This window comes from Gadus macrocephalus, chromosome 21 (assembly GCF_031168955.1).
Source record: "Gadus macrocephalus chromosome 21, ASM3116895v1".
NCBI classification, from domain to species: Eukaryota; Metazoa; Chordata; class Actinopteri; order Gadiformes; family Gadidae; genus Gadus; species Gadus macrocephalus.
Window position 1 is genome coordinate 7738982 of NC_082402.1, and position 69426 is coordinate 7808407.

Genomic DNA, 69426 nt, shown 5'->3' on the forward strand with positions numbered 1-69426 from the left:
GAGAGAGAGAGAGAGAGAGAGAGAGAGAGAGAGAGAGAGAGAGAGGTCCTGGTAGCAGCTTATTGATAGGGGATATCGCCCCTGTGTTTGCTGATCGATTCCCTCTTGTAATACAAGCTTCCCCCCCCCCCCCCCCCCCCCCCCCCCGCTCCAGTTCCCTGTGGGCCCGTCAGCGAACCAGATCGGACAGGATAACATGCCCGGCCGCCGCGGCGCTGCCGTTGTCGATGGCGACAGGCAGCTTCCGCCCGCGGACATGATGGCTATCTGTGTTTGAGGGCCGGGCTGCTGTCATGGTGGAATGGGAGACAGATCGGGGGAGGGGGCTTCATTGGGTCTTTGTGAGTGTGTGTGCGTTGATGTGTTTATGAGTGTGGATGTGTTAGTGAATATCTATTTGTGTGTGTGTACGTGTGATTGGTTTGAGTCTGTGTGTGTGTGTGTGTGTGTGTGTGTGTGTGTGTGTGTGTGTGTGTGTGTGTGTCTGTGTGTGTGTGTGTGTGTGTGTGTGTGTGTGTGTGTGTGTGTGTGTGTGTGTCTGTGTGTGTGTGTGTGTGTGGGTGGGTGTGTTTGTGTGTGTTTAAACCAGGTTGTATATGTGTGTCTGTGTGTGTGGGTATCTGTGTACGGTACAATTTGTCATCTTCCTTCCTTCCGACGATTTTCCTTTCCATCTCCTTCTGTTTTGTTTTCCTCTCTCCTAACAATAAGTGCAAAGACCCCTCGCCCCCCCCCCCCGCTCCCAAGGTGACCACTGAGCCCCTCGGGGAGAGAGGAGCCTCTTTGATTCTGCCCCGTTCGATCCGCCGCCACTCTCGCTTTGATCTCTGAACGCGTAGCCCAGGATATCTATGGCAACCGAAGGTCTTGCATAGGACTCCTGAAGGATAATTGATCGGTCAGACTTTGTTCTCGCTGCTCCTTTTATTTTACCCGCACTTTAGCGGATCAAAATAATTAATATCACGCTCTTGGACGGGGTTTCTGGTCAACCGTTGTACTGGAGGGCACTGAGTTGAGTTGAAGTGGTTGTGTTGAAAGTTTGGAGAGCTATAGGTTTTTATTCACACATTATTACATCATTACTTTCTATTTGACACTGGCGGTATATAAATACCTATATATGTATATACGCTCCACAGCAACCATTTTTCTTTCCTTTGTCTCATCATCCAACTTCCCTCTCACATGTACTTGAACATGCTACGGCAGTTCTGCTTTTCAAGCCACGCTACGGGAATACAAGCAGACGGTATTATATTTAATGTACTGTGTTTACCCCTGGGGGGGGGGGGGGGGGGGGGGGGGGGGGGGGGGGGGGGGGGGGGGGGGGGCTCTGTCCAAGCCTTGATGTCGCAGTAAGTCACTGTGAGGAAGAAGTATGGTGTAGAGTGGAGAGAAATGTGAAGTGAGAGTACAGAGTGCGCTGAAGACCAGTGGAGCGTAGCTTTTATAAGATAAATCAAGTCCATTGACTTTGACTCACTGGAACATTTGCTCACAGGCCGTTCTCACAGAACGTTTTCACCGAGCGCATCTACGCTTATTTTTTTTCCTGAAATAGATGAATAGCACCGCAAGTCACCACGTGACGTCCACGCAATCACAGGCATGTTTTTTTTATACATGTGATTCGTGTGCTTTTTAAAACACTGGCTTGTTTTCACTCCAGGGAAATGCTAATTAATGTGTGCTTGGTAGCATAAAGCAAACTTTTTAACGGTGGTGGGTTAGTCTGTCGCTACTGTATTTAAAAGTCCTTTTTAGTCAGCGCTGCACGCTTCGGAATCCAACACAGGTGTGTGCGAGGGCGGAAATATGGTGGCGACGTCAACCTGCTCGAATGAATTGACTGTGCTTCGTTTAAACGACAATGTACCTCGACGACGCGTTCGTAAACGTTCACTGTTGGATACACAGAGGCGGCGAAAACAAAAGCAATCATGTCAGGGCCCACGCGCTGCTAAACACAATTTTCGACGGCGTAATGAGAAAGTTAAGCTATTTTCCAATCTGCGTGTTTTTCGCCAATTAAATTTTCCCACCGCTTCTTTTGTCACGTTTGAGGTCAGCTGTGATTAGCGGTGCAAAAAAAAAACACACAACAACTCAATCTAGTTTTTTTCGGCGGTAATTGCTCGTGGTTTGTTGGATGCCGTCGGTGGCGTCCCTAGCAGCAGACACAGATGCCACACCGAGAGAGGAGCTAGAGAGTGGGAGATAGAGAGAAAGGGGGGAGACGGCGAGACTGAGAGCAACCGTGAAAGTAAAAGCCTGCGTGTGTTGGTTTGTTACGTTTTTTTCCATTCCCCTAGGAAGCTGTCCTTCGATCAAGTATTGATCTCTGGTTTAATCCCTTTAGTTGGCGTGCTCAAGTGTTCAGACGCAAATGCTATTTTAATGAAGTCTGCCGATCGATCGGGTTGGGCAGGGAGGTTTAAAGTGCTGTTTTGTTTTCTGGACGCTACAAAACTTCAGGTTGGCAGCGATGGAGGGAACGTCTGGGTTTCAGACTCAGGTATCATAGTTTCTGCTGTTTTGTTTTACTTTATTTTCCTCGGAAAGAAAAGGCACACGAGGGTTGGTACACCATGCAAAGCTGCATGCTTTAGATATGTGTCAACGCACAGGACATAGATGCACACACACATACTCACACACAAACACACATCATACAATGCAGTCTGTTAGGCCTCAACAGCTTTAAATGAATAAATCCCTGCAATTTTTGGATATAACCAAAAAACACAACAATGGAATAAGTTTGTTCAGAATAATTACTCTCGTAGAGAAATCACTCAATCGGGTACATCACCCTGGAGATTTAGACTAGAGTATTGGATTTCCCCAGCTGTGAAATCAGTTTCTGTAGCCCCCGCTGTCTGACCGCATCATAAACGCCTCGCCCCTGTCTCAGGCCTCACATTGATGGCACGCACATAGGCGAACACACTCATAATCTGCATGTCTCTCTCTCTCTCTTCCCCTCTTTCTTTCTTTCTCTCTCTCTGCCACGCCATCCACGCCATATGTTTCTATCAGTGTGCAAGGATTTTGAAACTAAACCGCAAAAAAGACGTCCCCACTCTTTCGGCTCCCTCCCTACCGCCCTATGTCCCTCTGCCAGTGCTGCAGTTCACACGCCTGTGATTGACAGGTGGCTCCATGGATTCCCCATTTCAGACGGACACCGGCTAATCTGCGCGCTTCTTCCATGATTGGTCCAAAGTGAGACGGGATCGTCTAAAATGTTAATTTCTTTCATACGAAGGCAGGCGCACTCACGTCTTAAAGGATGTACTTAAACCGCATTTAAATCATTAACACCTGATGGATGGTTATTTCTAAAAAAATTAACTAAATGAATAGCTCTTAAATCGTACCTACAGCACCTTTAAGTTATAGTGAATTATGGGGTTGGCACGATGGAACTCGACTACGTGGCCTAGCCTGCTGCCCTACTTTTCACTCAAACACAAACAAGACTCCCATACCCAGAGAAACAAACAAAAGCAGGTCAACACACACACACACACACACACGCACACACACACATATATACACACATGTACGTACAGCCACCCACTTCCTCTATAGGGTCTGTGTGCAGCGTAGAACACACATTGGCAGAGAAAGAGGAGGCGGGTGATGTAATCCGAAAACAAAGAAATGCCAGAAACATCCAAACATGAACACCCTGCCAAACTGGGCACACCTAAACTCACACTAGCCTGAGTATAGCAATAGAGCACCAGAATAAATCTGAAGTCAAAGTACAAAAGTACACACAGACCAAACAATCTTCAGACAAAGTTTCATGGCGAGATTTTCTACAGTGCAACAGTGTGGTGGGTGGCGTGGCATGGCCTTCTGTACTTCATGTACCGTGTATGTTGTGTGTGTGTTGTGTGTGTGTATGTGTGTACCTTGGTCATATGAGTGTTATACTCTGGAGACAGAAGTTATTTATACAAAGTTTATTACAGCTCCTCTGATCCCTGCAATAACTGCACTGAACACACAGTTGTCTTTCTATGGAAGCTGCAGGTCACAAGGGGTTAAGTCCAATGATCAACCAAGATTCATCAAAGTCGTGTGGGCCTTGCCTGCTTGCACCACCCCCCTCAGTCAATACGTCCCAAAAAAGGTTGTAAAGTTCCTTTCCTACGGCAAATGAACCATAGGGTTGGATACTGTTCAGTAAAGTCGATAAAAATGATAATCTTGATAATCTTCCCGTAAAATCCCTCCAAAAAAACATGGTTGACCGAGCCCGCCCTGTTGCAGGTTAGGTTTAAAGAAATGTTGTGCTCCGATTTTCTCCACAGGTGCGGTAGGCTGGCTACTATTTCAGTTAATGGGGGGGTGAGGATGTGAGGATGTGAGCAGTAAGACCTGAAATTGCCAAAACAAAGTTTGAAGTTTCTCTCCACTTTCTTTCTCTCTTTCTTTCTCTCTCTCTCTCTCTCTCCCTCTCTCTCTCTCTCTCTCTCTCTCTCTCTCTTTCTATCTCTCTTTGTCTCTCTATCTGTGTATGTGTGTGTTTGTGTGTCTCTCCCTTCCTCGCTCTCCATCTCTGTAACCTTGCCCAACATAACCGAGACACATTTTTCGGTATGTTTATCTTCCTCGCGTATATACCGAAGGGGCTGTATTACCCAGCCATTTAGATTACACCGTTTTTCAGGGTTTTTTGCACACAATTTTTTTCTGTCACCGCTTTTTGAATCAGAGACACAGCATTCGGCCTCGAATCAGAGCAAAGCCCCAGAACCCAGGAAGTATTCAAACAAAAATTGGTTAAATAACTAATAATAATAGTTCTATGCATAACAGATGCATACAAAGATGGCCAACATAACATGGGGCTCTGCGACTACATCGGGAGATTTGTGTGTGTGTGTGTGTGTGTGTGTGTGTGTGTGTGTGTGTGTGTGTGTGTGTCTCTGTGTGTGTGTGTGTGTGTGTGTGTGTGTGTGTGTGTGTGTGTGTGTGTGTGTGTGTGTGTGTGTGTGTGTGTGTGTGTTTCTTTGTGTCTGTGTGATTGTGTGTGTGTGTGTGTGTGTGTGTGTGTGTGTGTGTGTGTGTGTGTGTGTGTGTGTGTGTGTGTGTGTGCGTGCGTGTGTGTTTCTTTGTGTCTGTGTGATTGTGTGTGTGTTTGTGTGTGTGTGTGTGTGCGCTCGAGGGGGTTGTGCGTTTCATTAATCTGTCAGACTCAATATTATTTAGAGCGCCGCACTTCCGGGCAGCTCCGGAAAACTCAATCAGCGCTCCAGATTTCATAACCCCCACCCGACCCCCCTCTCGCCCCCACCTCCGCCCTCACCCCCTCCACCACCCCTCCGCCTGCTTTATCGCCCTGCCGATCCACTGCCATAAACACTGGCTGCCCCCACCAGCCCCCAACACACACACACACACACACACACACACACACACACACACACACACACACGCCACACGCGTGCAAGACGCCCTCCGCAGGCCCACCCAGGAGTTAGGTGGGACAGCGGTGTGGAGGGGGCGAGGGGTGGAGGATAAATCAGAATCGAAGGGTACTGCTGGGGGAGCGAGATAATACCCAGTGGTGAGTGTGTGAGTCATTTGAAATACCCCCTCCTCCACCTCAAACCCCCCAGTAACCTCCACCCCTCACTCTCGTCCAGCACCACTCCCCCCTACACCTTCATCCACCACCACCACCAAAACCACCACCACCACTCTGCCCAACACCTTCATCCACCAACACCACCAAAACCACCACCACCACCACCACCACTCTGCCCAACAACTCCATCCACCACCACCACCACTCCCCCCTACACCTTCATCCACCACCACCACCACTCCCCCCTACACCTTCATCCACCACCACCACCACTCTGCAAAACACCACCCCACACTCACCTCCACGTCTCATCCACCACCTCTTACCCCCCTACAACTTCAAGCCTATTCTCATCCACCACCACCACCACCACCACCACCACCACCACCACCACAACAGGCTCTCTGCCCTACACTTACCTCCCCACCTCATCCATCAACCCCAACCCCCCCACTCCCTCCACCCCTAACCGCCCATCAAGGCACAAATCAGTGTCCGGGGACGCAGTTGATCTGCAGGGGTGGGTCTGGGCCCAGCGGTGCCCATTGATTATTGGCGCAGTGGGGGTGGTGGTGGTGGTGGTGGAGGGGTGGGGGTGGGGGTGGGGTTGAATAAATGATGGCCGACAGCCCGGGTGCAGAGTGAAGGAAAACAATTATCTGCGGAGTTGGAAAGCCACATAAAGAGAGATGATGGCTAACACAGGTGAAATATGATTGGCTGAGTGTGGGGAGCACGGTGAAATATGATTGGCTGAGAGAACGGCATACACAGGTAAAATATGATTGGCTCAGAGAGCGATGAGAAGCCAGAGGGCAGGTACCGGCCGTGGCAGACTGCTGATGGATGTGTCCTCTGCGTTGATGTGTGTGTGTGTGTGTGTGTGGTTGGTTCCCCTAACTGGCTTGAATATCAACTAATAAATATGTGCACATTTATCGTGAAGGGCCTTGATGTAATATATTGCATTTGACAATTTTATATATGTCTGCCGGTCTGTGGAGGTTTACGGTTGCATCTCCACTTCTCCGTATTATTGCCTGTCTGCAGAATCTTTCATTTCCGTTTTAAATGATAATCCGTCTCCGTTTGTGCTTTTGCGTGTGTGTGTGTGTGTGTCTGTGTTTGTGTGTCCATACGTGTGTGTGTGTGTGTGTGTGTGTGTGTGTGTGTGTGTGTGTGTGTGTGTGTGTGTGTGTGTGTGTGTGTGTGTGTGTGTGTGTGTGTGTGTGTGTGTGCGTGCGTGCGTGCGTGTGTGTGTGTGCGTGTCCCTGCGTGGTGTGTGTCCTCCCCAGCAGACGACGGATGACATCGTGTCTTCGGCAGAGTGCTCCAGCGACGATGAAGACCTGGAGGAATGTGACTCTGGACAGACAGGTGGGATGGGCGTGTCTCACTCTGCTTGCCTCAGAGCCCAGTCTATCTCTACCTCTCTCTGCCTCTTCTCTCTCTTGCTCTCTCGGCCTCTCTCTACCTCTGTCTCTTTCTCAGTCTGTCTTTGATTTGCAACCAAGGAGTATCTCCTTCTAAGCATCACGTCCCATGGGAACCTCACGTGTAACTTCCAAAAGTAACCCAAACCCCCCCCCCCCCCCCCCCCCCCCCCTTCCAAAAGACCCGCCCACTGAAATATAGAAATATAACCAAAAGATTGACTCCCCAACCCGCACCCCTGCGGAGCGTGGGGCGTTCTCTGGGTGTAAGTAACGTTTAAAGAGCTCTGAGCACGCTGGATGGGGGGGGGATGCTCCCGCAGCGATTTTTTGTTTGAGAGCATACGTCCTCAACGCGCCCTTATATGGAAAGCGTAGTTTTTGTTTCAACGTCGCACTTCAAAGTAACGTGAGTGCGCACGGCCCACAGTCAGGGCAGTTGAGGGGCGGTGCAGTACACGTAGAAGTGCAGCATAGTAGTAGTACTACACTGTATTGAGGGCCAACCACACAATTCTCTCTCCTTCCCCCCCACCCCCCCCCCACCCCCCCCCCCCCCCACCCACCCACTGAATGACACAAGTTACACTGAGCTATGGGACCGCTGGTTGCAGACATGGCGTGGCGTTGATGCTAATTTTGTCCGCTCTCAGCATTCGGTGGAGGGCGAAAAAAAAATGAAAGATACAACACTTTATTGACAAAGTACAAAATTAACATCACGCCCCATGTGGCCTGCACTGATGCTTCAAAATGTATCCATGGTGTACGCGGTCCACCCCCCCCCCCCCCCCCCCCCCCCCCCCCCCCCCCCCTGCCGCTGTGCGTGTGTATTTGCGTCCTCAACAAGGGGATACATTTTGAGTTCCTCTCGAGAACAACGACGCTGCCGGCATTGTAGATACAGTGACGCGAAGCAGGCCTCTCCTCACCTCTCCTCCCCTACTCCTACTTCTCGCTCTTCCTTCCTTCCTTCCTTCCTGCTCTCCTTCTTCTTCTCCTGTTTGTACCTGTTTTGTTTTTTCTTCGTCCGAGGCTTGCCTTACCTGAAACATTCTGATAGAGAACAGATATCCTCGAATTTCTGTGCACATTGTCCTTTCCCCTTCCTCCTTCCTTTACACGCACACACACACACACACACACACACACACACACAAACACACAAACGTACGATTGCACATAGAGTTACACAGACACACACACAAACACACATGGACACCAGGTCAGAGTGATTCTTATTTCCGATTCACTACAGTGCACAGAAGTAAGAAAAAAAAGTGGCAGAAATAACGTTTTATATATATATATATATTTATATATACATATATGTAAATATATATGTAAATACACTATATAATAAATATTTATATCAATAAATATTCACACACAGATATATATAAAAAGTTAAAAACACATTGGTTGGTACGTTTTTTTTTGGAGGGAAAACTTGGGTTTGGTTGGCTGGAGAAAGTTGTATTATTCATCCGTCAATCACCTGGATGCCCAGCGGCCTGCCAGAGAGGCTTAGCCGGTACGCCGTTTGAGTGTGTGTGTGTCTGTGGGTGTGCGTCTGTGTGTGTCTGAACCCAGAGAGCCTTAATGGGATAGAGGATTCCCGCCCAAGGGCCCCGTCGCCCCATCATTACCAGCCTGGGCGTTTTTTAATTGCGTCGCTGTCCTTCAGAATGCCATCAGAGGCCGGCTAATTGACGCGGCATATGCCACCGCTTAGCACCAAACATATGTCCACTTTTCACAGCGGGCGATAGCGCTGGCAATGCCGATTTTCCGCCAGACCCTAATTAAAATAATTGATTAGGGGTTTGCCCACGCCCTTCTCCCCCCTACTTTTTTTTTGTTATCTGAGTTCAGACGAAATCAAACGTGAGTCGGCGCCGTCTCTCTCGCTTCTTCATTAGGGGCCGGGGATTTCGGAGCGCTGGAGAAATAGTCAAGTCTGAGTCACATAATTAATTTGGCCTCTTCTCCGCCTCTCATGTGCAAGGAACTCGCTTTAGCTTTGAAGCCTTATCAAACCATTTTTTTGCAAGTGGCGCCCATATATATATATATATTTATACATATATTCTTGTATCCCCGACGTAACTGATGAGATGGCAGCCGGGGGAAAAAAGTAATTTTCCCCTTCGCAATATTTAGGTTTCACTTTATCTACGAGCGTACGTTTCCAGAGGCGTTAGAGATGAAATTACATTTGACAGTTTGTGGGCGCTTTTTTTTTAAAATTATTATTCCAGATAAGCCAAGCAAACCCAAGCGTTCTCTCTCATGTTAAAGTGCAAGGCAACTTTAGCAGTAATAACCGGACGACAGGACGAAACGGTACCCTCCCCTACAGTGGCCCCGCACACATGACAAGTACATACGTCATACATACGTCATACACACCCCATACCGTACCCATGACAACGCGTCACCACGTTGAGGACACAGAAATTCACATCCTCATTCCTCACCCAGCTTCCGTGTGTGTGTGTGTGTGTGTGTGTGTGTGTGTGTGTGTGTGTGTGTGTGTGTGTGTGTGTGTGTGTGTGTGTGTGTGTGTGTGTGTGTGTGTGTGTGTGTGTGTGTGTTTGTATGTGTGCAGTACAGCCGCATGACATGACGTTATGGTTGTCGTTTCTTCTTATTTATTTTTGTCAACATCGTCTCATACATTCTCCTTTGAGTTGAAGCTATTGTGCGTGTCATTTTGATTTGGCGTTTGATGATTTGGTTTTGATTTGTATTAGTTTCTTTCTGTGTGTGTGGGGATGGGGGCGGGGGTGGGTGAGTGTCATTTATGTTCTGTTCACCTTGGTTCTTTGTTCTGGTTTATTTCTGCATTATCGTCGATAAAGTTCCATTACCATCATCTGTCATCCGAGCAACAAGCAGGGCCCTCCCCTCCCCCCTCTCCCCCCACCACCTCAGTATTCTTACCTCTCATCTTGTTGCCGCATGAACTTTTGGTTGTTGAAGAAATCCAAAGTCCTCATCATCATCATCATCATCATCATCATCGTGTCCATTCATGTCGCCTCGCTGCGCGTCCAAAAACCGAACGCCTCTTCCTCCTCCTCCTCCTCATCGCCATCCTCGTTGCTCGATACGACCGTAGGGGGGAGAAAATCGAAAAACGGCAACAAAATCTTTTCTTGCCATCCCCCTTTATTTGGGGCCGTGAAGCCCCCCTTGCCTTCCCAAACCCCCCCTCCCCCCCCACCATTCTGTCTCAAGAAAGTTGTGTTTGAAAGAATGGTTGCCCCCCCGTCCTGACCCCTCCCTCTTTAAAACATCCTCCACCTCCACCCCCCCCCTCCCCTTCCACCCTTTAAACTCCAACTCCACCTTCCCCCCCTTCCATTCTCCTCTCTGCATATACATGTCTTGTTTTATTTTTTTATGAATGCGGATGGCATAAAAAAGAATTTTATTGCCACACAAAGTATATCTGTTTTTCTATTCTATCTGTAGAGGTAGAGGTCTACCCGTCTGTGGCATGCGTGCTGTGCTGGACTGTGTAGCCGCGTAGCCGCCAGAATGCTAACTGACGTAACCCCCAACCCCCCCCCCCCCCCACCACCCCCCCAGTGCCGCTCTCTCTCTATCTACCTCTCTCTGTGTCTTTGTGACCCCTCTCGCCCATCCCCTACGCTGCCAATGCTACTGCTATCGCTAGTGCTAGTGCTAATGTCGACTCGCTACTGCATGAGAAACCACAGGCAACCGTCCTGTTTGCTTCTCCTCCACCCATGTGTCGAAGGCTGCCCCCAACCCCCCCCCCCCAAAACACAACCCCACCCTCTATGCCGTTGGCTTATAGAATGTTATGTGTTGTCGTTTGTTGTTGTCGTTGTCGTTCTGAGGCACATCGGTGGTCCTACCACCAGTGGTTCCCGGTAGCCGCCCTACCCACCCCCCACCACCCCTCCCCCACCCCAGTGCCTGCACGGTGTCCTTGTGTCTGTGTTTGATTGGCACATGAATGACTTTCTGTGTCCGCTTGGGCATGTGTGTGTATGTGTGTGTGTTTGTGTGCTCCGTCTGTGTCGGCCAATCGGCTTGTCTTGTCCGTGTGTCTCTGTCTCGTCTCGTCTCGTCTCGTGTGTCTCCAGAGTGTCTCTGAGCCTATGTGTTGTTGTTCCTGAGTTCCACAAGCGGGTTCAGACCGTATGGGGTGTGCAGAGGACCAGACCACTAAACCAGCTCTCAAACGTAATGATGGGGATATTCCTCACCAGATAAAAGATGCAACTGTTATCCCAATAATATAAATGATCCACAAAAACAACATTAAGATGTGCACAAATAAATTCTGTTCAATTTAGTTCAGTCCTGTAGTTTAGTATGAGTGCCGCCAAAACGATTCAAAACACAATCGCTGCAAGCAGTCTTCCTCAAGGTATGCTAGTTAAATATTAAGGGCTTCTTTCAAGCGTTCAATCACCAAAACGGAGAAAAGACGAAGGTCGTAGGAACCTCACGGGTTACAAGCGATCGTAATCCGCTGGCAGATCTGTCCTTCGATAAGGCGACTCTAGGCGGCGGAGGACAAGTGTCTAGGAGCAGAGTGCTCGTGTTAGATTGTGTGCATCCATGTAACGGCGTTTCACCAGAGGTTTCCACACGTGAAAGGAGAAGGGGGGTGGGGGCCCTGAGAGTGAAGTACAGCACCGGGATGAGCCCCCCCCCCCCCCCGTCAGGCCTGTCACTTTAACAGGGACCTCTGTGGATGGGTTTAAAGGTTATCCGGCTGACATATGTCTGCCGCACCACCTACTTGTGGCCCCTAATGTTTTGGCAAATGGAGCGTCTGACAGGGCCTGCTGGCGGAGACGGAGATTTAATAAACCCGGGGTACGGGGTGCTCACGCGGTGACGGATTCGGCGCTACCTAGCGTGCACCGCGGCTACGGAAAAGCCATCCGATCGGTACAACCTAGCGTGCCTGCGGCGGCTGGTGCTTCGTCAAAATGGCTAACGGTTGCTACTTGAAATACTGTTCAGTGGTTTAGCAGACGCTTATGCCCCGAGTGATTGCAGTGAATCCAGATACAGTTCATTAAGGAGCCATGGGAGTTCAGGGGCTCTTGTCTTAAGGCTACTTATCTTAAGGATGCCTACAGATTATGCAAACACTGGGGATCCAACCGAGTACCTTTTGACTGGAAGGATAGATTGTTTCACACTACCCCTTCACTAACTGTGCAACATCCACAGCACCTCGAGACAAGCTGCGGAAATTGACAGCCGCACCGTCTCACTTGTCACGGCTGTCGCGTGCATAGAGGAGATCTTCTATTCCTGAGCAGAGGCGAATAGAACAGCTTATGAAATGCCACTGTCACTGAGAAAAAAAAAACGCAATCATTGAACTGTTCAGAGTATAATCCCAGCCGAGTCCCCCGTCCCCCCAGTCCCCGACTCCGGTGTCCAAGCCCAGAGTCAAGCGTGTGTCACTATCTCGGGAAATACTGTATCTGCGAGCAGGGATGGGTGAGGGAGCCAGAGTGAATGAATGCACGTGCAAACAGTGTGTATCTGGTCGAGGACGCACGCAGGCCAAATGAGATTTCAGGAGCTCTACCCCCACCCTACCTCGAACCGCCACACCTACGTTTTGCGGCATCAAAATCCTATTGACTCATGAGTTTCAATCCCACGGCTGCTGGCTTTTCTTGTTCATGAAGTCACACGGTTAAATCCCTCGACACCCCTGGTGAGATTCATTCGCCCTCCACCCCACCCCCACCTCCCCCATCGCCGTTCAGAAGCCTCAGCAAACGAGGGGATGGACATTGGGATCAGTCGGAAGGGGAGAGAGAGTAAGAGAGAGAGTGAGAGAGAGAGATAGCAGAGAGAAAGGACGAGGGAAAGAGAAACTGCTGAGAGGAATCAGAGCTGCTGAGGTCGTCAGTTACCGAGGCGCGCGGCCATCTTTGATTGCTTAATTCCCGCTTCAAAGGCCAACGTAGGCATTCCCACGGATAACTCTGCAGGCTCTTTGCGCTTTACATGGGATGATCAAAAGAGGCTAAATATATCTTCAACTGATTCATTTCCCCGGTCCATGCTTGTGACATGAACATAGATCTGCACTGATAAACCGTTTTCGCTATCAGTTCGTTTTTCCGTGAAATTGATGTTGCTCTTGCGAGATAACTCCTCCAACACGTTCTTTAAGATGAGGCCAGGGAACTTTGAAGTCAAGAACACCTCTCAGGAGTTCTTCCAAACAACATCGACTGGAACTTCTACTGGCGAGATGTGGCGAATGTAGAATCTCTGAATAGGAAAAAGAGAAGCTCCGAAGGAGAAAATCCCCTCCCGTGCTGGTCTTGACCCAACCGGGGCGAGGAAAACAAACTCCATCTCCCCCAGCAAACCCATTAGAGGATCGTTCTGTTTGTCTGCTCCCAAAAACACAGCGAGATGTTTGGGGTGCTTGCTTCGAGGGGCTTACACAGGATTAAAGTGTTTACTCATACATCACGCCCCTCTGCATTGGCGGTCGCTTGGAGACCCCGAGTGTGAATGTGCCCCGATCCGATCCAGGGCAGTGCGTTTATTCAACGCACAGCAGTCGTCCGAGCAACAGGTTTTCCTTCGACAGCGTTTAGCTCTGCGAGCAGAGTGAAGGGTCGCAAACAATGTTGCGACAACCGGGCCATAGTGAGATAAATAGTGCTGTGGATTAATCAATTACCCCCAGAGACGGCAGAGACAGCTACTGTCTATTTAGCCAGGCAGTGGCGTTTCTCGCCTTCCCGACCGACATCAGCGCAAACGCACAACACTTAAAGGGGCAATCACGCACTCTGCTCGCGTGCTGTTATATATAATTATTAACGGCATACTGTCAGCGGAGAGTATTTAAGATGATAAGCTCACCCCTCCGCTTTCCATCTCCCAGTTTTGATCGAGCAAACTTTCACTGTATCTTTATTCACGGTCCCACGGCGTCGGAAACGGCAATCACATTCACTAGATATTGATCCCGAAGGAGATTAGACTTTGCCCGCGTAGCGTCCCAATTCACATGACAGAAAAGCGATACAACATAACAAATAGCTAAAAGATAACGTATGAAAGACTGATGGGGCTTGGTAGTTATAGAGAAAATAGTTTTGCTCTAAACTTGTCAATAGTATCTATGATCGATGAGACCTGCACCTCCAGATGTACGGCGTCACGTTGACTTCAGAAGTCCACATGAGGCGTGGGGTTGTGGGTTGGTGGCTGGTCTGGTCAAAGGCTCCTCTCACACCGCCTTAAATCTTGGTCGACCTTAACCACAGGCCCCTCCTTGTGGAACTCTCTCCCTGTACTGTACTCCCCTGCCATGCCAAGGCTGTTGGTTATGAACCCTGATCCGTTTTATAATTAACTGAAAAATATATAATTATTATCGTCTTGCACTATCCTCGCCACCCCTCCTTGATTAATGGTGTCAGTGGGGGGCTAAACGCCACTTGATTTCAGTTATATATCACTGGTGAAACACTTGACCCTGTTATAATGAGTGACAAATGGACCCTGGCCGGTTCCTTCAGACAATATCCTACAGCTCTTGGTCGCAGTAACCTTCCTTAAAATGAACCTCTAACCCCTCTGAAAACCCCTTTAACCAGGACTCAAGCTTGCTGTTATGGTTACTGTAAATTACTCTCCCTAAATGCAACTTACTTATGCATGCGTTAACCTATAACCTGTTTAGAGTCTAATAAGTCAAAATAAAAATGACAACAACCTCGCTCACTCAGACGTACATCCAGATTGCACGCCCTGTCCCGTGTTTGGCAAATTACTAACAAGAGAAAGACAAATCATGAAATGGAACTAATAATAAGTATCTTTATTATTAGTTCAACGAAGGTGGGACATTTTGCCTCCAAATTCCCCCCTTCTCTCTATCTCTCTCACTCTCTCTCTCTCACTCCCCCTCCCTCCCTCCCTCCCTTTCTCTCTCTATCCCTACTCCACCCTCTCCCTCTCTCTCTCTCTCTCTCTCTCTCTCTCTCTCTCTCTCTCTCTCTCACTTGACTCAACCCAGTGTGTGCCTTCTGGTTGTCCATCTTTGATAGTGTGTGAGAAATATATTGCCTTTTTTTTTTTATTGCTTGCAAATTTAATTTATTGATTTATTTTCTGTCTTTGTACATATATGCAAATATGCATATATGGGTATTATTTATCTATCTGTTCATTTAATGAATTGTTTACTTATTTTCTAACATTAGAATTTTTGACCACTAATGTTTTGATGATTTTGTTTCTCCCAAATTAGTATTAAATCTTGCTCTTTTCTCTTTAAATGAGTCATTTAAGTTTTTATGATGATATTCTTTATTGGGTATCAAAACATCTACCCATATTTGAATTAGAAAAATTATTATCCTCATTTAGAAAAAAGAGAAGACTTCCAACTTTTATCCTAAGTACTATGAATCTTTTATTTAGCTTTTTTAAATCTCCTTTAAACCTTCTTTTTTATCAGACAGCTATCCAAGAACATTTAACTAAAACTAAAATTGACCAAATTGGACTTAAATTTTTGCATGGTAAAAAAGTTGCAGCTTAGGGTCTGTAAAAAACTGTCATTGTTGAGAGTGCTGTTCTCTTCTGTTGATGGGCATGTATATGCTCATTGTCTGTCTATCCCCCATCCCTTCCTTACAGCCAAAAGCTCTAATGCCGTCCGACCGCTTCGTGCCGCCTTTACATGGACATGGCAACTGATGTACTCGTTCACCTCCATCTCTCTCATTTCCTTCCTAGTATGTTCATAGGCCCCTCCCCCACCCCCACTCCCTCGTTTCACAACCCCGCCCCCTTTTACGTGAAGATTCTAAAATATGTACAAAAATACGTCAGTTTGTTCGTGAGCAACGGACAAGATTAAAGTTGAAAGCTATTAAAACCCAAACAGGGGAGGAAAAAACGGAAATATTATTATCCGATTTGGAGGTAGATATTTATGGAGAGAATTTAAAGAATCGTATCTATTAAACTTCATAGGTGTACAGTTTTCTTTTTTATACAAAACATAAATATTTAAAGAAAAAAAACATAAATATTATAACCTTGAACAGAATGGTGAAGATTATTTTTCATGTCATGATGTGTGGATGTATGTGTTGTTACCTCCCTGTGTCATCCTGTCTAAAAAGAAGAATAATTAATCATTTATTAGAAATTGTTAAAAGAGAAACTAACCTTACTTATCCTAAAGCATTCTTACACAACTTTCATTTGTAAACATTTTTTTTCCTCCTGCCAAAATCATGCGGGCAATTTGTTGATGTAAGTTGATAAAATTTGATGGTATGCCTTTCTTCTCTGAAAACTTTTTTTTCGTAGGCTCTATGATTTTCAAAGCTGACTTTCTTTTCCGTTTTTCTATCCTTACTAATCCCTTTCTGGATAACTCTACCTCTTGCTTTTATTTCTGTGAATGTTTGACAATGGTTGCTCTAACTCTGGAATCTATTTGCATCGCCTTTTCTATTTTATGTTTTGCTTTTTCTTTTCTCGTTTTCCGTCCTTTCGGGTTTCTTTCCCCGTTTCCGTTCCAAGAGGTTGTGCATCTCTTTGTAGCGCCCTGTTTGTGAGCCTCTGCTATGTTTAAGCAAAGCCACCATGGCATGAGAGTATGCAGATTCAACTGACATTTGAATGTTATTCCCACGCTTTGTAGCCACCAAACAAAATATCACCAGTTCCTAAGGTCATTTATTGTTAAAACAAAAAAAAGATAATTACATGGATGCGCATGGATATGCAAATATCCAAATTCTCAGACTTCACTTGATCACAACACCACACATCCAAGGATATCTTACCATGTGAGACAACTCACTATGAACCTTTGTGCTCATACGAGGAGTTGAGACTCGAGTAAGATATTGGAAGCCTCAGCACATTCAGGTGTCGTTGAACTGCCTGGTAACTTTGTGCCATTTTCGTGATTATTTAGGGGTCAAAAGGCAAGAGGCTAGGGCTGATAGGGGAGCCTATTGGTGCTTACTAGATGTAGCAAGCCACAGAGTTTTATATTGTTATGTTTTTGCACCCTATATGTGGTGCCTGGCATCAAGCAGCGATTTTAATTTGTGCTGTCACATTTTGATAAATGTGCATAAGCATATTTTAGGTGTTTTTTAATGGCTGTGTGATTTATCATTAGGATGTTTTTAGTCCTTTCGCACTGCTTGCAAAGCACGTAACATATGGGAATAAATATAAATGATAAACCAAAAGTAAAACGAGGTAGTCATAGAAAGATGCATTAATTTGATAGTGCCATAGTTTCACATATATATAATAAATACATTGTATAATCGATGGGAAATGAATTACATTGTAGGCAGACAATATCGTACTTTAGTGCTCGGAAATATTTTAGCTTCTGCTATCAAACAGGCTATTGCATAACAGCCTGTTGTGTTTTGCTGGCCCGCTATTTGGGCCAACGTTTTGAAAAGCACTGCAGGATTATGATAAATCAAACAGACCCTTTGGAAAAACCTGAAATAGCATAACACAGTCACCTTTGCTATTAATCATAGCCAGCCACAGCACTATATCAAGCCGCTATACCACTATATGCACAGCCTTTCACCTATACATGGTACACATATTCCACATTCTGACCGTACACAATAACAGTATCCACCGCAAACCTGTTCTAGATCCATCGTGCTTTGCTCAGTCTGTAACATCAGTGATGGCTCTCTGATAACACCAGCACCATTTGGACACTGTCGTCGGTTAGTGAGGATAGGGATAGGTGGCTCACCCCTATGCATCCCTCCAAGCCTTTTGATGGATTGTGTTCTTACTGTACGGCTGTTCTATCATTTTCGTCCGTTTCTGTTTCTGTTGTTGTTTGTTGTTTGGCATTTCTTTTCTCTTTTGTATCTTTTATGCACTGTTATGTTCAGTTCTTTCTTTAGGTGTTATTGTTTACCCTCATATGATTTCTCGACTACCTTGGGCTTTGCTTTTTTCCACCTAATTTTCTGCGTGTTTTTCGTTTCTTTTTGTGTTTGATTGCTGATCGTCTGTCCGTGTGTTTATTTCTATCTGTGTGTGTATGTGTGTGTGTGTGCCGGGGAAGGGGGTTGTTTTTTGAATGCATTCCTGCCTTCTAATTGGCTGTTTCTCTTTCTCTGTTTCTTCTTCCAGGAGGGGAGCTAGTAATCCCCGTGCTCATTGAGGACCCCATAGACACCCCCTCTGTATCCACCCTTTCACCCTTCATGCCCTTCCCCACCACCCTACGCCCCGTCCCCACCATTATCGAGACCACCAAAGAATCCCTTGCCCTGGCCACTGAGGCGGGGGTACCGTGCGTGTCGGACCGAGGAAGCCATGATTGTGATGGTGGTGGTGGTGGTGGTGATGGTGGTGATGATGATGAGGATGATGGTGCTGATGATGATGATGATTATGGTGATGATGATGATGTCGGTGATGGCATGGTGATTTCGGGGTTTGGCTCTGGCGAGGCGTTCGACTCTAGCCTGCCCCCGACTGACGATGAGGATTTTTACACCACCTTCTCCCTGGTAACAGATAAGATCATGACCACCTCAGCCTATGACGGCGGCTACAAAGCCCTCGCGCCCAAGTGGGAGGCCAAAGACTTGAGGCCGAGCAAGGCCTCGGGGGCCGGTAGGACTACCACACCCACCCCGCCCTCGCCCAACTTCCGGGGAGCGCCGCTGCCGCCGGCCGTCCCCTCGGACGCGCCGCCCAAGCTGCCCGCCGGGAAAATGAACAACCGCGAGCTGAAGCCACCGGCGCAGCCCCCGCCGCCACCGCAGCCGGACATCGTCCTGCTGCCCCTCCCCACGGCCTACGACGGCGCCGGGGGCGACGGCACCAAGCCCCGCGGGGGTCCGCCCATCACGTCGCCCATGCTGCGCTCGGTCCCGGCCGCCCTGCCCACGCTGCCGGGCGTGGTGCGTCGGGCGCCCCCCGAGTCGTCGGAGGTGATCCGCGAGTCGGGCAGCACCACGGGCATGGTGGTGGGCATCGTGTCGGCCGCCGCGCTCTGCATCCTCATCCTGCTCTACGCCATGTACAAGTACAGGAACAGGGACGAGGGCTCCTACCAGGTGGACGAGACGCGCAACTACATCAGCAACTCGGCCACGCAGAGCAACGGCGCCGTGGTCAAGGAGAAGGCGGGGGCGGCGGCAGGCGGAGGCGGCGGAGGAGGCGGTACCAAGGGCGGCGGCGGTAGCAAGAGACCCAAAGACAAGGACAAGGAGTATTATGTATAGAGTCCGGGAGACGAGTCACCCTTACCCCGTACCTAACCCCTGCGCGAAAACACCGGTAAATGGAAAAAGATATCTATCAAACTGTTTGGAACAAAGATATAAACACTTTGACAGTACCATATTGGCAACTGTGATTTAAGGAGAGAAAAACACAAAGGAGCATTCTCTCGAGGACTCGATACACGCGCGATGTTGAGATGTTGAAACCTTTTCTTTTTTTCCCCCACCAAATAAAAAGGGACTATGGCTTCTGTAGGCGTGCTCTTGCTGAGGTAAGATTTAGGGAAAGACTGCAGTCGAAAGCGGGACAGGGATTCTACAGAAAGACATTTTCACAGAGTCCTGAGTAATACCCCCACCCCGTCGAAACCCTCTCCACCGACCCCCGTCAGAGACATCTATCAGTGTAAGATAACATCGCTCTTACACGACACACACAAAACCCCCCCAAGTGACTTGTCAGAGGTGTGTAAATCCATGCGACTTTTGTCCATTGTAAACCCTGTAAAGAATACAATCACTGTCATTTTTTTCGGCCATTCTGAGCATGCATGTGAGGTGTATGTGATGTGGTGGTGCTGGCATCTGTGTACGTGAGGGACTTTGCTGATTAAACGACGATTGTCGGGGGGGGAAGTTGGAGGTCAAAGTGTACCATCATAACTCGTGTTTGGTTTTTCGTTAATTATACCTTTTTAAGGATATGAGGTAAGATATAGGCTTCAAGGTGTCATATTAATTTCTAGCTCATAAGAATTATCATTACAATTCAAATCATTATTATGGTATAATTATTTATATCATTATGCATAATTTATTTGTATTGTTATATTATTTTATTTTTATTCATTAAAAATAAAACGTTGATTTAATTTTGGTGCGATTGCACTTTGGAAGGGGTAACTTCCTGCCAGGGTTGCCAGTGATTATAACAAGCAATGTAGTTCCATTTTTGTAGTTGTATTATTCATTATAAGTATCATTCATGACATCCGAAGATCTTCTAGACGGTGTCAAAGCATACCAGACAGTCACCACCATGCAAAGTGCAACATGCTATTAAATCACTTGGTAGCGCTTTATTTTTTCTTCTCACTTGGATTCCATTAGACAGCAAATCATTTATTTCTATAATAATTTATTTCTGTTGCATTGTCTTTCCAATCACTGGGGATTCTGTGACGAATGTATTGTCATTATGTGTATCTGGTAGAGATGGATTTGCATCCATCATTCTGAGGAAGAAAAAAAGTCCTGGCTTAAGTTTAACTTGAACGCGTGAACAAGTGTGAATTTGTGTCCGTTGTCACAGTCAACTGTGTCAAAAACAGCTAATATGTTTACATATTTTATTACACCATAGTCGTTGTTCTTTGCAGGTTCAATCTTGTACATAACGTTTCAATTTTCCGTTTGATTAGCTTTGTCTTCTTTTTTCATTTTCTTCCATTTTAGTATCATTGGCTTTTTTTTGTTTTGTTGGTGTTACAGACATGATGGAAATCGAATATTTGACATTTTACCAGGACCAAGTGATGTGCACAGGGAAATATTGTTTATGGGAACAAACTGTTAGTGTTAGAAGTTTAGATCATTCTCTTGAAGGTGCTTCTTGGAGTTGCATGAATATTTGACTCCTGGGAGCTGTCAGTGCAATAAACGTAACACTCTAGATTACCGTAATAGGACGCATAAATATACAGAGATTACGTTTCATGTTATTTATTTTTTATCGGACATCTAAAACGAAACGAGGGAGCGTTGAAGACGAACGGAATAAAAAGCAGACGTGACGATGAGGACGCTGAGACACGTTGCTGGCACATTATTGATTCAAAGGTGTGTTTTTGCTCATTTCTTATTTATTTTTTACACATTTTTTGTCGGTCGTTACAGCATTTCGTTACAGCGTTACAGCGTTTTATCATCCTTTGTGTCTTAATTTGTATCTCGTAGTCACAGGCCGTTTTCTTTTGCTAACATGTATTTGTGTCCCCATTTTCTTTCTCACTGCATTCCATGCCTACTCGGTCAGTGTGTGGGTTCATTTTGTTTGTGTTTAATTCATTTTCAGTTGTTTTGGTGGATTCTTCAACCAGTTATTTACTTGTCGCTATTTTGACTCCAAACAATTCCCAGAAATAAAAAAATGTTGTTCCCAAAGTTTCCAAATGTGAAAAATATGCCTGGTCAATGCTAATCCAAACCACAGACACAGACACTGACACACACACACACACACACACACAAACACACACACACACACACACACACACACACACACACACACACACACACACGCGCACACACACACAGAGACACACACAAAGTGTATCATCACCAGTGGCGACTGGTCATTAGGAGCAAGTGGGGCTCGGCCCCACCTACTCTCACAAGAAAAAAAGAAAAGAAAATGAAAATGAAAAAAATTAAATATATAAAAAATATAATATGTATTTTTTTATATATATATATATTTAAAACATAATCTCCCCAGAAAGTACTATAAAATAATAAGTTAAAATGCAATGTGTATTTGACTTGAAACATTGAAATGCGCATGCTCAGTGTTTCTCTGTTGAAGTGGACGGAGATTATTTTACTTCCTGGTGGGGCTAGCCCCACCGGGACCACCATGGACATATATGGTTCGTTCCACAACAACGTAATTTCGTTTTCCACAGTTCATTGGCTGTAGGGTGAGGCACGTGATGAGTCATGACTCGAGTGACCTCCCACCTCACCTCACGGGCCGCGCATAACAAGTCCGGTAAGAAGAGAAGGATAAGGATAACTTTGCTAACAAATATGCCGGAGGCACACAAACGAAAAAGAATCGACAACATGAATGTGGTAGATCATCTATTGGAGCACAGATTTGAGACCCTTCGTCTGGAGGAAAAATTTGAGGTAAAACGCCTTATGTCTTGTTCTCTTCAGTCTATTTATGTTTTTCCAGCCTTATATGTTCCCACTGCTGGCCTGCGCCTTGTCGTGGTGGCGAGTGGGCTTTAAACCAAGACAGGCCATTCTGAATCTTTTCTTTCATAGCTATTTTCTTTAATTTCTCCTCCAGGACACTGCTTAGGCCGATGGGAGGTGTACTCCATGGTAAACTGATATTGGGTTTTTATAGTAGCTCTTACAGCTGTTTGCAGTGGTATCATTTTATTCTGAGGTTTACGGAAGCTTAGTTTAAAAACTTTTAAAAACTATACTTTCATTATTGCAATGTTTTGATCAATAAAAGATTAAAAGCTGCACTAATGTACTTTATTAATTGAATATATATATATCTGATACATGGAGAACAGTCACTTAGTTAAAAAACAAAAAGCCCAGCATACTGAATAGTGTTAAAGTATATTTTTATTTGTAATGGTTGTGATGGCCCCAGTACCTGCCTGCTGTCCTGGCAGGTCCTTGTGGGTGGAGGGCTGAATGGAGAATGGGAAACACCAAGCCAGGGCTACAAATATCATGGTTGGATATGGAATTCTTAAAGGTTGGGTATGGAACACTTAAAGGTTGGGTATGTAATTCTCTTTTTTGGAAATTTTTGCAAAATTACTTGAAATCCCTATCATAACCCACTTACAGCCACTGATTTAGAAGTACTGACATGAAAATTAAACAAGTCAATCATCTGTGGAACGGGCAGGACTCGAAAAACTCCAGCCAATGATTTCCAGACCCACCGATTGGCATTGGACAGTAAGTACGCCCTTCGTGCACGTACTCAAAGCTCGTGACCCAGAGCAAGCTTCTGTTTGTTGTTATCCTGCGGTAGCTACTGGAGCTAGCTAACTAAGTAATGGCTCGCTCTCGCGCATCTGTGTTCGCGCTCGTGCATTATTGCGCGTCCAGGTACTTGGAATGGGTGGAGTCAGAGTCAGCGCTGAAGGAGAGGGGGTTGGACCATTTGAGTTGTGTATTTTCAAAATCTACTGGCGTTTCGCAGATCCCATACCCAACCTTTAACTAAGTAAGACCAATGAAGGAAGCTCAATCTCTATTTTGAAATACTTTTGCTTTTTTAGGAAAATTATCCATTTTATTTGTATTATATTAGGGCTGTAACTTTTTCCAAAAATGAATCATCCTCATCGTCCTCATCGTCATCCGCTTATCCGGGGTCGGGTCGCGGGGGGAGCAGCTCAAAAATGAATTTCAAACAAAATTAAAATGCCCCAAAATTTGTTTGGATGGATGTCTGTATGCCTGAAATGCCCTTCACAGGTCAGATGTTGTACTAGATTTTTACATACAGTCCTGTGTAGGGCAGGATAGCCGGGAGCAGGCGGAGTCAACATCTACAAAGATCGCCACAACTGTGAAAATAATCGGGTGACGTCACGAACACTGGTTCATCATTTAAAAGAATAAAAAATGTTAGCCTCACCAGTTTTTTACATGTAGAAACACTGCCTATTCCAGACCCATCCAAATTAAATTTTAAAACCCACACCTATTAAAAATGAAGTCATTGGCATGAGATGTACGGCTAACCAATGGCATGGAGGCACTGGGCGTGTCGGATAATCATAATTAAATTCCAATAACGCCCCTTCCCCCCAAATCCAGAATTTGCAACAGAAGTCGTCAAACTATTATTTGAACAACCCAATTGAAACTCAAACTATAGTACATTTCAGCAAATAGCAACTTAACTGTAGTCATGGCTTGATAAGGACTTAAACATATAGTGGGGTGTGTCAGAGCCTAACCAAATACCTAATCATAATTGTTGCCCCATACCCCAGAAGCTCCTGTTGATATTTACAATGATCTGATATAGAAATAGTCATTAATAATCACAGGGCTCAGGACTTGTAGTCAGTGCGCCCAAATATTGAAATGGTTAAACGTGCACTATGTAACTTTTCCACTAGAGCTAATAACTCTATTAAACAAGAATCTACAATTTCAGAACTAAAAAGTTTTCAAGAATAATACGGCGATCTACAAGTCGATCCATACAGTGAGTTGTTCACGATAAAGCATTTTAATTTGTTCTGATAAACCTTTTGACATTAACAGTCATGTGAAAATGGTGCAGCCACAACTCAAGTCACTAGAGAGGCTGCTGATAATAATCAGCCTACATAATGCAGGTTAACACCCTTCTATTAGATTCCACTATCTACATCCATCTGGCTGGATCTGAGGCTGCTATGGTTTGCTTCGTCACACTGACTGGACACTAACCATCTAGAACTGCTTGATAAGGGCTAACGTATCTAGAGGGAAAACAATCATGGTGTTTTTTTCGCCCCGCATGAGACTACATTAGCATCAAGTGAGCATTTTGCTGCAAGCTCATCCATGCTTCCTCTACTTTACTTAGAATGTTATTTTGCTCTCCGATGTAAGTTGCGCACTTTCCTTTCACATCTTTCCATTTTGTTAGTAGCGTACGTCTTGTGTCCCCATGACTGCATGTTGCACGGCTCTAATGAAAAGCGACAAATTAAAAGACACCGAAATGCAGTCCCTCACCCTTTTCCTTTCCTCCCCCAGGAATCAATCTGTGCCGCCCAGTTGATCACCGAGGACGAGGGCTTGGGTCGGCTGGCCCACACGGTGCAGGTCTTGGTGGAACTCGCGCCGACTGCTGCCAGCCACCGCCGCGCTAGCAGACCGGAGCCGCTAGGGGCGGACAGCTAAGCACTGCTCCATCCTTCTCTTAGCTCCATGTCGTCCACTGATTTTGCTGTCATCCAAAGGTCCAAAATGGTACCCCAAAAAAATCAATGAAACACTTGGTTTGTAATCATTGGTTGTTGAAAGTGAAAGATGGATTTCTTCCGTGTTTACAAGTAAAAACAGGCGTTTAGTTTGATTTTTTTGGTTTTCAATTAGGCCTACATAAATTATGCACATGGCAAGTGGAAGTCGAGCAACTTGTTTTAAAGTTGATTCATACTTTTTTTTTGTTAGGATTTGTAACTTTAAACTTTTTTTTACTCGTCAAACATCTAATTATCATGCAATTGTTCATACGGCATTATCATTATCGGCATTATCCCGACCAACAATAACAGCGTATGACTGCACTGAATCCATCAAAAAAAGCATGTATTTTCAATCTTTGTCAGTTCCATTCTCTGTCGTCGTCATTCAGTAAATTCAAATAAAAAGCTATACAATTTGATCGACTATATGGGCAGTGACTTGAGTGTTGCTGTTTATTCCTGTGCCCATCAGACTCCATCCCACCTCTCATATTCAGTTGACGATAAGAGTTTTTTATCGGTCGTCATGAAAAAAACATAAGGGGTAACACTGTCGCTATTTATCAATTAAAACATAGGGGGTAACACTGTCGTTTTTATCAAATGAAACGTGAGGGGTGACACTGTCATCTTTCTTTGGTCGTCATGAAAAAAAACATAAGGGAAATAATAGAAATACACACATACATTATAATGTCATGTATATCCTCTATTGATGATTGATTATTGTATTGTCATCGCCTCAGTGGTGCAGTGGAGTGCACTCTGCCTAACCCACTGGAGACCGTGGCTCAATTTCTGTGGAATACACAATATCTTTAATTTTAAACGTAATGCTATCATGTCTATTGCACATATGTCATATATAACCACAGACATATTTAAATTACAACTCTCACTGTTGTTTTTTATTGGTCAACATGGAAAAAACATGAGGGGTTACTCTGTTGTTTTTTATCGGCCGTCATGAAATAAACATAAGGGGTAACACTGTCAGTTACCCCACGGCGCATGACTTGGCCGGCAAAAACTGGAGCCCTCCGCTGGACTTGTGAAGGCATCTAAAGCGCAACTTCCACCTCCCGATCGTGCGCTCAGGATTAGGACTGATATATGTCGGTTTAAGCCTAATCAATTGTGCTTTAATGTCTTTAGCATTCATATAATTGCAGTCTATTTTTTTCGTAGGCTACTCTGCTGTTGTCCTTGATGGGGATATATTTTAACCCTTTTTAACACAATTTTCCTGCGACATTCCTGCGTCTCCCCCTCCTACGGAGCCCATTTCAGCACCGTGTCAGTAGACAGTTACAATCCTACAACGTCGTGAGTGCAGCGAATGCGCGTTCACGTTAAGAGGAGTTTCGGGAAACGCGACAAAGAAATTATCGATGGATCGCAAGATCCATCGGGAGAATGATCTTACGAGCGAAGATCCATCGATATCGGGAAACGGGGCCCAGGTCTGTATCCCCGCAAAAACGTTGACAGTGGTACCACTGTTGTTTTTTATTGGTCAACATGGAAAAAAAATGAGGGGTAACTGTCGTTTTTTATCGACCGTCATGAAATAAACATAAGGGGTAACACTGTCGATATTTATCAAATAAAACAGGGGGTAACACTTGTTTTTCTTTGGTAGTCATGAAGAAAACCACAAGGGGTAACACTGTCGTTTTTTATTGGTCGTCATGAAAAAAAAACATAAGGGGTAACACTGCTGTTTTTTATTGGTCGTCATGAAAAAAAGACATAAGGGGTAACACTGCTGTTTTTTATTGGTTGTCATGAAAAAAAAGGTAAGGGGTAACACTGTTGTTTTTTATTGGTCGTCATGAAAAAAAACATAAGGGGTAACACTGTTGTTTTTTATTGGTCGTCATGAAAAAAAACATAAGGGGTAACACTGTTCTCTTTGTCAAATAAAATATAAGGGGTTACACTGTCGTTTTTTTTCATTTGTCATGAAAAAAACATAAGGGGTAACACTGTTGTTTATTATTGGTCGTTGTGAAAAAAAACAAGGGAAATAATAGAAATACACACATACATTTTAATGTCATGTATATCGTCTTTATTGATGATTGATTATTGTGTAATGTTATCGCCTCAGTGGTGCAGTGGAGTGCACTCTGCCTAACCCCCTGGAGACCGGGGTTCAAGTCTGGTAGATGACCTCGGTTGGAAGACTCTTTTTTTTTTTTTTTGGAAGATCTCTATTTCATGCAAATTATAAAGTCAAGTATAACCTTTGTGATGACTTTAACCGGTGTCTTGATGGTGCATTGTTAAGTTCGGAGGTTAACACTCTAAACAGCTCATGTTCGGATCCCCACAGTTGTTTTTTATTGGTCAACATGGAAAAAACATGAGGGGTATCTATGTCGTTTTTTATCGGCCGTCATGAAATAAATATAAGGGGAAAACACTGTCGATATTTATCAAATAAAACATAGGGGGTTACACTGTTGTTTTTCTTTGGTCGTCATGAAAAAAAACACAGGGGGTAACACTGTCGTTTTTATCAAATGAAACATAGGGGGTAACACTGTTTTTTATTAGTCCTCATGAAAAAAAACATAAGGGGTAACACTGTTGTTTTTTATTGGTCGTCATGAAAAAAAACATAAGGGGTAACACTGTTGTTTTTTATTGGTCGTCATGAAAAAAAACATAAGGGGTAACACTGTTGTTTTTTATTGGTCGTCATGAAAAAAATCATAAGGGGTAACACTGTCGGTTTTTATTGGTCGTCATGAAAAAAAAGGTAAGGGGTAACACTGTTGTTTTTTATTGGTCGTCATGAAAAAAAACATAAGGGGTAACACTGCTGTTTTTTATTGGTCGTCATGAAAAAAAAGGTAAGGGGTAACACAGTCGTTTTTTATTGGTCGTCATGAAAAAAAACATAAGGGGTAACACTGTTGTTTTTTATTGGTCGTCATGAAAAAAAACATAAGGGGTAACACTATTGTTTTTTATTGGTCGTCATGAAAAAAAACATAAGGGGTAACACTGTTGTTTTTTATTGGTCGTCATGAAAAAAACGTGAGGGGTAACACTTGTTTTTTATTGGTCGTCATGAAAAAAAACATAAGGGGTAACACTGTTGTTTTTTATTGGTCGTCATGAAAAAAACTTAAGGGGTAACACTGTTGTTTTTTCATTGGTCGTCATGAAAAAAAGACATTAGGGGTAACTGCTGTTTTTTATTGGTCGTCATGAAAAAAAAGGTAAGGGGTAACACTGTTGTTTTTTCATTGGTCGTCATGAAAAAAAGACATAAGGGAAATAATAGAAATACACACATACATTTTAATGTCATGTATATCGTCTTTATTGATGATTGATTATTGTGTAATATCATCGCCTCAGTGGTGCAGTGGAGTGCACTCTGCCTAACCCCCTGGAGACCGGGGTTCAAGTCTAGTAGATGACCTCTGTTGGAAGACTCTTATCTCTATTTCATGCGAATTATAAAGTCAAGTATAACCTTTGTGATGACTTTAACCAGTATCTTGATGGTGCATTGTTAAGTTCGGAGGTTAACACTCTAAACAGCTCATGTTCGGATCCCTGCAAAAACGTCGGCAGGGGTGCAACTGTCGTTTTTTATTGGTCAACATGGAAAAAACATGAGGGGTAACTATGTCGTTTTTTATCGGCCGTCATGAAATAAATATAAGGGGAAAACACTGTCGATATTTATCAAATAAAACATAGGGGGTTACACTGTTGTTTTTCTTTGGTCGTCATGAAAAAAAACACAGGGGGTAACACTGTCGTTTTTATCAAATGAAACATAGGGGGTAACACTGTTGTTTTTTATTGGTCGTCATGAAAAAAAACATAAGGGGTAACACTGTTGTTTTTTATTGGTCCTCATGAAAAAAAAACAAAAGGGGTAACACTGCTGTTTTTTATTGGTCGTCATGAAAAAAATCATAAGGGGTAACACTGTTGTTTTTTATTGGTCATCATGAAAAAAAACATAAAGGGTAACACTGTCGTTTTTTATTGGTCATCATGAAAAAAAAGGTAAGGGGTAACACTGTTGTTTTTTATTGTTCGTCATGAAAAAAATCATAAGGGGTAACACTGTTGTTTTTTATTGGTCATCTTAAAAAAAAACATAAGGGGTAACACTGTCGTTTTTTATTGGTCGTCATGAAAAAAAACATAAGGGGTAACACTGCTGTTTTTTATTGGTCGTCATGAAAAAAAACATAAGGGGTAACACTGTTGTTCTTTATTGGTTGTCATGAAATAAATCATGAGGGGTAACACTGTTGTTTTTTATTGGTCATCATGAAAAAAAACATAAGGGGTAACACTGTCGGTTTTTATTGGTCGTCATGAAAAAAAAACATAAGGGGTAACACTGCTGTTTTTTATTGGTCGTCATGAAAAAATACATAAGGGGTAACACTGTTGTTCTTTATTGGTTGTCATGAAAAAAATCATGAGGGGTAACACTGTTGTTTTTTATTGGTCGTCATGAAAAAAAAGTAAGGGGTAACACTGTTGTTTTTTATTGGTCGTCATGAAAAAAAACATAAGGGGTAACACTGTCGTTTTTTATTGGTCGTCATGAAAAAAAAACATAAAGGGTAACACTGTCGTTTTTTATTGGTCGTCATGAAAAAAAAGGTAAGGGGTAACACTGTTGTTTTTTATTGTTCGTCATGAAAAAAATCATAAGGGGTAACACTGTTGTTTTTTATTGGTCATCTTAAAAAAAAACATAAGGGGTAACACTGTCGTTTTTTATTGGTCGTCATGAAAAAAAACATAAGGGGTAACACTGCTGTTTTTTATTGGTCGTCATGAAAAAAAACATAAGGGGTAACACTGTTGTTCTTTATTGGTTGTCATGAAAGAAATCATGAGGGGTAACACTGTTGTTTTTTATTGGTCATCATGAAAAAAAACATAAGGGGTAACACTGTCGGTTTTTATTGGTCGTCATGAAAAAAAAACATAAGGGGTAACACTGCTGTTTTTTATTGGTCGTCATGAAAAAATACATAAGGGGTAACACTGTTGTTCTTTATTGGTTGTCATGAAAAAAATCATGAGGGGTAACACTGTTGTTTTTTATTGGTCGTCATGAAAAAAAAGTAAGGGGTAACACTGTTGTTTTTTATTGGTCGTCATGAAAAAAAACATAAGGGGTAACACTGTCGTTTTTTATTGGTCGTCATGAAAAAAAAACATAAGGGGTAACACTGCTGTTTTTTATTGGTCGTCATGAAAAAAAAGGTAAGGGGTAACACTGTCGTTTTTTATTGGTCGTCATGAAAAAAAACAAGGGGTAACACTGTTGTTTTTTATTGGTCGTCATGAAAAAAATCATAAGGGGTAACACTGTTGTTTTTTATTGGTCATCTTAAAAAAAAACATAAGGGGTAACACTGTCGTTTTTTATTGGTCGTCATGAAAAAAAACATAAGGGGTAATACTGTTGGTTTTTATTGGTCGTCATGAAAAAAAAACATAAGGAGTAACACTGCTGTTTTTTATTGGTCGTCATGAAAAAAAGCATAAGGGGTAACACTGTCGTTTTTTATTGGTCGTCATGAAAAAAAACATAAGGGGTAACACTGTTGTTCTTTATTGGTTGTCATGAAAAAAAACATAAGGGGTAACACTGTTGTTTTTCATTGGTCGTCATGAAAAAAAACATAAGGGGTAACACTGTTCTCTTTGTCAAATAAAATATAAGGGGTTACACTGTCGTTTTTTTTCATTTGTCATGAAAAAAACATAAGGGGTAACACTGTTGTTTATTATTGGTCGTTGTGAAAAAAAACATAAGGGAAATAATAGAAATACACACATACATTTTAATGTCATGTATATCGTCTTTATTGATGATTGATTATTGTGTAATGTCATCGCCTCAGTGGTGCAGTGGAGTGCACTCTGCCTAACCCCCTGGAGACCGGGATTCAAGTCTGGTAGATGACCTCAGTTGGAAGACTCTTATCTCTATTTCATGCAAATTATAAAGTCAAGTATAACCTTTGTGATGACTTTAACCGGTGTCTTGATGGTGCATTGTTAAGTTCGGAGGTTAACACTCTAAACAGCTCATGTTCGGATCCCTGCAAAAACTTCGGCAGGGGTGCCACAGTTGTTTTTTATTGGTCAACATGGAAAAAACATGAGGGGTATCTATGTCGTTTTTTATCGGCCGTCATGAAATAAATATAAGGGGAAAACACTGTCGATATTTATCAAATAAAACATAGGGGGTTACACTGTTGTTTTTCTTTGGTCGTCATGAAAAAAAACACAGGGGGTAACACTGTCGTTTTTATCAAATGAAACATAGGGGGTAACACTGTTTTTTATTAGTCCTCATGAAAAAAAACATAAGGGGTAACACTGTTGGTTTTTATTGGTCGTCATGAAAAAAAACATAAGGGGTAACACTGTTGTTTTTTATTGGTCGTCATGAAAAAAAACATAAGGGGTAACACTGTTGTTTTTTATTGGTCGTCATGAAAAAAATCATAAGGGGTAACACTGTCGGTTTTTATTGGTCGTCATGAAAAAAAAGGTAAGGGGTAACACTGTTGTTTTTTATTGGTCGTCATGAAAAAAAACATAAGGGGTAACACTGCTGTTTTTTATTGGTCGTCATGAAAAAAAAGGTAAGGGGTACCACAGTCGTTTTTTATTGGTCGTCATGAAAAAAAACATAAGGGGTAACACTGTTGTTTTTTATTGGTCGTCATGAAAAAAAACATAAGGGGTAACACTATTGTTTTTTATTGGTCGTCATGAAAAAAAACATAAGGGGTAACACTGTTGTTCTTTATTGGTTGTCATGAAAAAAAACATAAGGGGTAACACTGTTGTTTTTCATTGGTCGTCATGAAAAAAAACATAAGGGGTAACACTGTTCTCTTTGTCAAATAAAATATAAGGGGTTACACTGTCGTTTTTTTTCATTTGTCATGAAAAAAACATAAGGGGTAACACTGTTGTTTATTATTGGTCGTTGTGAAAAAAAACATAAGGGAAATAATAGAAATACACACATACATTTTAATGTCATGTATATCGTCTTTATTGATGATTGATTATTGTGTAATGTCATCGCCTCAGTGGTGCAGTGGAGTGCACTCTGCCTAACCCCCTGGAGTCCGGGGTTCAAGTCTGGTAGATGACCTCGGTTGGAAGACTCTTATCTCTATTTCATGCAAATTATAAAGTCAAGTATAACCTTTGTGATGACTTTAACCGGTGTCTTGATGGTGCATTGTTAAGTTCGGAGGTTAACACTCTAAACAGCTCATGTTCGGATCCCTGCAAAAACTTCGGCAGGGGTGCCACAGTTGTTTTTTATTGGTCAACATGGAAAAAACATGAGGGGTATCTATGTCGTTTTTTATCGGCCGTCATGAAATAAATATAAGGGGAAAACACTGTCGATATTTATCAAATAAAACATAGGGGGTTACACTGTTGTTTTTCTTTGGTCGTCATGAAAAAAAACACAGGGGGTAACACTGTCGTTTTTATCAAATGAAACATAGGGGGTAACACTGTTTTTTATTAGTCCTCATGAAAAAAAACATAAGGGGTAACACTGTTGGTTTTTATTGGTCGTCATGAAAAAAAACATAAGGGGTAACACTGTTGTTTTTTATTGGTCGTCATGAAAAAAAACATAAGGGGTAACACTGTTGTTTTTTATTGGTCGTCATGAAAAAAATCATAAGGGGTAACACTGTCGGTTTTTATTGGTCGTCATGAAAAAAAAGGTAAGGGGTAACACTGTTGTTTTTTATTGGTCGTCATGAAAAAAAACATAAGGGGTAACACTGCTGTTTTTTATTGGTCGTCATGAAAATAAAGGTAAGGGGTAACACAGTCGTTTTTTATTGGTCGTCATGAAAAAAAACATAAGGGGTAACACTGTTGTTTTTTATTGGTCGTCATGAAAAAAAACATAAGGGGTAACACTATTGTTTTTTATTGGTCGTCATGAAAAAAAACATAAGGGGTAACACTGTTGTTTTTTATTGGTCGTCATGAAAAAAACGTGAGGGGTAACACTTGTTTTTTATTGGTCGTCATGAAAAAAAACATAAGGGGTAACACTGTTGTTTTTTATTGGTCGTCATGAAAAAAACGTAAGGGGTAACACTGTTGTTTTTTCATTGGTCGTCATGAAAAAAAGACATAAGGGGTAACTGCTGTTTTTTATTGGTCGTCATGAAAAAAATCATAAGGGGTAACACTGTTGTTTTTTATTGGTCATCATGAAAAAAAACATAAAGGGTAACACTGTCGTTTTTTATTGGTCGTCATGAAAAAAAAGGTAAGGGGTAACACTGTTGTTTTTTATTGTTCGTCATGAAAAAAATCATAAGGGGTAACACTGTTGTTTTTTATTGGTCATCTTAAAAAAAAACATAAGGGGTAACACTGTCGTTTTTTATTGGTCGTCATGAAAAAAAACATAAGGGGTAACACTGCTGTTTTTTATTGGTCGTCATGAAAAAAAACATAAGGGGTAACACTGTTGTTCTTTATTGGTTGTCATGAAAGAAATCATGAGGGGTAACACTGTTGTTTTTTATTGGTCACCATGAAAAAAAACATAAGGGGTAACACTGTCGGTTTTTATTGGTCGTCATGAAAAAAAACATAAGGGGTAACACTGTCGGTTTTTATTGGTCGTCATGAAAAAAAAGGTAAGGGGTAACACTGCTGTTTTTTATTGGTCGTCATGAAAAAAAAGGAAAGGGGTAACACTGCTGTTTTTTATTGGTCGTCATGAAAAAAAAGGAAAGGGGTAACACTGTCGTTTTTTATTGGTCGTCATGAAAAAAAACATAAGGGGTAACACTGTTGTTTTTTATTGGTCGTCATGAAAAAAACGTAAGGGGTAACACTGTTGTTTTTTATTGGTCGTCATGAAAAAAAACATAAGGGGTAACACTGTTGTTTTTTATTGGTCGTCATGAAAAAAAATATAAGGGGTAACACTGTTCTCTTTGTCAAATAAAATATAAGGGGTTACACTGTCGTTTTTTTTCATTTGTCATGAAAAAAACATAAGGGGTAACTGCTGTTTTTTATTGGTGGTCATGAAAAAAAAGGTAAGGGGTAACACTGTTGTTTTTTCATTGGTCGTCATGAAAAAAAGACATAAGGGAAATAATAGAAATACACACATACATTTTAATGTCATGTATATCGTCTTTATTGATGATTGATTATTGTGTAATGTCATCGCCTCAGTGGTGCAGTGGAGTGCACTCTGCCTAACCCCCTGGAGACCGGGGTTCAAGTCAGGTAATTGACCTCTTTTGGAAGACTCTTATCTCTATTTCAAGCGAATTATAAAGTCAAGTATAACCTTTGTGATGACTTTAACCAGTGTCTTGATGGTGCATTGTTAAGTTCGGAGGTTAACACTCTAAACAGCTCATGTTCGGATCCCTGCAAAAACGTCGGCAGGGGTGCCACTGTTGTTTTTTATTGGTCAACATGGAAAAAACATGAGGGGTAACTATGTCGTTTTTTATCGGCCGTCATGAAATAAATATAAGGGGAAAACACTGTCGATATTTATCAAATAAAACATAGGGGGTTACACTGTTGTTTTTCTTTGGTCGTCATGAAAAAAAACACAGGGGGTAACACTGTCGTTTTTATCAAATGAAACATAGGGGGTAACACTGTTGTTTTTTATTGGTCGTCATGAAAAAAAACATAAGGGGTAACACTGTTGTTTTTTATTGGTCCTCATGAAAAAAAACATAAGGGGTAACACTGTTGTTTTTTATTGGTCCTCATGAAAAAAAACATAAGGGGTAACACTGTTGTTTTTTATTGGTCGTCATGAAAAAAATCATAAGGGGTAACACTGTTGTTTTTTATTAGTCCTCATGAAAAAAAACATAAGGGGTAACACTGTTGTTTTTTATTGGTCGTCATGAAAAAAAACATAAGGGGTAACACTGTTGTTTTTTATTGGTCGTCATGAAAAAAAACATAAGGGGTAACACTGTTGTTTTTTATTGGTCGTCATGAAAAAAATCATAAGGGGTAACACTGTCGGTTTTTATTGGTCGTCATGAAAAAAAAGGTAAGGGGTAACACTGTTGTTTTTTATTGGTCGTCATGAAAAAAAACATAAGGGGTAACACTGCTGTTTTTTATTGGTCGTCATGAAAAAAAAGGTAAGGGGTAACACAGTCGTTTTTTATTGGTCGTCATGAAAAAAAACATAAGGGGTAACACTGTTGTTTTTTATTGGTCGTCATGAAAAAAAACATAAGGGGTAACACTGTTGTTTTTTATTGGTCGTCATGAAAAAAAACATAAGGGGTAACACTGTTGTTTTTTATTGGTCGTCATGAAAAAAACGTGAGGGGTAACACTTGTTTTTTATTGGTCGTCATGAAAAAAAACATAAGGGGTAACACTGTTGTTTTTTATTGGTCGTCATGAAAAAAACGTAAGGGGTAACACTGTTGTTTTTTCATTGGTCGTCATGAAAAAAAGACATAAGGGGTAACTGCTGTTTTTTATTGGTCGTCATGAAAAAAAAGGTAAGGGGTAACACTGTTGTTTTTTCATTGGTCGTCATGAAAAAAAGACATAAGGGAAATAATAGAAATACACACATACATTTTAATGTCATGTATATCGTCTTTATTGATGATTGATTATTGTGTAATGTCATCGCCTCAGTGGTGCAGTGGAGTGCACTCTGCCTAAGCCCCTGGAGACCGGGGTTCAAGTCTGGTAGATGACCTCGGTTGGAAGACTCGTATCTCTAATTCATGCAAATTATAAAGTCAAGTATAACCTTTGTGATGACTTTAACCGGTGTCTTGATGGTGCATTGTTAAGTTCGGAGGTTAACACTCTAAACAGCTCATGTTCGGATCCCTGCAAAAACGTCGGCAGGGATCTGTTGTTTTTTATTGGTCAACATGGAAAAAACATGAGGGGTAACTATGTCGTTTTTTATGGGCCGTCATGAAATAAATATAAGGGGAAAACACTGTCGATATTTATCAAATAAAACATAGGGGGTTACACTGTTGTTTTTCTTTGGTCGTCATGAAAAAAAACACAGGGGGTAACACTGTCGTTTTTATCAAATGAAACATAGGGGGTAACACTGTTTTTTATTAGTCCTCATGAAAAAAAACATAAGGGGTAACACTGTTGTTTTTTATTGGTCGTCATGAAAAAAAACATAAGGGGTAACACTGTTGTTTTTTATTGGTCGTCATGAAAAAAAACACAAGGGGCAACACTGTTGTCTTTGTCAAATAAAACATAAGGGGTAACACTGTCGTTTTTCTTTGGTCGTCATGAAAAAAACCATGAGGGGTAACACTGTTGTTTTTTATTGGTCGTCATGAAAAAAACGTAAGGGGTAACACTGTTGTTTTTTCATTGGTCGTCATGAAAAAAAGACATAAGGGGTAACTGCTGTTTTTTATTGGTCGTCATGAAAAAAAAGGTAAGGGGTAACACTGTTGTTTTTTCATTGGTCGTCATGAAAAAAAGACATAAGGGAAATAATAGAAATACACACATACATTTTAATGTCATGTATATCGTCTTTATTGATGATTGATTATTGTGTAATGTCATCGCCTCAGTGGTGCAGTGGAGTGCACTCTGCCTAAGCCCCTGGAGACCGGGGTTCAAGTCTGGTAGATGACCTCGGTTGGAAGACTCGTATCTCTAATTCATGCAAATTATAAAGTCAAGTATAACCTTTGTGATGACTTTAACCGGTGTCTTGATGGTGCATTGTTAAGTTCGGAGGTTAACACTCTAAACAGCTCATGTTCGGATCCCTGCAAAAACGTCGGCAGGGATCTGTTGTTTTTTATTGGTCAACATGGAAAAAACATGAGGGGTAACTATGTCGTTTTTTATGGGCCGTCATGAAATAAATATAAGGGGAAAACACTGTCGATATTTATCAAATAAAACATAGGGGGTTACACTGTTGTTTTTCTTTGGTCGTCATGAAAAAAAACACAGGGGGTAACACTGTCGTTTTTATCAAATGAAACATAGGGGGTAACACTGTTTTTTATTAGTCCTCATGAAAAAAAACATAAGGGGTAACACTGTTGTTTTTTATTGGTCGTCATGAAAAAAAACATAAGGGGTAACACTGTTGTTTTTTATTGGTCGTCATGAAAAAAAACACAAGGGGCAACACTGTTGTCTTTGTCAAATAAAACATAAGGGGTAACACTGTCGTTTTTCTTTGGTCGTCATGAAAAAAACCATGAGGGGTAACACTGTTGTTTTTTATTGGTCGTCATGAAAAAAACGTAAGGGGTAACACTGTTGTTTTTTCATTGGTCGTCATGAAAAAAAGACATAAGGGGTAACTGCTGTTTTTTATTGGTCGTCATGAAAAAAAAGGTAAGGGGTAACACTGTTGTTTTTTCATTGGTCGTCATGAAAAAAAGACATAAGGGAAATAATAGAAATACACACATACATTTTAATGTCATGTATATCGTCTTTATTGATGATTGATTATTGTGTAATGTCATCGCCTCAGTGGTGCAGTGGAGTGCACTCTGCCTAAGCCCCTGGAGACCGGGGTTCAAGTCTGGTAGATGACCTCGGTTGGAAGACTCGTATCTCTAATTCATGCAAATTATAAAGTCAAGTATAACCTTTGTGATGACTTTAACCGGTGTCTTGATGGTGCATTGTTAAGTTCGGAGGTTAACACTCTAAACAGCTCATGTTCGGATCCCTGCAAAAACGTCGGCAGGGATCTGTCGTTTTTTATTGGTCAACATGGAAAAAACATGAGGGGTAACTATGTCGTTTTTTATGGGCCGTCATGAAATAAATATAAGGGGAAAACACTGTCGATATTTATCAAATAAAACATAGGGGGTTACACTGTTGTTTTTCTTTGGTCGTCATGAAAAAAAACACAGGGGGTAACACTGTCGTTTTTATCAAATGAAACATAGCACATAACACTGTTTTTTAACATAACACTGTTTTTTATTAGTCCTCATGAAAAAAAACATAAGGGGTAACACTGTTGTTTTTTATTGGTCGTCATGAATAAAAACAAAAGGGGCAACACTGTTGTTTTTTATTGGTCGTCATGAAAAAAAACACAAGGGGTAACACTGTTGTCTTTGTCAAATAAAATATAAGGGGTAACACTGTTGTTTTTCATCAGTCATCATGGGAAAAAAACATAAGGGGTAACACTCGTTTTTATCAAATGAAACGTAAAAAAAACTGTCGTTTTTTATCTGTCATGAAAAACCCATAAGGGGTAACACTGTTGTTTTTCATCAGTCATTATGGGAAAAAAACATAAGGGGTAACAGTCGTTTTTATCAAATGAAACGTAAAAAAAACGGTCGTTTTTTATCTGTCATGAAAAACCCATAAGGGGTAACACTGTCGAAAGGTATCGAATAAAACATAGGGGGTAACACCTGGGACGCGGGAAGTCAGTCCAAGGGGGGGGGGGTGCTGAGAGAGAGTCTATATAATGACGTCATAATAAATGCTGCGCAACATCCATTTTACAGAGACGAGATGACGGGTGACGTCACATTCAGGGCTCCGCTCTGATAAACACTCTACTGGTGTGTAATAAGAGTTCTGCCAACTAGCCACTGTTATTCACAAACGTTAGCAAGTAAACAATGTGCAAATTAGAGTCAACTCGGTTGATACTGTGCTGAAATTCACACACTAACAACATGCCGACAAGCTGTTGCGGTCCGGGATTATACACAGCGTTATAACAAGGATTCAGGAGGTTATTTCTAAAGGTTTAAAAGGAAAGTGACAATAAAAGAAAGCCTTCATTTTCATCCAGAGTTACGAGTTGTCTGATATGAGGAAAGTGATGGTTTCTCCGTCTAGTGAACCTTCCGTCTTTGCTCTTTTTTTGCCAATCAGTTTACGTGCGGGATTCCAGAATCATAACGATAACCATCAACGTGTCTATTAATATGGCAGCAACATTTTACACCAGTTTTAGAATGTTCACTACAACAGATATTGAACACCAACATGCTCAAGTGAAATCAGCATAGTACGATATTCAGCTATCGACAGTTCTGCGTTGTGCGTCATAGCCTACGTCAGCCTACTCAGACAATGTTCAAAATAAAATGAAATAATATGATAAATATCATAAAAAGGGTGGATGTCAATCATTTAATGAAAAATCATGTTGTATGATAAAATTATAAAAAAAAAAAAAAAAGTATTGATTTGTTCAGAAAACCTTCTCACTTGCAGTTACAGCCAGAGGCCGCCAGGGGGGGGGGGTGCTGCAGCACCCTAAGCACCCCCACTTCCCGCGTCCCTGGCTGAGTCCCATTGAACAGCCAAAGATCCCGCACGGATGAGCCCCTTCCCATCTGCAGGACTTCATTATTCCGTTTCGTCCTCCTCGACCCCTCCGTCCATCAACAGCGTGTCTTCTTTCAATCCCCGTTTATCCATATCCAAAGCCGAAACTCATTGCAAACATTTTGTTCATCCATTTGTCAGAGGAAATACAACACCAGCAACTCTCACGACCAGTGGCGGTGGGTCAAATAAAAAATAAAGAAATAGAAATAAAGAAATAGCAATGGCTGTTGGAATGGCCATGAAGTAGGTCTGTATATGCAGTGTAAGCTTGTCCAGGCCCTGCAAGTCAGGATGTAGGCTATGATTCTGAATGAAAAGTAGGTAAATAGGTAGTGGCCATCCCCAAAATGCACCAGAATACAGGAAATCAAATCTATTCAATTCGAAAAAAATTATGGGGGGGGGACGGACGGACGGACCTCAGACTCCCTGTCTATTACTGTGCCCCACCAACATGTTTGATCGCCAGCCGCCACTGATCTGCAATCACAGACTATTCACCCAAATACAATTCCTCAACCTTTCAACCTTTTCATTTGACTTATGCTGACTTCCCCTTTATAAATCAAAGTGGTATCATCGCCATTCAAATGAGGTCACGAGCTCATCGGCTCTGCGCTACTTCACCTGGCTGTACGCCATTATGTAAATTCATCCTCGGTTCATCAAGGCTGATAGAAAGAAGCGGGAGGAAGAATGATCGAGATGTAGATGAGAGAGCGAGAGATTCATTATGCTTCAGAATATGCAGGGAAGGGTATTTTTCTCAACCTAAGTATATATACTGCATATATATATATATATATATATATATATATATATATATATATATATAAACTATAGGCCAAAGCATATTTCGTTTTGTTACAGTACATTCATAGCATCGTTGGCCCCGGTGTGTTTAAGGGACTAGTAAGTGTGCTGAAACGGGAGAGCTCCTTTAGCATGGCTGTCTTTGCCCTTGTGGAAACACACCGCCGTATTCTATTTATTCATTTAATTTCTCAGCGAACCAATGAGGCCAGGTTCTCATTCAGCGAGAGGCTGTGTAGTGACGATATATCCTGCAAATAAGCCCTTCAGCGCTGGTCATTAAATCGCAATAGGCTGTTGATATCAGAGCGCCCCGTCCTGATGCTGGTGTGTTCAGTTGACGAGGAAACACTACGCACATTCGTAGAAAGATACTAAAAATAAAAATGCAAAGAATAAAAAATTTAGAAGAATTTGGTACAGAAAAATTGAGGAGAGAATAAGAAATCTAGAAATGGAGGTATATTTAAATGGAGCTTCTATATTGGGGAAAAGGAGGTAGAGAAAAATTATTGAGATTGCTCGAAATAAATTGAAGTTTTCGACCAATGAGATCGCTCGAAATACATTGCAATTTCCGACTAATGAGATTGCTAGAAATTAATATTTTTTTTCGACGATGAAAAAAATAAAATTGAATCGTCAAAACTACTCTGCAGTGCAGATGGCTGGACCACAGATCTGTAGTAGCCACTGAATTTTTTTTCAGGACAGTGCAGGGCCAGTGTTGGGTGAGGGTCTACCATCTGCAAAGTCCTGGGTTCGATTCCTTATTCCCTATAACCTAACCTGTTGGGCAGTGTCTAGGCTTCAATCCAGTGATCTGGTAGAGTTAAAGCAATATCCTACTACTCATCTCTAAGGAAAGCGTCATCTGAAAAAGAAAAAACACAGTCATGGAGTCATTTTTATTTTGATCAAAGAATATGATCGAAAAAGTGATCGAAAAAGTTATCTGAACAAAAAGTTATCAATAAAAGTAATCCAAAAAATAAATGCCTTAAAAATTATCCAGAAAAGTTATCCTAAAGAAGTAAGAGAGTTTACCGACGAGTCGATGAATCTCAGCTCCTCTCTGCAGTTGACATCATCATCATCATCACCCTTTCTCCTCTTTAGTGTTCAATACATGTTTGTAAGTGCTTCATGTGTTGAAAAAAATACTAATACTAGGTGCACTCACATTTGAAGTGCACTATAGCAAAACTAAAAGCCTCTTGAAAAAGGCCAATCATTTGCCACAAACATAGATTAGAAAAATATACAAAACAAAATGATAGAAAATATACTAAACAAGTGACAGGCTGTTCTATATTGTGTCTCCATAGAAAATCCTAAACAATTATCCCACAAAGTTATCAAAAAAGGTGAGAAAAAGAAAGTAAAATAGATACATGCAGGCAAGGTTAGGTTACATTCCGAAATCAGAGGGTAGACAACGTATTATTATTATACACCCATTCATTCATCTTGTTCAGAGGTGTTATATCTTATAATACCAGGGAGCCTGTGGAGGAATAACTATCCTCCATTTTAAGTTCAGTAACCAATTTGCTCATGCAGTTGTAGCCTGGTTCTGTTTACAGATTTGCTTTCATGTTTGCTGACTAACTTTTCATTCAGTTAAATTAGCAGCAGTTGATTGCATCCATACAGATGAATATAGGTTGGATAATTCATATCATAATTGGCATGGAAAACTATTTACATTCTTCCATGTCATCTCCGAAATTAACTTTGTGTGAGGCACTGGTTGTTCCTGTAGTAAACAAGAGTAAACAAGCAATAAAGACAAATTGTTCCCTTCCATGCATTATTTACTGGGAAACCAAACACCTGTCAGATGAGTTTTCTTCAAGTATTTTTGTTTTTTTCTTTTTTTGTGCAAGGAAGTCTTCAGCTTCTGTTTGTCACGTGGTGGGTGAGTTGCAGCTTCAGGAAGCACAGGTCTGTGCGAGTTAGACCCAGCTGACTACACACCTTGCACTTTCCCATTTGTACCTCAGGGTAATGAGTGAGTCCAGATGGCTCGGTTCAGTCAAAGTAATGTGTCGGGTCGGTCGGGGTGGGGGGATTTATGTTGTCCAGAAGCATCGAGCTCCACCCCGCGAGCATCCTTTCAGCTAAACGGTTCTATTTCGTATTTCTTGGTTGGATTGATTCAAATGAGGAGCAATGCGTCAGGACTTTTATATCTGCTGTTTTTTTTTTTCTCCAACACTGTTCTAAGCGTGTAGCCTAATGCGGTGTTCCCTGCAGACTCCGGGAGCAATGCTGTGAAGATAATGGTGATCAGAGTTGACGGGTAAAATATGAGCTAGCTGACCTTAACTCAGGCGTTATGAAGGACGAATGTGTGTGCGCATGCACACATACACACACACAGTTCTCCTATCTGTGTGTGTACTTGGGTTTGCTTGTTAGTGTGTGTCGAACTATCCAGTGTGTCTGTATGTGTGCGCTCTCACTTCGAGGTCGAGCACATGCACTGTAAATGCTGCACACACCCTTCCGCTTCAATTCTCTTCATCTCCATCATCATCATCATCATCATCTTCATTGTTCTGCTCCTTCACTTCAGTGGCCAAAGCTTTTAGTTAGCGGTAGCACCTCGCCACTAATTAACTGCGGAGATACGAGCGAGCTCACCGGCCTCTAAATCTTCCGTTCCACTGACAAAAGATTTTGCGCGCCGTCACCGTGGCGTGACGAGCAGCCTCAGAACCCCGGTGGGAATTGATCACGCTGTTTATTCCTGTCTTCATGCTAGTGGACATAGTGCCATCTAGGGATAGGCTCTAGAGAGGCATCCACAGGGGGAGGGGGGTGGCTTCAGACTACAGGTTAGACCTGGGGGTCACAATCTGTCTCAGGCCAGTGACCCATTTTTTTAGGTCTGAAGATTGTGGGTCGCCTCGTGGCTATCGGGCAGGGACGAACCGTATAGGTTTAGTCCTGATCGCAGCGACTCGGGGTTGAATCACAACCATGGTCCTTTGCTACATGTCCTCCCATACCTTCTTGTCTATCGCACTCTATAATCAAGCATAGAAAATGCAAAAATAAAAAATCTTTAGGTCTGAAGATTGTTGCAACCCCAACATTTTTTTGTGAATCTGCTTCGATCATGTTACAATCATCCAGGTATCTGGCAAAAAGACCAATGTACTTGGATTGTGCCACACCAAGTGATTGATAGCCTAGTATTTCTCACGAGACTGTCTGTTTGGAATGCAGGGGACCTTTTAAGAGACTGTTTCAATCCCGTACAACTTTTGCATCAAAACATCAAATATCGATAGTTTATGAGTCAGCAATCTCTCACGGCCCCATCTGTATCTCTGACGACCCCATGGGTGGGAAACACCTGGCTTAGTCCCTAACCCCCATGGCTCATCTTTTACACTGCGGTTCATTAGTATGCACATACACACACACACACACACACCTTGGGAGGTGTGTGTGTGTGGGGGGGGGGGAGGTGTTAGGGGAGGTGTTAGGGAAAAGATTGAAGATGATATTGTTTTGTCTATACAGGTCAGCTAGCGTGTGTGTGTGTGTGTGTGTGTGTGTGTGTGTGTGTGTGTGTGTGTGTGTGTGTGTGTGTGTGTGTGTGTGTGTGTGTGTGTGTGTGTGCTGTTAGCCTGTTAGACTGCATTGAGAGTACCACACACAGAGAAAGAGAGTGAGCCAGGGTGAGACGGGTAAAGGGAGAGAAGAGGAGAGGGATGGGGGTGAGTTTGGGAGATTGAGAACGAAAGAGTAAAAAAGAAGAGCAAGAGATTAGGGGGGGATAGGCTGTGCAAGAGGGAAAGATTGAAAGTCAGAGAGAGCGACAGAGAGAGAGAGAGAGAGAGAGAGAGAGAGAGAGAGAGAGAGAGAGAGAGAGAGAGAGAGAGAGAGAGCGTTGGGGAGAGAGAGATAGAGGACAGTTCATACAAGAACGAGAGAGAGATGGGAAAAGGGGGAAATAAATGGAAAAGACACAAGGAGAGGGAGAGACATCTCCCCCCATCTAGTGAGAGAGATGGGGGAAAGTGAGAGAGAGAGAGAGAGAGAGAGAGAGAGAGAGAGAGAGAGAGAGGCTGGAGCTGCAAGCCAAAATAGTGGTTTACTGGAGCTCTGCAGTCAGGAGGACTGACAAGCTTCTGAGGATAGAGGCTCAGTGTGTGTATTTGTGTCTGTGTGTGTGTCTGTGTGTGCATTTGTGTAGCAGGGGGGTATTTGTCCATGTGTATTTGTGTGTGTGTGAATTTGTTGTGTTATTTGTGTTTCTGTGTGTGTGGGTGTATTTGTCAGTGTGTATTTGTCATGCATGTCATGTTCAAATGTGTGTGTATACCTTTTCTTGTGTGCATGTTAGTGTGCATAGGAGTGTGTGTGTGTGTGTGTGTGTGTGTGTGTGTGTGTGTGTGTGTGTGTGTGTGTGTGTGTGTGTGTGTGTGTGTGTGTGTCTGCCTGCGTGTGTGCGTGCGTGCGTGCGTGCAGCGTCTGGTACCAGGGGAGCGAGGCCTGCTCTCAGAGCCTGACTGTGTGATTGGATCCAATGAGAATCCCAATGAAGCGATGAGCCTCTCAGTGGCAGCTCCGGGCACCTGGAGGCCCTGGTGAGGCCCCCAGACTTCCCCTGGCCCTCTCTGCTCACAGCAGATGGTTTGGGCCGTGCAGAATGGGGGGGGGGGGGGGGGGAGAGAGAGAGAGAGAGGTAGAGAGAGAGAGACAGACAGACAGACAGACAGACAGACAGACAGACAGACAGACAGACAGACAGACAGACAGACAGACAGACAGACACAGAAATTGGCCGCACTGAATATCACAAATACACATTTTAAGGAAATGTGTATTTGTGATATTACACTTTGTGTACACACACACACACACACACTCGCCCTCGCTCCCTACATTTCCAGATTTTGTCACGATCAACATGGTAGCCAAGGATCCAATACGTATAGTAAACTAAAGAACCAACCCAAAGCGGCCTCTGAGAAGCAGGAAGTGTATCCAGGAAGTGTTAGAGATTTTTCCACTACTGTATACAATGTGGAAGATAAACTCTTGGTTGAATTGAATGACATCGGCTGTGCTGTCTCATTTCCTGCTAATCGATCACACAAACTGCTACTGCCCCTGACCTGCCAAAATTAAGCGACTGAGCAATGGGAAGGAACACAGCCCTGGTCACAAAAAACACAAGGCTCATTTATACCTTTAAGGTGTTGGAAAAGTCGTTTTAGAGCCAGATCTGGCTTCAAACAGTGGAGGAAAATTGAGCCGATGCGTGGTACTCAATGATCAGTTCACATATCGAACCACGACAGCAGGCGACCGGATCCGAAAGCCAAGCGCGGCTGTCAGATTGAACGGGTTCGTACCGCAAGCCGAATAGATTTGCTCTGGCGGGACTCGGGTCTCTGCGATGACTGCAGATCGGCTTACGCCAGCACAACACCAACAAGCCAGCTGCAGAGGTGGCTAGCATTCCGTCAACCCAAACAAATGACAAATGAGAGGCAAATCCAACAAACCAGAGTTTGCTGTGATTACTAATGGAGCACTGATTATTTGAGGCGTGATAAAAGCTGAGGACAGAAATGTTTACGCCTCGTTTCCACATACGTATGTTTTTCGTATCCGTGCTTCCGTAAATTTACGGAAGGAGTCGCTAGTGTTTTACGTACGGGCATTACTTTATTTACGGACAAAAGATGAAGGAGTTCAAGTGCCTCGGGGTCTTGTTCGCGAGTGAGGGTACTATGGAGCGTGAGATTGGCCGGAGAATCGGAGCAGCGGGGGCGGTATTGCGTTCGCTTTACCGCACCGTTGTAACGAAAAGAGAGCTGAGTCGCATGCAAAGCTCTCGATCTACCGGTTGGGTGATGACCGAAAGGACGAGATCGCGGGTACAAGCGGCCGAGATGAGTTTTCTCAGAAGGGTGGCTGGCGTCTCCCTGGAGACCTCGGGGAAGAACCAGGACTAGGTGGAGAGATTATATCTCAACACTGGCCTAGGAACGCCTCGGGATCCCCCCGTCAGAGTTGGTCAATGTGGCCCGGGAAAGGGAAGTCTGGAGCCCCCTGCTTGAGCTGCTCCCCCCGCGACCCGACCCCGGATAAGCGGATAGGAGACCGGTACTTTGGAACATGAGGATCGACATATGCAGAGATAAAAACAAACCAACCAGGCTTGGAAAGAGATCGCCGAGGAGTTTGGCCTGCCAGGTACTTAGCCTACAAGTTTTGTGAAAAACATAAAAACTTTCATACGGTATCTCCGTAAAACGACGGCGAAAGTTCAATTTTTTTAACGTATATTACGGACATACCGGACAGAAATTTTACGGAGGGGAGGAGTCTCGGAGGAAAAACGGACATTACGGAGAATCACATAGGAATGAATGGACTTTCGGTCGGAGACGGTTGAATCGCATACGAGAATGTACGTATGTGGAAACGAGGCGTTAGAGTTGTGTTTTGGGCACAGTTTATGGGCCCACTTATTCAGGTGTCCCAGAATGGAACAGTCAAGTGTTGTGACCTGTTAGCACACAGACGGCTAATTGATTCACGGATGCTGCTTCGATTATAAGCAAACAAAGCAGTGAAGGGTAGTTAGCATATTCAGAAGGCTTATGGCCATGGCTCATCTCCGAATTATAGATAGACGGTCAAGGTCTTGGTCAAGGTTTGAGCCTTAATTTGGAAGTTTTTGCATCCTGAAGTATAGAGCGGATAATAGCTTTATAATGGATAATGGCTGTGGAGTTTGTTTTCCCCCTGTGTGTAGGTGTGTGGTGGTGAAAAGAGTGCAGTAGGTTTCAAACTTCCCTAACACATGTTTAAAGGTGATGTATCATAGGTATCTAGTGTCAGCAGCAATAATGAACGTAATGTTTGGGACATCCGAGTTGATTTTTAAAGAATACGTTTCAATATCGTTCCGTTTACTTCTGGAATATGCAGTTTGGCCTATCAAACATGCAGTTTGTTTCCATACAAAAAATAAATCTCAACGTAGTGATAAACAAGCGAATAAGTACGTTGACTTGTGTCAATAACGCAGAGGCAAACACATCCACAAGGATGCAATGCCATGGCTACGCGTTCATCTTCCACAGTCGTGGAACAAGTGTTTTTTTTAGTTCAATAAATCCCTTTTGACACACCATACCAAGGCAGTTAGTTGCTGAAGTCTGTTGAATTCTCACAATCGTCGATTACCTTCAAATCGTAGAAAAAGTCGTTTTCTCAATCTGTTCTTGAAGCTTAAAGACGTGGGAATTGGGAGTTAGTGTGAGACGACCTGAGACACATCAGACATGAAATGAAATCCATTCAACAGCTTTTAATACAATTCATGTTAAACAAGGGCTTTTATCTCATGATGGCATCCGGGACTCCTAACTCTCCATGGATGAGGAATATGAAAAAATCTGAGTAAAAATGGAAAGTGGTTCGAATTGGAAATTAGTGGAAAGGATTTCGAGTAATTAAATCGCTGCAGATAAACCACTGCACCCCTGTGAGTTCACTTTGAGAAGATCAAATAAGACGGTCCACAAGCACCGTCTAAAAGAGGATTACGAAATACTATTTCTGTCAGAAATCACTCCATGTCGTAGTTTCAACCACTTATTGCATGGAATGGTAATGCACTTTACCATTGCATTACCATACCGTGTGGCGGTATGGTTCCACTATTTGAGAGTGCTCCCTGCTGTTAAATTGAAAGCAGGACATGCAGATATCGGGCAGCATGGGGCTCACGAGGTAGAGTGGGTTGACTGGTAACCAGAAGGTTGCTAGCGTCGAGGTGTCCCTGAGAAAGACACCTAACCCTAACTGCTCCCGACGAGCTGGATCTCCCCTTGCATGGTTGACAACGCCGTCCGTGTGTGAATGTGTGCATGAATGGGTGAATGTGAGGCAATATTGTAAGGCGCTTTGAGTGGCCACTGGCTAGAAAAGCGCTGTATAAATGCAGTCCATTTACCAGATGTCAGATACAGTACACCGACATTTGACAACAGGGAGCCCTATAGAATCCTGCATGGGGTATATCAGATATCTCAACGCATTGGGAAGGTTACATACCATACAGACTGAGCAGAAGAAAATCAGGCGAAGGCTGGGGTGATGGTGGTGAAATCAAGCTCAGCACACTTTACTTTACCGAGAGCGGGTTTGGGAGATGGAATTGACCACTTGTAAGTGCAGGTGCGTTTGATTGGTCCATGTTAGCTGTCAGCGGCCCATGGCTAGAGTCCCGCCAGAACTAGCTAAGCCAACTTTTATTAAATTACTGAAATACTAACTGACAACCGCCCGTCAAAGTCCCAGCGAAGCCTAATTCATCTATCATAGCGGCTGTGGTAACATAACCTAAATGGCCAAACCACCAACCATTCTTGTGGTGGTTCTTTCGAACAAAGAGGCTGACCCCCTTCCTGTCAGCACTTTGACAACTGCGAATACAATTTCCACTGACACACAAGAAACCATCTATAGGAGAAAGGAGAAATGCTATTGCAAACAGAAATGACTGGTCCCTTTCAAAGTCATACACAAAAGGAACATGACCCTGTGGCAATCATTCTTTCTATTTTTACCTTTCTATATGTTCCCTGGGCCTTAATCAACTGACACACCTGTCATTAAGTGTATTATTCCCCCGTTCCACCAATCACAACACACCTCGGTTCAAACTTACACCACCAAATGTCCAGCTCCCAGAAAGGGAGCCAGACGCACTCACTGGCAGGCAGGAGTGAAGGGTCTTTTGATGCTATCAAGCCTTTTGTGAGAGAAAAAAACATATGATTCAGCTGTACGTCAATTAAGAAAAAGAAAGGGGAAAAGATGCAGAGTAGAGTATAGATACAGTGCCTGCAGCCATTCGAAGCAGGCTGCGTCGCGTGACGTTAAGAAGAAACATCCGCACAGCAGGCGGCCCAATGTAAACCTTTGAAGTGGCGCAGCAAATTAGAGTGGTGCTCTCCCCAGAGAATAGGTGGCGCAAATTGACTAGCTAGATGTGCTCGGTCCACTGAAAGATATGGCTAATGTACATCCTAGCTAGAATGTTTGACCTTCTCCGCTGAAAGATATTGCTAATGTACTACCTAGTTTGAATTTTGTTAGCCTCCACTGAAGGTATTGCGTTGACACTAGCTAGCTAGTTGCGCTCTCCACACTAAGAGTTTGTAGAGGAGGTGTTCTATGTAGTGAATTCATGTTTGGGATGGTTGCTGGACGTCAAACACTGTGCACTGAAAAGGATGGAGCATCTTGTATGGTGTAGTAGTCAAACCTGCAGGAGGTTGTTTATTTGCAAATTATATTTCTATACAATTCTTAAAAAATATACATTGTGAATACATAAATGTTTTTTTTTTATAAACAAAATGCATGAGGGAAAAACAACTATAAAAACTATAGAATATCTTATAAAAGGAGTGAATGAAATAAATAAAAAACACAACTAACACCTCAGAACTGTTCTTCTACAATACAGTAGTGAGTGAATACAGTACAGTAAAACGGAATACAGAAAAAGTACACATATAATGTTTATCGAGTACATGAGACATTTATCTACAGACACACGTGTCTACGGTAACAATTTTCTGGAATCAAGTGTAACCACATTTGCATGATTATATCATAGAGCACATATCTATAAAAAATTGTAAATGGAGTGTAAAATGTAACCAAGCACACTCAAATTCATTTTAGGCTAATTGTCTGCCTTCATAGCCCTTGTGTCCATTAAAAATACAACATCAAGTCATACTCTTTATTCATTTATAAATAGCAAAGAAACAAGCCATTCTTCACATTATGAACACATCACACTCCTCTGCTAAAGTGTTTCTGAGAGCGGACCACACTACAGAACCTCTGACCCCTTGACATTTCTGTGGTTCTTTGTACTGACCGGAGCACCTTCAGTGTCGGCCTTGTTGAGGTAGCTGACGGATCCAAGGCCTAGTTTGGTGAAGTCAAGTTTGCAGTGAAGCACCATGCGTGTAGCAGTCAGGTTTGGTTCACCCACCCCTCACTCACTAGAGACGGGGGGTTCTAGTGATTGTGGTTCCTGTGGTTCCTGTGGTTCCTGTGGTTCCTGTGGTTCCTGTGGTTCCTGGCACCGTTGACGGGAGAGATGTCAGGTTCTGGGCTGGTGGGGCGTTTACCGGGGGCTTCTCGGGAGATTTGATGGAGAGGAAGAGAGTTTCAAACAGACACACAACGCCTTGGTTTATCATCTCATCCAAAAGACCGGGAAAATAATCCACATTTTGATTAGATTGTACTGTGTTGATCAGTTTGCATTATTATTTTATAGCGGAGATCACCACCTCCTCTATAAAATTGAGTACCAGTTTTTAGGAGGTAGTCAGAGTCAGTCATTATATCTCAGCTATGTTAATACATTATACCTTCGCTATAGCGCACATCGATATAACGCAACCTCTAATATAACACAACCTGCAATACAACGCGACCTCCAATATAACGCGGTGCTGGTCTTGAACCCAATTTTGCGGCAAGATATTATTTGATACGTTTTCCATCTCCGCAATTGAGTTGATTAAAACGAAAGAGTAAACCCAACAGAAATCTCAATCAGCGGAGCATGTATTTTTCTGTTAGGTTAATGAAATGAGGACACAATGGTCAAGTCAGCTGTACTTTTGAATTCATTTATTTTATGTCTGAGCTCATTTATTTTAGTTGTACCGTACTTCCTATAATAACATTGCTCTGCGTGAATGTGTTTGTCCCTGCATACACTGCAATCCAAACAAAATAAATATGCAATATAGGATTTTTTTGGTAATTTGATTCCCGCTATAACGCGATCTTGGGAATATCACGGTCATTTGGGAACCAAGATGACAGCGTTGGATAAGTGTTATTGTAAATCCCCTCCCATTGTTTACCGCGAGTCAACGCTGAAAACGATCTCTCACCCGGCTAGACCAGACCGTGAAAGACATAAACTACCGTCTCTAGTCTTGGAGTAGTTCTGTCTGCTTCAAACTGGGCTCACTCCACACATCAGCCTGGATCTTTCTTTGGCTCGGACCCATTGTGTCAAGATGTGGGACAAAGCCCACTCTGATTGGCCCCCATCGGAGGAGAACCCTGGCCCCGTCTCCTGACTCCCCCCCCCCCCCCCCCCAGGGCAAGCCGCCCTGGGGGGGCGCAGATCAGACGGGTGTTCCCTCCCCAGTGGGTCGCCTCGCCCTGCCAGACTGCCCGCGACATTTCACAGCACTTTGGCTCGGCGCCAGCAACCAATCAGAACGCACAGAGCAAAGAAGATGAAGGAAAGAACTTTGGGATGACAGAACGGCCTCCGAGGGAGACGGTAGCCCTGAAGCCAAGAGGGAGAGGGAAAGAAGGTAGTTGTGTTTTTTTCCGAGTTGTTGTTGACGTTTCCTCGGCACGAATGTTTCCGTGCGCTCCGAAATGTCAAGCTGCTCTTTCCTTCGCATCCCCCGTTTATAAAGTAAAGGAATGGCGTGTTTAAAAGGTAGGTGCCGCTGGGGCTCCCCACAGGGGGGGGGCGGGGGTAGAGGATTAGAAAGAGCGGTGTGCACACGGCATCGTGCACACACACCGCTAGTAAACAGGCCCACACACACACACACTGCTGTACTCACGCCGGTCGGACCTGGGTGAGCTGGCGAGGCGTGCGGATGGGCCGCGGACGGGGGATGAAAGGCTGGCGAGCTTGGCGCTTCGGGACGTGGCGTCCAACTTCTCCTCCTGTGAAGTAAGAAGAAGAAAGGGTCCTCAGATGTTGTCTGTTGTTGTCGCATGCAGCGTTTGTATTGTTGTAAAGCTAAAAAGTTGTATTGAAGGAGGAGGTAATCTGCTACGACGTGCTACTATATCTACTGTTGATTAGGTATTCACAGAGTATCCGTGGATACCTATTGTTGTTTTCTCTTTGCTTTACTATGAACAGAACATGGATTTTGAACTTGAACTGTATTATTTGAGTTATGTACTTGTTGCTCAGTATCCTGAGGATCCCATTTGTCTGCTTTTGCTTTTTATTGCTAATTTTTCTGTTCATATTATTAAAACAAATATATATATATACAAAAACATTAACCGGAATATTTTATGATATTTTCCTAACAGTCTACGGAACATGATATTAGGATGCTTGACACGGCCCCACCCCTTAAACACCGCCAGAGAAACTGAAGAGATAGAAGAGATCATAGAAAGAAACTCTGGAGCTAGCGTTGTGACCCAGGATCAGTCCATCCCTCAAACCAGCACCTCTGCGTGGGCGGCGGCTATTAGGACCAGGCGTGTCAACGCGGGAGTCGTTTGGCACGAACCAACAGAGAAATTAAAAGCGCTTTAAAAGGAGACGAGCGTGTCTCCGTTTAGGGGCCGTGTTGTCAAACTGCTGATGGCGACCTGCTGCCAACAAGGACGAGGTGTTGATGGTTCCCTTGGCCGAGAGAGAGAGAGAGAGAGAGAGACAGACAGAGACAGAGAGAGGGGGACAGAGACAGACAGAGAGAGAGAGAGTGACAGAGAGAGAGAAAGAGAGAGAGAGAGAGAGAGAGAGAGAGAGAGAGAGAGAGAGAGTGACAGAGAGAGGGGGACAGAGACAGACAGAGATAGAGACAGAGAGAGAGAGTGACAGAGAGAGACAGAGACAGAGACAGAGAGAGAGAGAGAGAGGGGGACAGAGACAGACAAAGAGAGAGAGAGAGAGAGAGAGAGAGAGAGAGAGACAGTCAGAGATAGAGAGAGAGAGAGACAGAAGCGACAGAGAGAGAAGAAGACAGAGACAGACCGAGACAGAGACACAGACAGACAGACAGAGAGAGACAGGGACAGAGAGAGACATACAGACACAGAAAGACGGAGACAGAGAAAGACAGAGAGAGACAGAGAGAGACAGAGAGAGAGAGAGAGAGAGAGAGAGAGAGAGAGAGAGAGAGAGAGAGAGAGAGAGAGAGAGAGAACAGAGAAACAGAGATAGAGAAAAATAGAGAAAGACAGAGACAGAGAGAGACAGAGACAGAGAGAGAAAAGATGAATTCATTGATCAATAGAAGCGGTGTAATAAGTGGATTGTCTCGCTGGTAACCATTCTCAGCGCTCCGGTTCTGACGTTCCCCGTGCGATCCATCCTACGGCTGGCCAGCGTACGGGTGAAATAAAACTGATGGAAATTTCTTTCTTTTCCTCTACATAAGTTGCAAATTGGGTGATGCAATGTAGGCTGTCAAGAGTAGACACACCGGCCCCAGCTCTGGCGTGGGCGAGGGAGAGGACTGAGGGAGATAGACAGACAGAGAGAGCGTGCGCAAGAGAGACAGAAGGAGAGAGAGAGAGCGAGAGAGAGAGAGAGAGAGAGACTATCTATATCGGCACTTCTATGTTCCCAGACAAAAGCCGATCTATTAAGAGACTAAAGGCACATAAAAAAAAGACAGGAATATGTAAAGTTGTTGCATTTGGGACACTGGCGCTTGTGCAACATTACAGTCCCATTTCTGCAGAGCGCAAAATCTGCGGATCAGCCTGTATGCATATTTGCACTCTCATGTGCTTGCATGTGTGTGTGTGTGTGTGTGTGTGTGTGTGTGTGTGTGTGTGTGTGTGTGTGTGTGTGTGTGTGTGTGTGTGTGTGTGTGTGTGTGTGTGTGTGTGTGTGTGTGTGTGTGTGTGTGGAAAGAGATAATGTGTGTGTGTGTTCCCATGTGTGCAATCACTGTTCGTGCATGTGGGTGTGAATGTGTGTACGCGTGTGCTTGTGTGTACACGTGTGCCAGCGTGCACTCGCGCATGCGTTTGTGCGCACGCCCCAACCCACCTGACACTCCTGTATCCGCCGCGTGGACTGGTCCAGCTGATGCTGCAGGTCCCGTACGATGTCTTTGTGATCGGCGTAGCGCTGCTGCACCGCTTCCCTCTGCCGCTGGGACTCCTGGTGGCACAAAAAAAAAAAAACCTCGCTGTGTCGCCAGAACCGCACAAAACACAGCCACCCCTAACACCCCTCCCCAGAACACCCCGAGCTGAGCCAGCAGCTGGGATCCACAGGCTCCCAGCACTCTGGGCCAGATGGGATAACTGGGCACATGTTGGCCACGCGACTCCCCCCTGTGGAAAGCTCTCTCCGACACATTATACCTCAACCTCCACCGACCCAGGTAATAGCGTGGGATGGATTAACTCCCAGCAGTCTGCAGGCTAGGTTACACTGCGGAATACATTAAACCCACTGTACTACTGAATACACCAACCACACTGTACTAAGCTGGGTTACTGAATACACCAACCACACTGTACTAAGCTGGGTTACAGAATACACTAACCAGGCTGTACCAACCTAGGTCAGACTACTGAATACACTAACCAGGCTGTACCAACCTAGGTCAGACTACTGAATACACTAACCAGGCTGTACTAACCAGGCTGTACTAAGCTGGGTTACAGAATACACTAACCAGGCTGTACTAACCTAGGTCAGACTACTGAATACATTAACCAGGCTGTACTAACCTAGGTCAGACTACTGAATACATTAACCAGGCTGTACTAACCTAGGTCAGACTACTGAATACATTAACCAGGCTGTACTAACCTAGGTCAGACTACTGAATACATTAACCAGGCTGTACTAACCTAGGTTATACTACTGAATACACTAACCAGGCTGTACTGACCTAGGTTATACTATACACTAACCAGGCTGTACCAACCAAGGTTACAGAATACACTTAACAGACTGTATTTATATGTACTATAGATTACACTAACCAGTCTGTACTAACCTAGGTTAACTACAGAATACACCAACCCGGATGTAACCTTGGTGATACTGCAAAAGGCCCCCACCCTCACCTCAGTCTGTCCTCACCTATTTCATTCAATGACATGCAATAACGCCAATTTCCGCATAGCACTTAATAAAAAAGAATCTTGAGACCCTAATGAGCGGCTGTAAAGCTTCTTTATGTCTTATTGATTAGTGTGGTGTGTGCGTGGTTACGGACGGGGGGGTTGCTGTGCAGCAAAACGGCAGGCTCACCTCCAGGTCTCTGAAGTCCTCCGCCAGACTCACTTTCTCCGGCATGGACTCCAGGTGATCCAGGGCGACCCGCGTACTCTGGTGAAGCATGCGCGCACACGCACACACACACACACACACACACACACACACACACACACACACACACACACACACACACACACACACACACACACACACACACACACACACACACACACACACACAAATTAGACCTACATCGCGTGCCGAAAGCCAGGCTGCCAGAAAAACGCCATATAATGACACGGCGCTTCAGAGTTCCCAGGCCTCGCTGCGTTACATCTCATCCAACATGTCCACTAATTGACTGCTGCCGTTTCAACCCCCTAACAGCCACGGCGGTATCTTGACACCGGGCTACTTCTTGTTCTGATCCACCGGTGAATTGAGAGGTGTCCTTATTTAAATCCATGCCTGCCTTCTACCCCTCCGGCCGTGGATGCAGAGGTCCCCGCTGGCCCGAGAAGGGGTCATGTAGAAGCTTCATGTTCTAGCGGCACTACGCTTCAATTAATTCACGTGACAGTCTCCCTCTCCCCTTTCTTTCCCTCTGTCCCTTCATCCCGATCTCTCCTATTTGCATGTCATCTTCCCCTCTGTAGCTCATTTTGTCTCGATGTTCAAGTGTTCCTTGAATGTTCTCTTCAGTCGCTTGAACTGTCTCTCAGTTTCCCTTGCTCTCACTGTCTCACTAGCTCTCTCTCTCTCTCAAAGTGTAACTTGCTCTCGCTCACATATTCTCACAGTCTCATTTGCTCACTCTCACAATCAAACTTTCCCAATCTCACTTGCTCTGACTGACCCACTGGCTCTCTCCGTCTCACTTTCTCTGTATCACTTGCTTTCTCTGACCCGCTTGCTCTCTTTCACACTCACTTGCCCTTTCTCTTTCTCGCTTGCCCTTTCTCTCTCAGTCTCACTTGCACTATCTCCCTTAGTCTCGCTTGCTAAGTTCCTTTAAGAGCTGTTATGTTTTGGCGTTAGAATTTTTTAGTGCCTTTCAAAAATAAAATCGTCTCGCGGGGTCTGAAAATCAAGAATTTATTTATTGAGTTACTTATTCCTCTTGTATCGTGTAATCAGAATGCGATTAACAATTAAATGCAATTACAATCAATGCAGTTTGGTACAAAACAATCAAGTCTTACCAGTTCAAGGTCCAACACACGATCCTGTCGAGACAGAGAAGTTTACTTTGATTGATCACTCGCATTACACACACTTTGTTAGAGCGCCGTGTGTGTGCGTGCGTGCGTGCGTGCGTGCGTGCGTGCGTGCGTGCGTGCGTGCGTGCGTGCGTGCGTGCGTGCGTGCGTGCGTGCGTGCGTGCGTGCGTGCGTGCATGTGTGCATGTGTGTGAGCATGTGTGTGCCGACTGAAGGGAAAAAGGAACAGTCTGTTCTGACAAATAAGTAGCTAAATAAATATAATCTTGTAGGGAGTTATTTTTTGATACACACACACACGCACACATTACCACATATACACACATTCCAACATAGAGACTAACACCCACACACCCAACCCACACATGCATATGCATACACCACCCTAATTTACTCACCCCGACTCTCACACATACACACACACCCCCACCCACCCACACACCCCCACACACCACTCCCCCGTGCCTTTCCCTGGTGGATCTGAGCGATTTCCCTGCTCTAATGATGCATAAGTGATGCTTTGCCGCCTAACTGCCACTCAAACACACACCTGCCGGATTGTTCTGTCCTCCCCCACTCCACCCCGCGCTGTCTGCGTGTCCGTTATCGGTTTGTACTGTAATACACTCTCCTCTCACTCCCGCTTCCTATTCTACTGTCCCCTCTAGTCGAGTGCCTTTTCTTCTCTCCGCTATGTAAATATGTACGATTGTTCGCTTTCCTCTCCCTCACTGGGTCCACATTTCAAACTCTCTCTCACTCGCTGCCATTTTGCTCAATCTCTCCCTTCATCCCAATATATCTGTCTCTCTCTCTCTTAATGTCTGCCTCTCTAATCCCTCATAATTAAAAGCTTGTCTGGGCCAGAGACAGCTGACTAATTGTGTGAGAGCTCTGGCAGGTGCCACCAAGTCACTGCAGATGGTGGCCTCTTTACCAGTGTGCACATACCGCCTGACCACATGCAGGGGAAAAAGTCATGTACGGGCAGAAACATACGCGCACCGCATAGACACAGGCACATGCGCTCCCGAATGCACGCACATGCACACACACACACACAGACACTATACCAAATTAAATACACAATGGCACACAAAATATAGAGACAGACGTACACAGAAATACACAGGCAAACACAGTTTCACTCTGACGTAATGGTGATTAGTGGAGCCATTAGGGATGTGAGGGACAGGTCTGTACGTGTGTTGTGGAGACCCGGTCCTCTGCCGTCTAGTACCATGGAATACTAGCTGTTGTTGGTGACTCTGTCTTCAGCAGGGTCCTACTAGAGCACGGTGTCCACGCATAACCAGGGGTTAGGGGTTCAATTCCCAACCAGACCCCCAGAATGTGACTATGTGACTGACTGAGAGAGAGAGAGAGAGAGAGAGAGAGAGAGAGAGAGAGAGAGAGAGAGAGAGAGAGAGAGAGAGAGAGAGAGAGAGAGAGAGAGAGAGAGAGAGAGAGAGAGAGAGAGAGAGAGAGAGAGAGAGAGAGAGAGAGAGAGTTTGTGTACGTAGGCCTGGCTCTGAGCCTCGTTTGTAGCGTCTGCTACAATACAAATGCAGTAGAAGTGTCCACACAGACCTGAAGGCCTCTCAGCTCCTCCTCCTTCCTCCGGCTCCTCTCTAGCAGCTCTGGAAGGAGACCAAACACAATGGATGAGAAAATTACCACATTACACTAGAAGGGTACTTTTCTTACCGTTTTCCATTTTTCTTAATTCAGGTTTCAGGGTCACATGGAGGGAGAACCTGGTTTTTAAGGGCGAGATTGATTTGCAGATGAAGAAATATATAAAACTTACCAATATATATAATTTAGTGTTTAGTTATAGAATGTTTTACAGTTTAGTCCAGGAGTGAGGTGCATAAAGGCTACTGGATCCTTCCCAACCTGAGCGGGCCTGTTGACCTGTGCGGTGTTAAGCAGAGAGAGGGAGTGGGTCTGGTCACATCCTAACCTTCTATGCTCCAGTCGAATAGTGAGTTGATGTAAGGCGCTAGTTTTACATAAAAGTGCAATATAAATATAGATAAATACATTCAAAATGTTGACATTTAACGCAGCGTTGGGTCGAGGGTCTGGCTATTGAGGATGGGAGAGCCATGGAAACTGAATATGGTACTCGTTCCAAAACACTTACAACATACTGTGCATTATCCTGAATATAACCAGAGCCACGTTGTAGAGGTATTCAATCATGTTGTCGCTAAATCAGTGTCTCATTATAAAAAAATATAGGCCAGGGGATTCTTTTCTTTTCGGGAAATGTACATTCGGTCCACAACTGTTGAGTGGCTTTCTGTATTTTCAGACCTGTGCAAGCGTATTCACGGCCACTCAGCGCTGCTCTTGGGACTGAATGCATCTCTAAAGCCATTTGTTTAGCAAAACACTAACTATAATTAGCGTTATACCTTACCTTTAAGTATCATTTATCATTTAGCAAATGTAGAAGAGACTTCGAGAACATACCGATGCATCATCATCATTAAGGTCAGGGTTATGGGAATCTTAAGCATGCCAAGGTAGGCTGTAGACAGGGGAATCCAACCCAGGAGCTTTGAGCTGGCATTCAAAACACCCTAGCCACTACACTATCCTCTGTCGGCATTGAGGGAAAATCTTTTATTGGTACGTCTCAATCTATGGGGGGGCGTGGTAGTTTAAAAGGAAGGCCAGGTCATCTGACAATCTCTTGTTGGTGTCGGGCCCTCTGATCGTGGCGCAGAGATGCCCTTGAGCGAGACTTCCCAGTCCATGAATGTCACCATCATGGTGAACATCGCCTTTTGGTGCAAGAACAGCATGATTGATGACCGGTATCAAAATTCACTGCGATTCGCTTTGGATTAAAGCGCCTGCTAAATTGTGACTAAATAGTAAATAGTCGATAGAATATGTGTGAGATGCATTAGAAGCAGAGAATGCATTAGGCTCAGTGGGTGGACACAAACAGAGCCCATTCATGAGGAAGTCACCTCGAGCCACGATGTTTGACGGTTCCAGAAGTTGATCGGAAAGTTTTGTGCTTAAGTAGGCTAATCCGTTTGGAACCCAATCCCCGCACGCAGCCTCGAGCACCCTCGGCATTGTGGGTAGAAGATGCCTTCCGTGGCAAAAGTTGAAGGAGAGGTATTAGAAGGGGGTAAGATGGTTGGCTTAAGAATAATAATAATAATGGAACAAGGGAATGCAGCAAAAGCAGACCCAGGATCCAGGCTGAGGTGCCATGGACCTCGCCGGGTTCACCATGCTGAGGGGGTTGACCGTAAGCATCTGCTCAACCGCTCTATAAATGAAACGCATAACACTAAAGGATAGCCACACCATTGTTGGCATGCGTGGAACAAGGTGTTTGCAAATGACATGCGACCATGTGTGATCTAACCACCATGAAACGGTTTGATAATTTGATACAGTGTTTATTTTCTTTCTTGTTAACAACATGGAGCGAGGCAGCGCAATGTGTGCCTTGTATTCCCTCAACTGCCCTGGAAGAAGCCCAGATAAATCCTGCATTAATCATCGGTTCAAACCCCTGGCTTATGCACAGCTGACTCTTAATACTGAATCAATATAATGTGTTTGTGTTGAATTAACCGCAAGGTTTTCTAGAGCATGAACGTAGCATTTTCAATTCCGTCTCCAACGGTCCGCCATGGGACTGTCCAAATGTTCCTGCAGCTCAGCAGACTGCCGTGATTGCCGCTCAATTTTTCTCACTTTCCGTCTCTCGCCCCGTTCTCAAGTTCGATATTCAATCACCCGAGGATGGCTGAATCTCCGCCCCCACGTGCACTCCATCACGCACACACGCACACATACTCAGACACACAGCATCCCCTGACCACTGTAACCAAGGAGCTTCTCGGAATGTAAGAATTGCCTCTGAGGAATGCCTGAGATCTCTCCCAGTAACGACCGGGCTGGAGGTCGAAGAGATTGCTTCGCCCGCCGCCAAACGTTTGCTTTTAGCCTTTCAGCTCGACGGACTCAATCGAGCACGGCGGGGAAGGGAACGTGCGCTACTGCTGCTAAATTGTGCACCATTGCTTTATTTTTATGTTCAGTCACCCCCTGGCCGATGTACAGAGTCTAGTCCCCGGACTGGTAATTGGTGGAACTGCAGACCGGAGTATGAAGTGTACAGTAGTAGAAGTAGAAGGAGGTTAGTCCACTGGTTAGAGCGATCGACTCATAGCTGACGGGTGTCCGTTTGAAGCCCATTGTGTCTTAAGCCCTACTTCCTCATTAACAATTTAATCAAGATAAAATGTAAAACTCTCCATTGAATAGTAAATGTTAAGAGCAAATAGTGAGGCGACTTTTCATTTGAACTCCTCTGGAGTACTTGGGTTGAGCGAGGGGCTACGCTGGCTGAGGGTGCGAATGATTTCAAGTCGGGTTGGTTGACGGATGACGGCCAGGCCGCGGTAACCTAGGTGATGCTCTCATCATACCTGTCAGACGGCAGACAGAAAACTACCACAGAAACTTTGTGCCTCACCCAATGGATTGAGAAGGAAATTGGAAAGAAAGACTGGTTGGATCAGGCTCTCATTGCGAAGGCTTTGGGAAAAAGATTAATCTCCAAGAACAAAATAATTAGGGAGGTTTCTGCTTCTTCCCGCGGTAGACGGGGGGGACGCAGTCAATTAGCAGATGGGGTTTTGAAGGCTCTCTCAGTGTGTTTAAGGGCCAACAAAACAGAAAATAACTTAATCTTAACAACACAACCGCTCCAACGCACACCCCACGCCACACAACACTGAAGAGCTAGACAAACAATCCCTCGTCCTCCACCTTCCTTCCTCTCTCCTTCTCCTATCCACCTCTCCCCCCTTTCGCCCTCTCTCCCTCTTGTATTTTGCTCTCTCTCTCTCTCTCTCTCTCTCTCTCTCTCAGTCCCTCCCTCCCCTTTCTCCCTACCCCTCCTCCCCAACATACCCTCTGCCCTGTTTGTTTCCTCTCCCCCCCCCCCCCCCCCCCCCCCCCCCCTTCAAGCCCTCGGTAAGCTCTGCCTCCTCTCACCTCTGCCGCTCCCTCCCCCTTAATGGAGGCCCAAATTAGGGCCATTTTCTTTGATTGTTGAGGCGAATCCGCTGGAATAACACCCTGTTCCGGCACTCTGGAGAGCAGAGCTGCAAATGTGTCAAGAGGTGAGGAGGTGAGGGAGGATGGGAAATATTTAACAGCGGGAACGCTCAACAAGACACTGGCAAATGCACATGCAAGACATACACAGTCACACACACAAACATACATACACAGTGGCATACGCACAAAAAAAGGGGCACACATACACCCACACACAAGAGACACTGGCATGTGCACACAAACGTAGGCACACATATACCCCAGTGCTCGGATAACAGAACACACTATTATAGTCGAGGGAGAGGAATGGAGGGAGAGAGAGAGAGAGAGAAAGAACGAGAAAGAGAGGGAAATGTAACGTAGAAAAGAGGATGCATTCTAAAAAAAGCTGTGGTGATCTTAAAGCAGACACGGCACGCCCAAGTACAACAAAAAGATGGCGGCGGCGGCGAGCACCATGGCATCGGGCACCATGACGTCAGCGCGTTTGATTGCCTCAAACCTCCATTGCCACCATCTCGCTACAACAACCGCAGCGGAGGTAGTAATAATAAAGGGAAAATAAACCTGGCTCTGAAATGCACTTTCCCTTTTTTTCAGTAGAAGCGAAAGGCGCAGTGGGAGTAGATTTCTCTGAAAAACGCTGTCAAAGAACCTTTTTACGTCGGGTGACTTTGAAGACTTTTCCTTTTCTTCTATTGCCTGTTTCTTTGCTTTCAAACTTTAAAAGTTGCCATGAAGAGGGAGCTCGGCTAGAATCCGCGTTACTCACCTGTGTGTGTTTGTACCTGTGTGTCTGTGCATAAGAATTTGTATATTTGTTTATAGAATGTCTATGTGTGGGTGTCTGTGTGTGAGCGAGTGAATGTCTGTACTTCTGTGTATATTCATGCATGTATGCCAGATTACGGAGTTTATAAATGTGGATCTGGGTCTACGTACTATATTCCTTGGGAATATATTTAGGTGTCTGTGTGCGTGTACCTGCTTAAGTATATGTACACATGTATGTTTGGGTTCGTGCACCTGCTTAAGTAGATGTGCGTGTGTGTGTTTGCGCGTGTACCTGCTTTACTCGATTTGTGTGCGTGTTTGTGTGCGTGCGTGCGTGCGTGTCAGACTGTAAGCCAGTCAGTGAGAGGTGAAGCAAGGTGCTGCCGGGGCTCTACCTTTCTTCTCCGTGCCCAGCGAGTGCAGCAGTTTCTCCTGCTGGTGGAGCCGCTGCAGCAGGGCCGCCTGCTCCTCGTCCCGGCTCCGCCGCGCCTCCTTCAGCTGCTCCTTGGCCTGCTGCTGCTGCCTCCTCAGCCGGTGCTCCCCGCCCCTCCCGCTCCTGCACCTCCTCGCACAGCCAGCGGAGTTTGCTCTGGGAGGAGGAGGAGGAGGAGGAGGAGGTGGAGGAGGAGGTAAGAGGAGGTGGAGGAGGAGATAAGAGGAGGTGGAGTAGACATAGGAGGTTGAGTAGATGGAGGAGGAGGAAGAGGAGATGGAGGAGGAGGAGGAGGAGGAGGAGGAGGAGGAGGAGGAGGAGAGGAGATAAGGAGGTAGAGGTGGGGGGATGAGGGGTTAGAAGGATTTATTAGGGCAGCGGTAGCCCAAACTTTCAGACCGCAATTAATCAAACACTTTAGACCGCGTTTACTATGCTTTTGTTTGTGGTCCTGTACCTTACGGAATGCTGCCTCACATATCTTAATGCAGCTTGGGCCATGCAAAGGAAGCTCCGAACAGAAAAATAAAGTTATTAGAATTAAATTACTGCCACTAGCATCAGAGTAGACACACTCTTAAATGTTTGTCAATATTCCATGGGCACGCCAGAATATTTAGTTAATACTTTGGCAGAATTAAAGAAAGCCAATGTGTGTGGATGAGATTCCGCGTTAAGTCCCATTTAATTTAAGTTTTTGGAAAAAGTAACGGAACGTTTTGTCAATGTCAAGCAACTTATTTCGCTAGCTGCCTTGACATGGTGCTGTTGTTCTTCTGGTGAACACTAGAGGGGGCATTGGGTTTTATCATCGGCTCCACTCATCGTTAAATTGAGACTTTTAATCTTAGGATCGACCACGCTGGGACACATAAACTGTCAGGTGTTGCCGTTTCGGGATAACTGAAATAGGGTAATGAAGAAAACGTAACCTGGAAACAGTATAAGATGGCCCACATACTCGACAGCAAAAAAAGAAACGGTCATAATTGATCCCTTTCCATTTCACATTTCAAATCATATTCCAGACAGACAATCTAATAATAAACACGGTAAAGATCCCAGATGATGTTTTCTATACATTGTCCGTTATAATAACTATAACTGTGGTTGAGAAGAAGATGGTTGAATTCTTGGTGTTTTTACCAAGAATTACAGAGACTGGGTTTTAGCATTCGCTTGAAGAAAGCGAATGCTTTTTAAGAGGTTTGTATTAGTCTGTCTTCAGTGGCTAAAGAAAGCCCGGCCGTGCTTTGTTTATCCTGATTTTCGAGTACGTCGGCATGAGAAATAAGAAATGAACAGAGAAGCTTTACCAACACGCAGCCCATTAACGCAGTGCTCGCAATGCGTAAAAAAACTATTTCTCGAAGTAGTACAAAAAATAAGCCTGATTAATCCGATGCTTACTTTTCCCTTGAAATTAGATAAGAACCATTTGAAAAACAGGGTACCCCACTTGTAACAAATGATTAATAGCGCAGACAAAAAAAATCGTTAAATATCGGGGGAAAAGATAGCCAGTTCCCTTTTAACAACTAGGCAACTCAGTTGGCTCAAGTGACACCCCGCAATTCCAAACCCCAAAGGATTTGGCTTTAATTAGATATTTGCTGTTACTGATTAATGGCCCCGTATCAAAGGGATAGCACAAGTGAAATAGAAATGTATGAGATAAGATTTATTGTTCCTCCCTCCAACATGTGTTTTTAATCCAGGATAAACACTGAAAAAATAAGCATGCACTTCTTTGTTCGCTCAAATGAAACGACATTCCCATAAGGTGTCAATCATCTGTCCACAGAGACCTGGCTTCAAGCTCCAGTGAGCAAACTGTCCATAAAATTGTGTTCTGTCAAAAGAAATCATTGCTTACTTTACTTTTTCGAGTCAGCTACCGTCACCTGAGGAAACGATTTTAAGGGATGACTTGAAACAGTTGACTGTCGTCAAGCCACGCTCTACAGAGAGCTCAGATTTCAATATAAAGACGACTATTTGATGGAGATGGAAGACCAGCGGGCTGCTGAGCAGTCACCAATGGGAAGACGCTACACAAAATGAAAAGCTTTCCAGCACTTGTCCAGAAACTGTTAAGCAATACTCAATTTGGGCAAAACAAGCTATAGGAAGGGAGGGGGAGCGAGAGTGGCTAATGCTTTGACTTCTATCATACCAACAGAAAACACAATATGGATGTTCGAGTCAACTGCAGCGACTTCACCCAGCCATAAATCCAACTGCTTAATTGCTTTGTTCTTCTATATATGTAACCGTTGTGTTCTATAATGTACATAATCATGTGCTTGAGTATACATTAAACACTTCGTAAAACATTTGAGGGAGAGAGAGAAAAAAGAAAGATTTAATCTTTACTTATGGTGCATGGACTTAGAGAGAAGGCATCCGGCGGATACCATTACTGCTATGGATTAATAATAGCCAAAGGGCATTGCAAAACGGCAATTATCTGTAGGGGTCTAGCAACCAAAGTGTTTGAAAGCTGCAGGACTTCTGCGTTGTATTCAGCGCACGCCCCACATTGTGTCCGGGATGTGAGATGCAGGAATCTGCATCAGCTCCCTCTCTCTGATAATATCTTATTTAAATGTAGGCATCGGTTTGTAACGGAGCCTCCAATGGCGTGCTCTGACTGGGACTTGGGCACAGCGTGACACACGACACAGTGTCCACACAGGGTATAACATATTGCAATACACGAATCACAGGATGTGGTAAATATCGCAGGAAGAGAACGAGCATCATTGGGCATTTAACGCTTCCAAATGTTAGCCGCACCAGACGATTTAGCAAATTTTTGGCAGAATTCAAGAAAGCCAATCTGTGTCGACGAGGATTCCGCTTCAAGTTCTGTTTAATTTAATTGAGAAATAATTGTGTGGGAGGGAGATTTACAGCAGTAGAGTCAGCAGCAAGTTTCCAATCTACTTTTTCCTTGCTTTAGGAATAGCAGATGTTTTCAGATTACAGAGAGCTGGTGATACATCATTTCTCCACTGGCAGGCCGCTTGGCATCGTATGTGCATTAGCATATCATTAGCATATCGTGTAGGAACGTCTCCAAAGAGCGGCTCATTTATCTACGTTTGGTTATGTAACACACGCGTGGGAACGAGACGACACCGCTAGCTAATTAGTGATCATCCGGCCATGTTTTTCTATTGTTCATCATATTTATTTGGGTTTAAGATGATCCAGATATTAATCAAATGCCGTTCGTTGTAATTGCTAATTGCGATGCGATTAGAAAGATGAAGTTTCGAGGATTTTCTCGGTTGCACCTGGGGGGGTCGGTGAGGGGTGTGGGTTGGTGAAGAAGGGGGGATGTGTGTGTGGAGGGGGGGGATACCTTGGTTTCAGCGAGCCAGCGATGAGGATCCTTCACCAGTCCAGGTATCTGGGCGATGGCCCTGATTTAAAGGAATAGAGAGGAATCTATTGTTTACGTTGGTTTGAATCATGTTGTGTTACTTTGGACAAAACATGTAGGTTTCATTTATTTTCAAAGGCCATGTCTATATGCAGTGTGCATGGAGAAGTATGACAAAGGCAGACATGACCTGCTTATTGCAAGTAAATTTTTATATGATTGCCAGGAAAGTAAAATGTTAATAAAAAGTAAGGGAACATAATTCAACACACGGCAGCCGCTGTCAGCCTTTGGTCTGGTACACAAAGAGAAGGCAAATACACGCAAAAGAAAAGTACACACATTACAGTGTGTGTGTGTGTGTGTGTGTGTGTGTGTGTGTGTGTGTGTGTGTGTGTGTGTGTGTGTGTGTGTGTGTGTGGTGTGTGTGTGTAAACAACAGCTGAGGGACTGTTTTCCATCAGTAGCAGACAAGGGATGTCAAATTGAGTAGCACAGTGACATTTTGACAGCCAATAATAATGACACCCAGACACTCCCACACACACTTAAAACTCTGTATACCCAAGTACAAACCTACAAACATACACCTACGAAGGTTACAAGCCACACTAGGGCAAACGTGTGTGTGTGTGTGTGTGTGTGTGTGTGTGTGTGTGTGGTGTGTGTGTGTGTGTGTGTGTGTGTGTGTGTGTGTGTGTGTGTGTGTGTGTGTGTGTCGACAGTGACAGCATTGGAGGCTGCAACACAGGTGGGTGGGTGAGGGGTGGATCCCTCTCCGTCTCTACAAAACAACACGGAGCAACACCTACATAAGTCAATGCACAGGTTCTCCCCACACCTGTCAATCATCCATTCCCAGCCGAGCGTAAGTCGATCTTCCCGACCTCCTTCCTTCCTCCTCCTCACCCCCCCCCCCCCCCCCCCCCGCCATCTCTCCTGTCTCTTCACCTACTACCCCAGTGTCTGTTTCTCGGTTCTGTTTCAGTGTTTGTGAAAAGAAGTCGCTCTTCACGGAGCCTACATGGTGCTTTTGGGTGGGTTTCTAACGTTTAAAACGTCCACCTTGCAGGGTTTAAACATCAAAATATAAAAAGGTAAAAAGAAGACGGAAGTGGAAACGCGATCTGGCAGCTTTCCAGCGGAGACCGGTGATGGCCGCGGCGCCACATTTCAAGGCGCCACGCAGCGGCGTTTGTTATGGCCTCCGCAACGCGTGTGTTCTTTTTTTCCTCTCAGTCGCCGAGGAACATTGGAAGTTGGCGGCAACAGACGGGCGATTGATCCGTGTGAGAGGTAGTCGGGCTCGGCCCACAATGCATTGCCTTTTAAGTACGCTCCTCTCTAAAAAACACAGAAGTGGAACAGAGCAGTCCCGATAGTCTTCCACCCGACCTCGACGGTACATTTATCCGCCGTCACACCCAGGTGTGAGTACAACTTGGAGCTGCGGCCCCCACAAAGTAGGCAGGTCCCTCTAAGTAAGTGAAACGCAACACACCCTTAAACAGATATCGACTCCCCTCATTAGGCCGATCGCTATCGCTGAGTTGAGGGAGTGAGGGAGAAGGGTGAGGGACAAATGGGAGCAATCTATATGAGCAAATAGAACCGAGCGAGCTTCATTAGCCTTGTGGGAAATGTGTGGAAAACGAGCTCTAGCCGTTGCAGAAAAACACAAACTCTAACAGTTATTATATGGCCAAGAGGAGGGTTAGAGACAAGATACATAACTTTAAATATAGGCTCTTGAAAATATACAATGAGACACAAAATGAAGCACTTGATTTGTAGTATCACGACTGATAAAGTCATTATTTTTTGCAATTAGGTTTTTCTGGAATAGGAACTCACTCATCGTTTGAAGGAGAAGGCTGATGTGTTAACAACTAATCCAACAAAACGTCTTTTGTTTAGTTTGGATGATTTCTATGACTGCGTAGGCGTCTTATCTCAAGGCAATTGCACTAATCCGTTGAAAATGTGATTCCAAGGTGCTATTTGAGTAAAACAAATGCCCCTTTTCACTTACAGCATACACAATCAATAAATACAATTCAGGAATAAATAATAAAAAACATAAATAAATAAACAAATAAATAAAGAAATAGGATCGAATATCGGAAACAAATTCACATCAATGCCAGTTCTTAACTTAATTCAAGCTTTAAGTCGATATGACCTTCCCGACAGCATGCTTGGGTTGATTAGTATACAAATGTATGCTCCGTTGTGCGTGCATAGCCTGTGCTCGACTGAAAGTTTCACGAGGATGTGCGATGTGCGTCGTGCTGTTGCATATCGTTGGAGATTAAGCACCATTGGTTAAAGGTATACTAATATGGGAGGAATCTGGCGTTCCTTAACAGGAACTGGATACCAATGTTAGGAGGACATAAGGTGAAGGATTATTTAGTGAGAACGATCTGGTTGAATACACAGACTCTAGCACCTTCAAGCTTCAATACGCTGAGAGGAAAAAATAAAAAAAATTAAGAAACAATTTAACAAAGGGAAAAATATTAAATAAAGCAGAACACAGCTATGCATGTGAATTTCTGCAGTATAAAGGATTCTCCAAAGCGTGTAGGAGTAGATAATTGCCTAAAATCAGGCGAAGAAACATAAAAACAAGAAAAAAAATAAGACACATAACAACAATAGTGTGGCTTGCTTTGAATACACACTAATAAAGAATGAAAGACAAAGAAAAAGAGAAAAATACAGAACGAAAAAGGAAAAAGGAAAAAGAAGAAAATGACCAACAAGAAACAAAATGACCCAATACAGGAATACTGTTGAGTGGTGTGCTCCTCACCTGAAGCTTGTCTTCTGCGTTTCTGGCCAGGCTCCTGCACGCCTTGTCTAGCTCCTCCCCCGCGGAGGATAGGACCGCCTCCTGCTCCGCCTCCAGAAGAGACACCTTCTGTCCAAGTGAAGCAAGCTCCACCTCCGAGCTCCGCCTCCGCTCCTCCCCCTTCCTGGCCTAGTGGGGGTGAAGGAGTTTATGTTACGTCACACACACACACACACACACACACACACACACACACACACACACACACACACACACACACACAGTGTTCCCTCACACACGGTAAACACATTTTTCGGGGCTACAGACACGCGTGTGAGCATACACACAAGACGCCGCCG

General features: G+C 43.9%; 2 protein-coding genes across 2 annotated transcripts in view; one reads left to right on the plus strand and one right to left on the minus strand.

Moving 5' to 3' along the window:
• The first annotated feature begins 6861 nt into the window (after window positions 1-6861).
• Window positions 6862-21503, plus strand: LOC132450241 (neurexin-3b-beta-like). Its single transcript, XM_060042313.1, has 2 exons — window positions 6862-6985; window positions 18625-21503. The coding sequence occupies exon 2, from the start codon at window positions 18633-18635 to the stop codon at window positions 19335-19337; it is 705 nt and encodes a 234-aa protein (XP_059898296.1). The 5' UTR covers window positions 6862-6985; window positions 18625-18632; the 3' UTR covers window positions 19338-21503.
• Window positions 21504-49591: 28088 nt separating this feature from the next.
• The window catches only part of LOC132450326 (centrosomal protein of 128 kDa), a 35855-nt gene continuing 16020 nt past the window's right edge, over window positions 49592-69426 (minus strand). The window contains 10 exon segments of the mRNA XM_060042407.1: window positions 49592-50502; window positions 51973-52078; window positions 54159-54272; window positions 55380-55457; window positions 56549-56572; window positions 58157-58206; window positions 62842-62986; window positions 62988-63035; window positions 66250-66308; window positions 69088-69256. Coding sequence (XP_059898390.1) covers window positions 50384-50502; window positions 51973-52078; window positions 54159-54272; window positions 55380-55457; window positions 56549-56572; window positions 58157-58206; window positions 62842-62986; window positions 62988-63035; window positions 66250-66308; window positions 69088-69256 — 912 coding nt within the window. The 3' untranslated portion in view covers window positions 49592-50383.

Bases quoted from the DNA above. Each gene is read 5' to 3' on its own strand.
- LOC132450241 (XM_060042313.1), top strand. From the start codon at position 18,633: ATGACCACCTCAGCCTATGACGGCGGCTACAAAGCCCTCGCGCCCAAG.